Here is a 72,089-nt window from a genome sequence, read left to right on the forward strand (position 1 = left end):
GCATTGTTAGAAACCCAGTCATACTATTGAATGGTCGTGCAACACTCTCTCATTTTCCCCTGAGATGGGAGAAATCCGTTATTTACCTCTTACACTTCCTCCCACAATGACGCAAAAATCTTTTTTGCTGTGGAGACAGATGTACAGTTATGACAATAGCGGAGGAGAGTACTCAATATGATATAGAAGAAGATGATTTCGGAAGTCTGATGCTTGAATCAGGTGTTTGTGGCTACCTTTACAAGCCGCATTATAGCGAAGAGCAGCCGAGGCAGAAGACCTGCCTGCCGCGGACGAGGAGCCCGGACTGGCTCGAGTTAGGGCGGACTGGTGGCGCCGGTAATCTCACTATGCAACTCATAGACTGTAAGATGCAACTACGAACATAGAGATAGAGTCCGTCTTCGGCAAAGAATTTCAACGATGACAATTTCTCCTGGACGAAATCTCTGAATCAGACGAGGATACGGACATTTGTGTTGTGAACTATCCTAGTTTCGCACCGCATATGTTCTGACTGAACATCCAGGTACCATGCAATAATTCACCTTTTCGAAAGAAATACAAACGAGGAGTAATGCACTAATGAGTTTGCCAACTAACTAGACATTTTGTGTGAAATGAATTTCGAGCTCTGGTGGTAGCTAGCCTTGTAGACGGAAGAGTGATTTCTCTTATAGGCAGATATGCGCTGTTCTGGATTAGTGGGAGTGGCTTGCGGAGCTGTGCAATGTGGTGCATTGTGGGAGTTGTTGTCTTTCATACAAATGCGTCCTGAAGTTATTTTTTGTCTTTCCTCGGTCACGAAGGCACCAAATTCATAATTTATTTTACATTTCGACTACATATATGACCCACTTTCAATAAAAAACAATGTTCCTATGGGTGGAATGACCCTTTAAGGGTCTTTCTCAAGGGCACCACAGTGGTATTGAAGAGGCAGGGGACAAATGCTGTTCCCCCCACCCCCCAACTGATCTAACACCAATTTAAAGCAGAACATCTTTTATACAATAAAATAAAATGTAATGCATGTTGATTACCTTTTTTTAATGTTTCATTCATGATTCATTCGTTTTTTTACATTTAGCTGTAGACTATAAAAATATTTTGAAAATAAGTGCATGTCATTTACCTCAAATCTTTTATTTTATTTATTTTAAAATTGATGCAGCAATGGCAGGACACCTGAAACACGCTCCAGGAAGAGCTGGGGGTGGTGGATACAAAAAATGAGCCAAACAATGTGTTTAAAGGTGAACTAAGTAACTTTTTTATCTTAACCGAACAGCTTCTGAGTCATTGGAATGGTTATATGACTGTTTTCGGGTTGAATGGTGGTCTTCTCGCACCCCTCGAGCACCTGTGAGACGAAAAACCACCCTTGCAACTTCGGGGCGGCGGGCCGCCGGCCGCAGCATCAGGAAGTATCACGTGATATCAGGTCTCGCGATGTAACAAACTGCTTAACGGCACCGCACACATATACTATCTAAACATTTATATGCTAGCCTTCTGTGTATTATATATACCTCAGTGGACATGGCTCCGTGCGTTCGCCGGGTTCTTTGAAAACAAATGCACATGACCAGCAGGAGAAGATGGGACTGGCCAACGAGTTTTGATGACAGTGTTGTCAAATATCTATTCCGAAGCTGTAGGGTGAGCTCTGTTTGAACAGAGCTCTGTGAGCTCTGTTCAAACCTGTATACCTTTCTATGTTATGTTAAACACAAAGATGTTTGGAAGAATGTTTGTAACCAAGTAGATGTCGCTTCCCATTAACTACCATAATAACTTTTTCTCCAATAATGGTAGTCAATAGTTGCTCTGTTTGCTTGGTTACAAACATTCTTCAAAATATCTTCTTTTGTGTTCAGCAGAAGAAAGAAACTCATACAGGCTTGGAACATGAGGGTGAGTAAATGAAAGAATTTTTATTTTTGGGTGAACTATCCCTTTATATAATAATTCAGTATTTTGTAATTGGTATTTTAGTTTGGTTAACAAATGTTAAACATTGAAAAAAATAAAGAGAAATTTTGGCTGTTCAAGATCAATAAAATGTTATGCTAAATCAGAACATGCTTCTTTTTTGCTTATGTCCACAAATAATGTGTTCTTGTTTGTGATGTACACGTGATTAAAACATTTTATTGACGTTCAGTTCTGACTGGACCAATTTTGGACCTTTTTAGAACCTTTGTCAAGATGTGTAAACCTCAAGACTTGATTGCCTTTCACGATGTTACACAATAGGTGTGTGATTATTTTATATGTAGGCTTATATATACACTTAAATGATGCAGCAACACATTTAAACACACAAATGACGACGTATTTAGACGTCCAGGGACACGCAGAAGAGACATGGAATTCACGGTCAGATGACATCGAAGACATCCGTTCAACTTTCATTTTGGAACTATTTTTCAACAATGACAGGACGTGTCGAACGGACATCTTTTCAACGGTCATTAAATGTCCAAATGTTTGCTGGGAAGTCCTTCTCCACCTCACCCATGGTAAAAGAGGAACCACTCATAACGAGCACCAGCTCAACAAAATGAATAAATCTTCCACGAGGATCATCAACTGAAAACAGAATCTGACTCATTAAATGTTCATTCAGTCTTGTATAAAAAAAAGGTAAGACTTTATTTCGATTGTCCACTTTTGACATTCTACTAACTATAAGTACCTTTACATGCCTACTACCAGTCAGAGTTAGTTGACTGTCTTCTTAATATCTGCTTACACTTTATTTTGATTCTCCCCAACAGACATTCTATAAACTAATTCTGTAATTCTGCAACTACATGTCAACAAACTCAATGGAAACTGCAATGGAAAACGGAGCGAAAAGCGAGCTGAGCCGAGGCGAGTCGAGTCGAGTCGAGTTGAGCTGGTACTGGTAATGGAAAAGCGCCATTAGAACCTCGCCGGAGGTGGTACGAAAAAAAGTACCTGGAAGCAGGTACAGGTACAACTTTTACACAGTGGAAAACCGAGTCGAGTCGAGGCGAGCTGAGGCGAGCTGGTACTATGTAGTGGAAAAGCGCCATAATACTCTTATGAGAGTTAGATGGCATGTACTGTAGTTGCAAAGTTTATTATAGTTAGTAGAATGTCTAAAGTGGACAACTGAAATAAAGTGTAACCAAAAATGTAATAAAAATAAAAAATCTTGTGTCTGATGAACGAGGTCCAAAAACTCACTGATGTGGTCCTCAAGGGAGCGATCATCCTGGGTGAGGTGGAGACAGGCTGCCAGATCCATTTTTGGTCCAGTATTCTGTCATGACAGAGTCAGGCAAGGAAAAAGGAGATGCAGATGTCACCGCTAGGGCCGAGGACAACCACCACTCCGGAGGAGCTACACCACCTGTTGGACAGAGGACCAGGACCTTCCAATGAAGAGCAGCAGACAACTGTAGGTGGTGGGCAGGACACAAGGGACTACAGGTAGGTAGCGGCAGACAGTGGGCTTTCTCTTTTCACAGGACAGCATCAGATAACTGAGTGTCACCTTTCTTTCACAGGGCAGCAGCAGGCGGAATGCAGCGACGGATAACAGGATCTCTCTGTTCCCAGAACAGCAATGGTGAGTACAGAATCCAGCAGTTAATAACTGAGTCTTCTCTTACCACAGGACAGCAATGGCAGAATGCAGATCTTCACAACGACACACAGAGCTGAACTTCTCCTTTCTTTACCACAGCGGCATGAACTGGGACACCTGTACCAAGCTTTACCCAGAGCAGTTCAAATTATTTCCTGACGCCCCACTGGGCTAGACGATCCCCGACAAAGATTTCAGAGTGCTGGTAGCGTTTTAATTCTCCCATACTCGTGCATGCATCAAACCACTGTAAATCTTCACACGTGCTCACTTCAATCTTCAGACACTGCAATGACACACCACTTCACAGTGAAAAGTATACCTTCACTCCATCTCGTCGGGGCCGGCCAGTCCACAAGAGGTTATTTCTCTCACAGTTGCAGTTCGCGTACTTAACTTCTCTCCCGATGACAACCTGTATATCCAGCAATGCTTTCGCTCGTTCCGTTCTCCCAGTCCTACTGGCCAGTCTCTTGTCCGTTCTCGATCTCAATCGTGCCTCGCATTTCCCAGCACTGGGCCACCGTCTCCTAATCATGATTCACATTTTGGCCGTGTCCGCTCTGCCTGCCTCCCCCTCCTCCGTCTTCTCGTGCAGCTTCAAGCCGCCACTTTTAAATCCCCCGTTGGAGACACGCGCTCCAATAGCTGCTTGATTAGCCGCTGCAGCTGCCGCTTGTCAACGCGGTCGGCCTGAACCGGCCTAGTGTCGCACCGGAAGTCTTCCCCCGGGCAATTCGTTCCGCTCTCATAGTTCCCTCTTTTTCACCCGGTGACACAGATCTAATAGGCTCTATGCACGAACGCTGCTGACATATTTCCAGTAGGATCTCAGCCGGCGTCTTTACTTCCACATAGCGCATTCTATAGGACAATTCACTTTAATAAAATTCATTTTCTCAGAAACGGAGACAACGATTTTAGAAACTGATTCGCTAGTCGGATTTCGCGTGATATGAGAGAATACTCACCCTCAAAGTTGTCGATGTAGCTCGAAATTTTTAATTTAAAGAACTTCTCTTTCTTACTCATATGTGTGACAGTTAACTGCCTCACAATATTGTTAACATCATTCACGTTAACCGCTGGAAGTTCTTGTAAACAGAGAGTGTAATTTGCCATTATCTCCACCTAATGCAAAAACGGCTTCTGACGCAGCACCGGATGTAACTGGGCGGGCTGAGACAAAACGCGGAAGCGATCGTGCATAGAGCCTATTGCAGCTTAACTTTTGCTTACAAAAATAACAGTGATGGTAACAAAAAAAAAGGAACACAGAAGGAGAATGCAACTGCTTTACACGCAAACATAAAGGCAATAGTGGAAACTGAACTGAGGGCAATAAATACACAAGATAATGAGGAACTAAACAAGACACAAGTGATAATGATGTGAAATCATGGTAACAAACTAGCAATGGGAACATAAGTAACAGGAAAACAAGAACATACAAACTAAGAGTCCAAGGAACAAAAACTGAAACCAAAACCAAATGTGACTTATACAACATCATAGATGTTTTGTTGTTTTTGCTGTTGTTTTTCATTTTTTGAAATGTCTGTTACTGTTTTAAATCTTCCGAGCTATAGGATACCATGTTTCTGTGTCTCAAGCTCAGGCCCCCACTCCCCACCACTTGTATGCAACATTTATTTTACATACATTAGGTTTATTTTACAAAGTGTTTAATAAAAAAGACATTGTAAGTTTGCTTAATGGTAACAACTATAATGTAAAAAGGGGCTATTCATGTATTTTTTTTAAGTACAAAAATGTACAAAATTAATGTTAAAATTATTAGAAATAATATTTTTTAAGAATTATGCAAGGCACATCTGTTAAATTGAAACCTTGATGGGGAAAAAATGCTTTTTAAATAGGCTTTTCGTGTGGTTTTGAAGTGAAGATGTTAGCTGTATAAGTTTATCAGGTTGATAATGAGGCAACATTATTGGCTAAGGAGCCTTACCTGTTTCTTCAGTTTAAGTAGTCTTCCCATTGGGTGCAGCTTTACTGGAAAACGTACTCGGTTACTAATGTAACCTCGGTTCTCTCTAGAAGAGGGAACGAGTATTGCGTAAGGTTAGCTTACTCATCGGGAAAGTCTTCTTTCTTCGAGATCTGAAGCCAAAAAATTATCCTTAATTTTGTATACATTGTCAACGCAGTGCAGCAGCCGACAGACCTAGGCAGGCTGTATAAGCGTGCTCATTGGCTGCTCGGCGGCAACTGCTTAAGCCTATCGGTGAGCGCTCTGAACGCGGCAACCAATGAGGGCGCTTCGCGCCCTCCACACAGACAGACAGACAGACAGGACTTCCTGTTTCGAATGCGCATGCGTCGCGTCTGAGCGCGTTGTTGTCTTTGGAGCTCCATCGATTGATTTATAATTCTTGATTTCTCTTTAAACTCACTTACAACGAACATTTTCTACTTTTCCTCACCTCATAGTTATAACGCGGATTGTTGAGCAGACGCGTCTCAAGCCTTGTGATCCAACGCTGGATACTCTTATAGGTTACGTCCGTGGATCACGGCTGAACGCGTCTTCTCCGCACTCATTTAAGTTACAAACAAACATTTTTTCGCCTATCGTGCGTCTACTCTACACCCGTACCACTGAAAAGACGGATTATATCCAAGACTTAAGCCATAAATTAGTATTAATATTGATAGCACCACTGGTAGCGTCGTTGCTAACTTAACTTACTGTCCATCTGTTAAAATGGCGAATATATCAAATGTAAGTAGTCTACCTTTTGGTGCAGGTGAGGACACATTTGAGCTGCACGCGGTGCAGTCTGAGCTGGAAGCTGTTGAGAAACAGATCCACGACCTTTTAGTAAGAAAAGCCGAGCTGATAGACCGGCGTTTGGCTCTCGAAACATCACGTGCCGAGGCACACAAATCAGAGATTAATGTTACTAACCCGCTGACTCCGACCTCGTCTACTCCATGCGTTCCTCAACATCGGTCCCGAACGTCGAGGTCGCGATCAGCCATGGTCTCGTTCACTCCGGCTCCAACATGCCATCACGAAGCCTGGATTTTTCCGCAGCGGAAGTCGCGAGTCAGGTCTAGACCAAGAAAACTCTCTCCGACCCTCCCGGTTTTCGAGATATCCACACAAAACCGCTTCTCCCCTCTTCGCGAAACAGAACGCGATGCTGTGATCATCGGCGATTCCATCGTTCGACATGTACACGTTACGTTAAATAAAAGTAAGGTGCATAGTCACTGCTTTCCTGGTGCTCGTGTTTCTGAAATCGCTGCTCACGTTCCCGAGATTCTGAACGAGCGCGTCGGAACCGTTGTCCTGCACGCGGGAGGGGCCGACATCAGACTGCGCCAAACGGAGGTTTTGAAGAAAGACTTCAGGAATCTGATCGATACGGTACGCAGCACATCGCCTGATATAACGATTATTGTGTCAGGACCGCTTCCCACGTATCGACTAGGTCATGAAAAGTTTAGTAGATTATTTGCGCTTAATGAATGGTTAATGTCATGGTGCAATGAGCAGAAACTTCTCTTTGTAAATAATTGGAATCTGTTTTGGGAGCGTCCTAGGCTTTACCGTGCTGATGGCTTACACCCAAGCAGATTCGGATCGGATCTTCTGTCAGATAACATCTCCAAAATGTTAAATACCTTTTGACTAGTAAACAAAAGTCCAAATCATAGTCTCTGCTGCACCAATTTAACTGATATAAATAGTGTAGAACATTGCATAGAAACTGTGTCTATTCCTCGTTTAGTGAGATCAAATCATAAATCTACTGCAGGATCTAGAAAAAATCTAATTGTTATTAAACCAGAAAATGTTGCTATTGGTAATCAAAAACAATTTTTAAAGCTAGGTCTTCTAAACATTAGATCACTCACACCTAAGGCAGTTATTGTAAATGAAATAGTCACAGATAATAGCTTCGATGTACTTTGCCTTACTGAAACCTGGCTTAAACCAAATGATTATTTTGGTTTAAATGAGTCTACTCCAGCAGGATACTCCTATAAGCACGAGCCCCGTCTGAATGGTCGTGGCGGCGGTGTTGCAACAATCTATAGAGATTTTCTCAATGTTACTCAGAAAACGGGTTATAAGTTTATTTCATTTGAAGTACTTGTACTAAATGTTACGCTCTTAGATGTTCGAAAAACATCCCTATTATCTCTAGCCTTGGCTACCGTATATAGACCGCCTGGGCCTTACGCTGATTTCCTAAAAGAGTTTGCAGATTTTCTCTCAGACCTATTAGTTAACTTCGATAAAGCATTAATTGTTGGAGACTTTAATATCCATGTAGATAATCAAAATGATGCGTTAGGGGCTGCGTTTACAGATTTATTAAACTCCTTTGGGGTCAAGCAAAACATTACCGGACCGACTCATCGATTTAATCATACACTCGATTTAATTATATCACATGGAACCGATCCAACCGATATAGATATCATTCCACAAAGTGACGATGTCACTGACCATTACATGGTAACTTGCATATTACGTACTCCTGTAATATATCATGCTGCGCCGCGTTATCGATTAGGCAGAACAATCCTTCCATCCACCATAGATAATTTTTCAAACAGCTTATCGGATCTGTCTCAGCTGCTCAGTGAACCCAAACAAACAGATGAACTTGAGGAATTAACTAGCACTATGAGCACCATTCTCTCTGGATCATTGGATATTGTTGCGCCCATTAGATTAAAAAAGGTCAGAGAGAAAAGTAAAGCACCATGGTACAACAGTACTACGCGTGTTCTAAAGAGAGAAACCCGTAATTTAGAGCGTAAATGGAAACAAACCAACTTAGAGGTCTTTAGAATCGCATGGAAAGACAGTATGTCACGTTATAAAAAGGCCCTAAAAGCGGCCAGGGCTGAGCATCTACGCAAACTAATAGAAAACAACCATAACAATCCTAAGTTCTTATTTAACACCGTGGCGAGACTAACAAATAAACAGATGTCTCCTGAACAAAGTATTCCATTACAGTTTAGTAGTAATGATTTCATGAAGTTCTTCACTGAGAAAATAGAAAACATCAGAACCACAATTGTAAACGTTCAATCCTCAATCGCGCCTTATAATTCAGCCTCAATTATCACGCCGCAAGAACAATTACAGTGCTTTTCAACTATAGAACAAAAAGAGTTAAATAAATTTATCATTTCCTCTAAAACAACAACATGTTTATTAGATCCCATACCAACTAAACTATTGAAAGAAGTGTTACCTGTAGTGGAAGAGCCTCTCCTCAATATTATTAACTCGTCTTTATCTTTAGGTTATGTTCCAAAAACATTTAAACTGGCAGTTATAAAACCTCTCATTAAGAAACCACAATTAGATCCGAATAATCTAGTAAATTATAGACCCATTTCAAATCTTCCTTTTATGTCTAAAATACTAGAAAAAGTTGTGTCCGCTCAACTGGGCTCTTTCTTACAAGGAAATGACACCTATGAAAAGTTTCAGTCTGGATTCAGGCCGCATCATAGCACTGAAACTGCGCTCGTTAAAATCACAAATGATTTACTTTTAGCTTCTGACCAAGGCTGTATCTCAATATTAGTTTTACTTGATCTTAGTGCTGCGTTCGATACTATAGATCATACAATACTCTTAGATCGACTACAAAATTATACTGGTGTTCAAGGACAAGCATTAAGCTGGTTTAGATCGTATTTATCTGACCGCTACCATTTTGTTTATTTAAATGGAGAAAAATCTATCATAACTCCAGTAAACTATGGAGTGCCGCAGGGATCTGTGTTAGGCCCTCTATTATTCTCAATATATATGCTACCACTTGGAAATATTATAAGGAAACATGGAATTAGTTTCCATTGTTATGCTGATGACACTCAAATCTATATTTCATCACGGCCAGATGAAAACACTAAATTATCCAAATTGACAGAGTGTGTTAAAGATATAAAAGATTGGATGACGCATAATTTTCTTTTATTAAATCCAGACAAGACAGAGGTACTACTTATCGGTTCAAAAAACCACCCACAAAACCTCTCACAATACAACTTTAACATAGTAGGATGTCCTGTTACTTCATCCTCTACAGCAGGGATCAGCAACTCCGGTCCTGGAGGGCCACTGTCCTGCAGAGTTTAGCTCCAACCCTAATTAAACACACCTGAACAAGGCAAACAGTGTTTTCAGGATTACTAGATAGATACAGGCAGGTGAGTTTTTATCAGGGCTGAAGCTAAACTCTGCAGGACAGTGGCCCTCCAGGACCGGAGTTGCTGATCCCTGCTCTACAGTAAAAGACCTGGGTGTTATATTAGACTGCAACCTGTCTTTTGAAAATCATATTTCATATGTTACAAGAACAGCCTTTTTCCACCTTAGAAACATTGCTAAGCTACGTAATATGCTATCAGTTTCTGACGCAGAAAAGTTAGTTCATGCATTCATGACCTCGAGACTAGATTACTGTAATGCGTTATTAGCCGGTTGTCCTGCATCCTTAATAAACAAGCTACAGTTAGTCCAAAATGCCGCCGCTAGAGTTCTAACTAGATCAAGAAAATATGATCATATAACACCGATTTTATCATCCCTACATTGGTTACCTATAAAGTCCCGTATTAATTACAAGGTATTGCTACTGACTTATAAAGCCCTAAACGGCTTAGCTCCAGTCTATTTAACCGATCTTCTATCGCCCTATAATCCATCGCGCTCTTTAAGGTCACTAAATTCGAGGCTTTTGGTCATACCTAGGATATCTAGGTCCACCAAAGGAGGGAGAGCATTTTCACATTTAGCACCAAAACTCTGGAATAGTCTTCCGGATACTGTTCGTTGCTCAGACTCGCTCTCCCAGTTTAAAACTAGATTAAAGACGCATCTCTTCAGCCAGGCATTCATATAATACTTTTAATCCTACAGTTAAATCCGACCTCTAGTTCATAAACGCCAGAGGAGAACTGGCCCCCGACTGAGCCCGGGTTCTCCCAAGGTTTTTTTTTTCTCCATTAGGTCACCTGATGGAGTTTTTCGGTTCCTTGCCACTGTTGCCTTTGGCTTGCTCAGTTGGGGATATTTGGGGATATTTAATTAAATTAATCAATCAACGATACTATTGATCAGCATTACCGAACGTAGACGTTCCACTAGAAACAAACATTGATGTATTGTTCTAATTTATTACTGTGAAGCTGCTTTGATACAACCTGTGTTGTGAAAAGCGCTATATAAATAAACTTGACTTGACTTGACTTGACCCTTCTAACCGTCAGAATGGGTGTGGCCAGCGTGTATATATTCAGCGCTCATAGGCTAAAATTCTGGTTTTCGCAGTCTGAAGCGCAAAAGCTCGTGGCGCGACACGGCAGGTTACACAATACTCGTTCCCTCTTCTAGAGAGAACCGAGGTTACATTAGTAACCGAGTACGTTCTCTTACGAGAGGTCTCTCGTATTGCCTAAGGTTAGCTTACGCATCGGGAACCCTTTGTCAACGCCGTGTGCGCCGAGCATCCAGCCCATGAATCCCAGGGAAACCGGGGAAAACACTCTGCTGGGAAATGTGGCCGGTCGGAGAGACGGGCCAGCGCAGTACAGGCACTTCATGCAGCATATGAAATAGAGCGGCGCGGCCGGTCTATAAACATATAACAGTACAAATAGTAGGGCCGGCAGAGCGAACCCATACAGTACATAAGCATTCATAAGGGTAGGAGAAAAACGACATAGTCGGTCTCACATGAAGGGAAAAATTCCCGCGCGACAGAGAATAATACGGGCGGCCAGCAGCGCGGGCCAGCACCGACAACAGCGTGTAACGGGAAATAGGAAACAGAGCGGATCAGCCGGTCTGAGTCAAACACTTCACCCTGAGTATAGTACCAGAATAGCGCCAGCATATGAACGTAGTCTGCACACGAGAAATGGGCAGAGCATACATGTCACTTATGCTGACAGTATTTTTGCCTGTAGGGCAGGAACTTCCAGGTTAAAAAACCTCACGAATGTTGATAGGCCCAGCCCGCCGCCATACAAATACCGTGATTAGAAATTCCGCTGGACCAGGCCCACGACGAGGCCATGCCTCTAGTGGAGTGGGCTCTGAAGCCCAGAGGGCACTGCAGGTGTCTGGAGGCATAAGCTGCTGCTATCGCGTCCACTATCCACCTGGACAAGCTCTGTTTCGAGGCGGCAAGACCCTTGGTGCGTCCGCCGAAGGAAACAAGAGCTGCTCTGAACGTCTGAAAGCGGCGGAGCGCGTGATGTAAACTCTCAGCGCCCGGACAGGGCATAGGAGGTTATCACTGTCCCCACTGTCGGATGCTGGCAGAGCCGAGAGGGACATAACTTGTGCCCTAAACGGGGTTCCAATCGCTTTGGGGATGTAACCGTGTCTCGGTCTGAGAATGACTTTCGAGTCATTCGGCCCGAACTCAAGACATGCAGGGCTAACAGATAGCGCGTGCAAATCACCCACTCGTTTGACTGAAGACAGAGCTATCAGAAAAACGGTTTTAAGCGACAGATACTTTAGATCCACGGATTCAAGCGGTTCAAAGGGAAAAGCCTCTAGGGCCGCTAGGACCAAGGACAGATCCCACGAGGGAACCGAGGGGGGCCGCGGGGGATTCATCCGTCTAGCTCCTCTGAGGAAGCGGATAATGAGCTCATTCCTTCCCATTGCCCGGCCGCGCGTCGTCTCAGCGAACGCTGCAATAGCGGCCACATATACTTTGAGCGTGGAAGGGGATCTGCCCTTTTCCAACAGCTCTTGTAAGAAGGAGAGCACCCACGGGACCCCGCATGCGCGGATCCAAGTTTTTAGTAGCGCACCATTTAGAAAACACCGACCATTTAGACGCGTAGAGCCGTCTCGTGGAGGGGGCTCTCGACTGTGTGATCGTGTTCACGACCCCTTCTGACAGGTCAACGGGTATCCGTTGATCACCCATGCATGCAGCGACCAGCGCTCTGGATGGGGATGCCAGATCGATCCACCGGCTTGGGAGAGGAGATCCTTTCTCACCGGGATCGGCCATGGGGGTGAGTGCGACAGCCTCACTAGCTCTGGGTACCAAGTTTGGTTTTCCCATCGCGGGGCTATAAGCAGCACTGAGTGGTGCGTTTCTCTGATCCTCGAAATAACCTGTGGCAACAGGGAGATCGGAGGAAAAGCATACAGCGGGAGGCTGGGCCATGTCTGGGACAGCGCGTCCTCGCTCTTCGAATAAAACTTCGGGCATTGAGCATTGTCTTTCGACGCAAAGAGGTCGATTTCCGCTCTGCCGAATAGGCGCCAGAGAAACTGGACTGTCTGGGGGTGCAGAGACCATTCTCCCGGGGGAATGTTGTCCCTGGACGGTCTGTCTGGACCGACATTCAGGTGGCCCGGCACGTGCGCGGCTCTCAGCGAGCGGTAAGCCCACACGAGAAGGCGTTCTGTCAGCCTGCACAGATTCCTGGATCTGACACCACCCTGTCGGTTCACATAGGATACCACGGACGTGTTGTCCGAGCGGACTAGCACATGGTGATCCCGTATGAATGGGAGGAAGCGCCTGAGCGCGTTCTCGACCGCTATCATCTCCAAACAGTTTATGTGGAGGCATTTTTCCCGGTCTGACCACAGGCCAAAAGCCGGTTTGCCCTCGAACAGAGCGCCCCAGCCTGAGGGGGAAGCGTCCGTCGAGATAACTTTGCGGTGTGAGATAGCTCCCATTGTCACTCCCCGCTGGTACCAGTCGGCCGCTAACCAGGGCTTCAGAGCTGAAACGCAGCTCTGAGTCACTCTGATGCGGATACCGCCGGAAGCCCATGCTCTGTGAGGCACTCGGGCATTCAGCCAGCGTTGTAGCGGGCGCATTCGTAAAAGACCCAGCCGAAGCACTGCTGCGGCTGAGGCCATACAACCTAGTAACCTCTGAAATGTTTTGAGAGGTACGGTGCTGCCCGGCAGAAGGGACGCGGCCAGGCGTCGAATGCAGCGCGTGCGCTGTGTCGACAGGCGGGCCGTGTACTGATATACCGGACCGTCGAAGGCGAATCTCAAAAATGGCCTGTGACGGGGTATTATCAGGATCTGAAAAGCACGCGTCTTTTAGATCGAGAGATATAAACCAGTCCCTCGGGCGAATTTGCGCGAGAATTTGTCTGGTTGTGAGCATTTTGAACGGTCTTCTCATAAGAGCCTCGTTCAAATGTCTCAGATCCAAAATTGGTCTGAGAGCTCCGTCCTTCTTGGGAACGAGGAAATAACGGCTGTAAAAGCCCGACTCGCTCATGGAAGGGGAAACCGGTTCTATAGCCCTTTTGCACAGAAGTGTAGCTATTTCTGCTCGAAGTAGATGTGCTACTTCCCCATTCACTCTGGTCTCGATAAGCGCTTGAAAGCGCGGAGGGCGGCGAGCGAACAGCAGAGTATAGCCCTGTTTTACTGTGCTTAGCACCCGTTCTGATGCGCCTGGAATAGTTTCCCACGCTTTTGCGTGTGCAGCCAGGGGCAGAATGGCCTCCGGGCTCCGATCGCCGCGCATCGCGGGCTCGAGAGCTCGAAACGGAGGGGCGGGCGCGGCGCGCGCGCTCTTGGTGCTTAGATACGGCGGATCGCACGCAGCGATAGCTGGCCGTTTTACACACAGTGTCCCGGTGGCTTTAGACGGGGAACATAAAGTGTGAGGCGCGACGCGCGATGGCGGCGTCGGGGGCGAAAATGTTCGTTAGTATGTGTGAGCGCTCGAGGGCGGGCACAGGAGTTACATTCAGGGGCGAGCGCGGCGCGCGCTCTTGGTGGTTAGATACGGCGGATCGCACGTAGCGATAGCTGGCCGTTTTACACACAGTGTACCGGTGGCTTTGGACGGGGAACATATAGTGTGAGGCGCGAAAATGTAGTTAGTATGTGTGAGCGCTCGAGGGCGGGCACAGGACTCACATTTAAAACATGACCGGTCGTGCGAGGCCGTGTGACAGAGCGGGCAGTGAGTCGGTGTGGGCACGGAGAAGTGGACACGTGACCTACTTTTAACACTAAAGCGGCTTTTGCCTGCTTCATGAGAGTGGGCTCTGTGAGAGACACGGGATGTATAGTGCTTGTGTACATTGGTGAGCACAGAACGTGGGCACATTCACTGTACTAGAAACACATACGGCGTCAGCCGTGCAACCAGACATTATGCTCTTTTGAAATTTTTCTGGGTTGCCGTGAGAACGGCGGATGCGCGCAGGCGAGCGGGTAGATACCGGCTCGTTGACTGCGGGGTAAACAGCTGCAGTAGCCGTGGCAACGGGGACTGACAGAGCGTTAAGCTTCGACGGTGGTCCAGCCGCAGGGCTGCGGGATTTAACCGTCTTTTCTTCTCTCGTGTTTAGACGCTCAAAAATACTCGAGCACCCTGAGAAGGTGTGGTGCGAGAGGCGGGTTCGCTTTCTGTAAGTAAGAAAGACTGGCCGCGAGCTCGGAGAAGCAAGCAGCATAAATTTTATTTTCCCCGAGAGCTGGGATCGAACGCGGATCTCTCGCATGAAAGCGTATGATTCTGCAACTGAGCCACAGGGAAAACACATAAGCTTTCAGTTAGCGCGAGCATATAAAAAGCGACCTCATGTGTCGCGTCGGCGTTTGTTTGCAGGCGAGCGTGTGTTTAAAACAGGCTCGTTTACTGCAATAGTAATATTTCCAGTCGCCTGAACTTAAGAGGGGACTGAGAAATGTGTGAGGATTGGCGGTTGTCCAGCCGTAGCGAGACTAACACACTCTCTTCTCTTTTCGCCGGTGAGTGAGGCGCGCACGCTGAACGCTGCTCGTGACCGTCCGCTTTGTCATCCCTTGAACGGCGCAATCTGCGCGGCCCAACGAGGGAGAGAGCGGGCTTGTTTTCTGTATGTAAGAAAAACTGGCCGCGAGCTCGGAGAAGCGAACAGCATAAACTTTAACTGCCGCGAGAGCGGGGACCGAACCCCGGTCTCTAGCTTGACAGTCTAGGATTCCGCCACTGAGCCACAGGGGAGAATACATTAGTATCATGTCTTGTGACAGCGTTTGCTTGCAGGCGAGCGTGTATTTATAACAGGCTCGTATACTGCAATAGTAACAATTCCAGTCGCCTGAACTTAAGAGGGGACTGAGAAATGTGTGAGAATGGAGGTTATAGTCCAGGCCACGGCGGGACGAAAACACTCTGTTCCCCTTTCACCGGTGACGCGCGAGGACGGAGTAGCTTTCTTGTAACGTAAAGAGAGCTCAGACCGTCCGCTCCTGCCATCCCTTGTGAGCGGCGCAGTTTGCGCGGCTCGAACAGAGGGAGAGGAAACTCGCTCCGTGACCGTCCGCTCCTGCCATCCCTCGTGAGCGGCGTATTGCACGGCTCGAACAGAGGGAGAGGAAACTCGCTCCGAGACCGTCCGCTTCTGCCATCCCTCGTGAGCGGCTCAGTTTGCGCGGCTCGAACAGAGGGAGAGGAAACTCGCTCCGAGACCGTCCGCTTCTGCCATCCCTTGTGAGCGGCGTATTGCACGGCTCGAACAGAGGGAGAGTACGGGTATCTATCACATTCGCCTCATCTCCTGACGCGGCGGCGGCGCGGGCAGAGCCGGCGGTTGAGCGGCCGGGAGGGAGAGGGCGAGAGAGAGCTCGAGGGAGAGGTTCCGGCGAGCTCCTCAGTCACAACAGTCTCCGGTGGTCGCTGCGAGCGGCGCTTCTTATTGCGCGGCCCGGCAGGGACAGGCGGAGCGACAGCTTGGTCGAAAGCTTCAAGTCGAGCCCGCAGGGTCGACATTGAAAGCTCTTCGCACTCGGAGAGTGCGGTGGCGGCGTGCCCGCGGCCCAGGCGGAGAGCGCAGAGAGGTGGCGGTCTCCGTTGCTGAGCGGGGAGCGGCACGAGCCGCAAAAGCGAGCCGTGTGCTCTTTTAGAGTACACACAGAAACAGTAATAATGTAAAGGATATGTCGCCGGATAGCGTAGCAGGCACGGATGGCTGAAGGCGGCGAAGACGGCCGGCTTCCTCAGGCGCTGTCCTAAGCTTGCTGGTCGCTGGTTTCAACGGCGGCGGCTCTCAAGATCCAGCGATGCGAAGAGCGTCGCTGAAGACAAGAAAATCAGAATTTTAGCCTATGAGCGCTGAATATATACACGCTGGCCACACCCATTCTGACGGTTAGAAGGGTGTGGAGGGCGCGAAGCGCCCTCATTGGTTGCCGCGTTCAGAGCGCTCATCGATAGGCTTAAGCAGTTGCCGCCGAGCAGCCAATGAGCACGCTTATACAGCCTGCCTAGGTCTGTCGGCTGCTGCACTGCGTTGACAATGTATACAAAATTAAGGATAATTTTTTGGCTTCAGATCTCGAAGAAAGAAGACTTTCCCGATGCCTAAGCTAACCTTACGCAATACGAGAGACCTCTCGTAAGAGAACTCTGAGCACAGGACTGAGTAAAATTGTCCCTAGACAGCAGGTATGACCCACTTTTATCCTAAGGCTTCATTCATCTCTTTGCAATCTAAAGCCTGGGAGCATTTACCTGTGAATCAATGAGAAATTAATCAGTGCTGACATACAAGCAGCCTGTACAAAATGTGCTCACAAACTTTTAGACAAAAAGGCAACAAAAAAAAAAAACGAAAGAAAACCGGGAAGACACATGTGCACTGAAGTTGAGTTATAGAGCATCAGTAAAGATGTGAAAAGTTTTTTAAAATCAAAACTATAGCATAGTATTTTTTCATTCTACTTTGATTGCTATAAATAAAACACATAATGGTTTTTCTTACATAGGAAACCTAGAGGAAAGCAATGAGTAGCCAAAAAAATGAAAATTATATTATTAACTTTAGGACTTTCTTAATTCTCTGTCAGTTACGGTTGTAACAAAGATTTAAAAAAAAAATTCAGGATCTAATCGCAGAAGTTCGTTTTTATTAACAAGGAACTAAAAATAAAATGGCCTACTCAGACAGCTTATGATAGCCATATAATAGAAATGTGATGAACAGAAATTTGAAATTGTCAGGAGCTGTGATTGGTCCGTCCTTCAGAAAGACGTGGTGTATTGGTGCTTCCATAATCACGCCTGGAGACATTCCCATAGTGACATACCTGTTCTTAGAGAATCCGGGGTTATGCAAGTAACCTAACGTTTGTGTGTTATTTCTTTGTCTCAGCTACTTCCAGGTATTATCTCCTGTCTCCAGTTCCTCAAGTGGTAATCTCCAAAGAACTGTAAAGGAAAGTGTAAGACTGTCATTTAAACTATTCAACGACATTCATCTCAAAGTGTGTGTGGTGCAACTTACCTAGACTGTTTGCAATATCTGTTTCCTGACAAATAGTATAGGCTTATATTTAAGTGAAGTGTTTTCTAGAACCACACTTTACATATAAATTAGGGCTGTCAATATAACACGTTAATTCAATTATTTATGGGGAAATAATGTGTTAAAATGATTTAATGCACCCGCCCCTCCTCAGACTTACAGAGGTCGTCTTACATTTCATAGTTAATTGGTGACGAACATAATGCAGGGCAACAACTCACTGCATGATAGAGCCTATAGAATGCAGTTAGAATGCCCTCATATCTTGAGTTAAATTTCAAGATATGAGGGCAAAAATGCACTTGTATGAGTTTGTCTCATATTTCAGGCTGAAACTAGCAAAAAACACTTGCGTCGCGCCTGGTACCGCATTGCGCCAGGTGTATGATAGGGCCCAATGACTTACTCATTTAGACATTTACTGCCACCTACTGGCAGTTTTAGTTTCTTATTTAGAGTATCATTTCATAAAAAAAAAAAAATAATAATTTTTAGTAAATGTTCCTTATTTTATGTTCCTTAAAATGTCCCCGTTGCAAACTTGAATCACCCACATTGCTACTGTGCAGCATGTTGGATTACATTTACTACCAGCCCAGGTTCATCTTTAGACTTTTGCATTTTGTTTTGATCATGACCTTTCATACATTCCATAAAGATTCAATTACCTAAATCCAATAAGCACCAGGTAGTCTTGTAAACTCTGAAAGACCATTCCCATTGAGGAGAAACTCTGTGAGTGTGGCCTTGCTGCTGAGGATGTGGTCTGGAGATGATTGGGTCTATTAAAAGTGTACTTATCCCTGCCGAGGCTGTGTGATTGATCTCAGCTGACACGTCCTTTTACCCACTGTCACATTAATAACTTGGTGTCTCTCATGAGAATGACAGACTGCTCAGTCCTGGAAGAACACGCTGCAGGATGCTCAAGGTTAGAGCGCTCGCTCATCACAAATCAAGACCCCAAGTGTCGCTAAACACAGCAGAGCATGCAATTTTCCTTCCACATTCAACAGAAACACTATGGTGGGTGATCTATTGAACACTGAGCAGTAAGCATTCATATTTTATTCATGTTGTTGGCTAAACTGCACCAGATAACTTTTAATATTTTAATAAAACTCCTGTTGATTGGTTTAGGCTCATGTATAAAGCTCCCTAAGGGTGGCGTTTTGTTGACTTGTCTGCTATAGGACACCCTGATAATTGATTTGTCCATTTCTTGTCTTTGAGGACTGTTTCACACCGCATACATAAGGAGAACAAAAATGGTGCATATTTATTTTGCACCCATTTTAACAGTTTTCATTTTAACAGCATTCACACTCACTGCATGCGTGATTTCACACAGCAGTAGCCTAGCACACACTGAAAATGTGCTGTAAAATGATTTATCAACACAGTCTATTCCAATAGGCTTTAATACAGAAACATAAAATAGTGAAGTGAGTTATTCACCCATTGTTTGAAAAGTGGGGCTTGATGCAAGTTTCACATGCAGTGACAGGCACATAGACAGCATTATCTATTTACTAGGTCTGAGTGAATCTCAACAATTAAGCAGTTGATGGGCACTGCATTCCATTTTCTAAATGAATCTACATTAATCTACATTTAAATGTCAATGCAGTCCCCTCCTTGTGTACATTCGATTTCTTGACAATCAGATTTGTAATAGTTTTCAATGGCCCACTCCCGGTAAATCAATCCATCCATTTTTCAAACCATATGTCCTATAGGGACCCTGGGGGATGCTGGAGCCTATACCTGCGTATTGGTCCTTGACATGGAAACACCCTGGACAGATGCATCACAGGGATGCCATAGCTTTTTCTTGCATTTCGTCCGTATGTCTTTCATAAGCTGTCCTTTCTCGGTCAGGTCTGAAATAGAGCAGGCTATAGAGGGAAACTTATATATACAGCGTCTATAATATCTGGGAAACCCAAAACTTTTCAGTTTGGTTTATTTAAAGCTGCAGTCTATAACTTTTGGCGCTCTAGCGGTTAATAAACAGAACGGCACGCATCTTGCAGAAGAACATTGCAGCCAGAGCAACTTCTCTCTGTTTATGTCTTTTACGAGTCATGCAGGTATTGGGCTACTCCACAGCGGTACGACCCGTACCAGGCTAAAACTGTCAGAATTTAAACACTTATTACACATGTATCGTGGTGATTCAGAATAAGACAAAAACACGGTTTGGAAAATAGATTCATGATGTACTCGCTTATCATATACATTTTGTTAATTGTGAGCACAAGAAAGTTATGGACTGCAGCTTTACAGCCAATCTGAAACCCCACATAAGCCACCTAAAAAAACACAATAGTTGGCACTTAGTGTACACTACATCTACAGGATTGGCTTAAAATTCCTCAGGAAGGAAAATATGGATCCCACATTTTTATCAGTGAACTGCCCCTACCAGGAAGACAAAAATGGATGTTTAGAAGAGATTCCAGTGTGAATGCAAAGAGATCCCAGTGTTGCCTCCTACACAAATAAATGCCTCTGATCAGACAGAAAAACGACAGCAGCTTTTACTTTCATCATGCCTGTTGCCACAAGATTCCCATCTTTGATCTTGAAATACTGAGATGGGAGATGACCTGATTGACAGAACTTCCTATATGAGAATTGTCATATAGGAAGAATTCTAATGCAGAATTGTCCCAAGCAGATGTGTAGCTTGTCCAAAACTGATACTTGTTTAAAAAAAGAAAAAAGAAAAGAAGATGTTTGATCATTGTCTCTGTGGCAAGAAGCATTAGGGTCTTTTTCTTCTCACCTTGAGGAACTTTTTGATGCCACCTTCCTACAGTCCACTTAGAAACAAAGTTATGTTTACTAAGCACTTTTGATGAGGAACTAATAACTGGATCTTGATGAAGTGTACCAGGTTATTGACATCATATCTTTATAGCAGCAAAACTTTCTTTTTGCTGTAAATGAAAGCATCTTACATAAATGTAATGTGCTCCACAAACACCATTAAAGCAAAGAAAGGCAAAATGATCCACCTGAATTTTGGTATAAGAAGCCATTAATGGCCGTTCACACCAAAGACGATAACTATAACAATAAAGATAAGGTTCTAAAAATCATTATAAAGTGAAAAGAATAGCAGGGTCCACACAATAACTGTCATTATGACGGCACAGAGAAAAAATACCCTAGCGTTGGAATCACTTTCAGATATTTCCAGCTGATGAACAATAAAACAATGACAGCCAATCAGAATCCACCAGACTTTAAAGAGCTCAAGTATTTAAATAGGCAGACGACATAACTGCCATGCGCTTGTAAGAAACAGAATATTATCGTCCGCTGGTTTGGGCGCTAATATAGTTATCGATTTATAGTTATCTTATGTTCTTGGTGTGAACGGGCCTTTATTCAGTCAGACATAAATTTTTGTCTCAGTGGCTGGTTCTTGGCCAGAATAAACTGCAAACTGGACCAGACTCTATGTGGATAATAAAAAGCATACTGGACATGCACCATAACTCCTAACAGTGTTAGGACATGTGCCAGTATGCAGGTCCCTCAAGATCTCTTACAATAGGTTTACATGGATTTCAAGTCGACACCATTGTCCGAAACAAAATGGCCATTGCCATATCTGAACTTAAGCTCCGGATGCTTCCTCAGCACATGAACAGTAACAACGGCATCCTCATAATTTGGAAGTGCATGAAAAGTTGATTTCCTTTGCGGTTCAGAAAACAGCGTCTTCTCAGCATGTTGACAACACAAACCAAACTCTTCCAGGCCTCAGCTACAACAATAGTTCTTGAGGGTCAAAGTAGACATTGTTCGCTGGCAGCCAGTGAAGACCATAGGCTAGCATTATGCAAATTTGTTAACCTACTTAGGTTTGCGGAGGAAGTTAGACTGGAATTACTGATGACACATTTCAGTTTAGTGGGTTCTACATAAATAAAAAAAAATGTCTTTACTCTCTCTCAATGACCATACTTATCAGGTTCAGGCTAGTTTAATTTTGTCTGCCCACCTGTAAGGCTTTACTGTTGGATCTACGTATATCCATGGAACTGGGACACTGCTGAATGATGAACAGAGGGATTGAATTTATAATATTTATCTTTACTATATTCTGTTAAGTACAGTTGCGGCCTGTTCCAATACACTGTGTGCAATAAAGGCAACATTTTCAAATGAGGTAAATTGTTGGAAGAAGGAAGCTATCTGTCTAACTAAAGAACAGGGCTTTGTACTGAGGGCAGAATATGTGGATAGTTTTAAATGGAAACTGACATTTGGCATGGCTGGAGGAATCCCTTGTGGCCATTTTGCTGAGATAATGGTAACTGTCTTCTTTGGTTAAACTGCCCCATTGCTCAGTGCTAACGCAGGGTGTAGGAGTCCAACACATCAGTATGCTAAGGCTTCACACAGCTCGGCAGCCCTGTGAATTAACGCTCAATCTGTCATCTGCAACCAGTGGAATATCCGGGAAGAGTAATGCAGATGGATGGGAAAGAGATATTAGCCGAGGAAGTGATGTATTACCACAACACTGCTTATGTCTCTAAACTGCTTTATATTCGTAGCTTTTCCTATAGGTGAAACAAAATACAACCTTTCATGAACCATAAATGCATTTAGCAATAACATGCTGCCATGCTGTCGCCAAGACCAGATTTTAGTATAATGTAGGGTGGCGGTAGACAGCATTTTAAGTGCTGGTCAGACACAGATAACCTGTTAGAGAGACATGGTAGGGACTTTTTGCAAGACACTTTTAGCTTTTCACCCCATTTTCCCCAAATAGAGCTATCCTACAATTTGCATACTATATGCTCCTTTGGATAAAACCTCTTCTAAACAAACCAGTTATCAGTAGGCCTACCCAGATTTTAAACTGAGAAAAACACAACAATGTGTTCAGTACAATATCAGTTATACATACAAGGCATATTTGTTAAATGAAAACTATGGAGGGAACAGAATTACATTTAAAACGGGCTTGTCGTGTAATTTGATAGACTTCTGGTTTACGCACTGTCCATTTCCAGTTTCATCCCAATACAGAAACAAATAATTTTGAGATTGCTACAGATACAAATATTGGCTCTGCTGCACAACCTTACTATATGGTATTTTGAATCTATCCAATATTGGCGGTTACTAGCATAAGCAGTTTGCATCAAATGCCTTCATCAAAAACTATGAACAAAATCATGGAAGGTAAAAGACTTACACATGCAAGGCAGGTTCACATGCAACAAGGATAAACATGGATTAGAGTTTGATTCAATGCAGAAGTGTCCTATTAGGCCATGTGCCCCTCTGTTTTTTTTTTGTGTTTTTTTTTTTTTTTTTATTATTCTGACATCTTGCTGGTCATTGTAGTTGGAAGATGTGTGTAAGCGTGGGAAGAAAGCCGGAATTTAAGTAGGGCAGATTCTAGGTCTCATTGCTAGTTTATGTCAAAAAATGTTGTAAGATTTATATTTTAATCATTGATCACATGCAGACTGACACTTTTGGCAAAGGTCCTTGTGTTATTCAGCCTGAAGGTGGTGCTGTAATGTTGATTAGGCTGAAACTTGCTTTAAGCATACATGACACATGCATAGAAGTCTTTCTTAGCGTACGCTTACACGACAACGATATGCTTAAAAAAGAGAAGTTTTTCCCCGTACGGACGACACCATTGTCACAACGATCCCCATTCACACGGATCCACAAAAAACAACTAATTCTGCAGCCAGGCCATTAGATGGCGATAAAACACAGACTGAACACGTAATAGGCATGTGCTTGAGGTCATCTTCTTCAGAAATTCGCGTTTTAGTTGTTTACACGGAGACCGGTTTCAAAAACTTGCGGTTTGAAACCCGTTTTCAAAAGTTTGCATTTTCAGGCACCCAAAACGCCGTTGTAGTGTAAATGAACGGCCGAAACGCATAAAAAGTTTTACGTTTTACATTTTACATTTAACAGCCCCTTAAGAATTGCCTTAAAGGCCAACTGAATTGTCTTGAAACGCACAGCATTATTCAATGTGTTGATGTAATTTCCACTGAAACAGGAAGACAAGGCAGGACATATCGAACAGCTCCTCCCCTTTTTAAAATAGCCAATAGCGTTTTGTTTATATCACAGCTCGGCCAGAGCCGTTGAGCTCGGTAAAGCTGCAGTTTCTCCTAATATCTAACCATTTCTCCTCCATATTGCTTTAAAATAGAATTAAAATGTGTAGAATTCAAATGGGTCCAATACGTTTTCTGGTATGTGCCGACTCACACATATGATCCGCTCTTTGCTCTCGTGTCTCTGGACCTCTGTGGTGGTTCACGTGACACTAACGTGAAACCAGACTTCATTCGCCCTAATGTAAAGCATTTACACTATCTGAATTGTTCCCTATCCCCTATATAGTGCGATAGTAATCAAATAAAGTAAATGTGCGAACAAGTTAACGGTTAGCCGCAGTTACAGCGTGCAGAGTGATGTCATCAAAATCATTGATCCATATTGGCGGAAGTGAGAGACTGTAAGTTTTGAATGTTTATCTCTTCTAAATGCGAATTTTGTCATTGTTTTGGAGCACACTAGCTTATAGATAACAGTAAGGCTAACATATTCATACTATAAGCCAAAACACTTCCATTTTGATTTCATGGGGACTTTAATGTAGTATTTATTGCCTCTGAATGTTGTTTTAGAATGTTAGAAAGTTGTTGAGGAATTCCGGTTAGGAAAAGAAACTCATTTCTATTCTCAGAATAAACATAAAATAAACACAAGAGAACTATAGGCTATAAGGCTATTCACATTAGCACAGTCATTTAAACTAAAGGATTTATACTTTCATTCATTTACGCTACTCCAGAGAAAAAACATGCCAACTAGTTACTGACCTGATGCAGACACAAAACTGAAGTTTTGAACTGATATCGTCTTGGTCTGGAGCGAGGTTTACGTAAGGTAAAACTGTGAGTAAAACTGTGAGTAAAACCATGGGGCACTGTAGAGCTGGGGAGTAACATGCCTCCTGAAGCCATGCTTTAAATTTTAAAATACCCTGCTCACTTAAAGTAGTCTAGAAAATACGAAAAATATTATTTGCAGAATGCTAAACACATTTACAATTTATTATTGATTCAGTTATATATATATATATATATATATATATATATATATATATATATATATATATATATATATATATATATAGTTTATTTTTTTTATTTTTTTTATTTATTTATTTATTTTTGATGGGGCCTTACAAGCGAACCGTGGCCGGCTGTCCTCTGCACTTCAACAACTGTCTGGTTTGAGTCAGCTACAAAATCAAACATCAGAAGAATACAGAGGACAGTTTGGACTGCTGAGAGGATCACTGGTGCTTTCCTGCCCAACTTCCAGGAACTGTATGCATTCAGAGAAGAATAAAAATCACCCTCACATCCAAGCCCACTTCTCTTTGAACTTTTGCTGTCTGGCCGGCACTACAGTGCATAGAGCACCAGAAAAACCAGGCACAAGAAAAGTTTCTTCCCCCAGGCAATCTCCCTCTTGAACAGTTAAATGTTCTCCAATGTGCAATATAACTTATATTTATTTAACAATACCATACCTCTTCCTATTCCATTCCCTGTTAATTCTATTCAATTCTATTTATATATAGCACACATGTACATACAAATTTGTCTATTTTTTATTTATCATAAACATAGGCCTATGTGTGTCTTATTCACATTTATCTTTATTTTTTATTTGTACATGTGTACTGTTGTTGTCTCTGTACTGGAAGCTCCTGTCACCAAAAATTCCTTGTGTGAGCAAACATACCTGGTAATAAAGCTCTTTCTGATTTTGATATCATATTTGTGAGATTTAGTCAGATTAAACCGTTTTGAGGTTAATTTATCTAATACAACATCTTTGCTATTAATTAAAAAGCTAATTTAATGAAATCATTCCATTTGAATTTATCGTGTTGCTATTACAATGTATCTTCAATTAAAATATGGGCAATTAAATAATATTATATATTCACATAGGCCTACTTTTATATGAGTAAATATCTTTCAGATGAATCTCTTTTACTGGAAATTCGCCTTGACTGTCATCGTTATTCAATTATTAACTTATAAACTTATTATTTATTATTTTATAGCCTAATAATGATACTTTAAATATATATAAATATTAAGAAGAATTATAGGTCTATCTATGATAACAGTCATTTATAATTCTGTAAATGTTTACCAGGGGGGGCTTCTTGCCCTCTTAAGATGGCCTCCTAATACATGTGTTAACATATATCTAAATATGTTACAATGTCGTTAAGGAGGCAAGATATATATATTCCGTATAATATGTAGGCCTACTCTTTAAATGCAGTTTTTCAGTGAAGTAGCAACCTACCAGAGCCCTCTGAACCTACCCTTCTCTTTCGTCTCCAAACATCGCGAGACGTTATCTCAGTGGCGTGACGTCAGAACGTCAGCACAGAAGCCGACAAGATGTCGCTGGCAAGGTAAGTAGCACTGGAACTGTTTTTAAGGGTTTTTGTTTCCACTTTTTCAGTCAAGCTCAAGTTAAAGAGGTCTACGTGTTTTTTTAGGTGCCCACGTGTGATGTTTGTTCATAATTTGCGTTCTTTGTTAACTGAATTATGTTATTTGATGCGCTAAGGCCTGCGGTGTTGTACTCTTTGTATCACAGTGAGTGCTAAGAAGCTAGCAGCTAACGTTAATGCTACGACCACAGCAAAAGCACACAAAAAAAAATATTTCTAGCTTAAATAAATAGCAAATTCGCGATTAATATGTGATATATATATATATATATATATATATATATATATATATATATATATATATATATATATATATATATATATATATATATATATATATATATAACTTATATGCTAAATGCATTCGTCACATCTCCATTTTTTAAAGTTATAATTAACGTTACCTCTTGTACTTTGTGCTGTTGAACTTTAATTTGAATAATTGTAGTTTAATTTGACATACAATTTGTCTATGTTAAGGAAACATATGTTGTCGCCTTTTAAATCCAATTTATCTCTGTTTGACTTCGTGTTCACAGTTTCTACATCATACACCGCATACTATTACATCACCAGGTGATTCCTGTTATTAAGATGTTAACTTGCATCCATATACAGCTGTAATTGACATCCTATTAATAGGGATCACCTGGTGATTTAATAGTTTCTGTTAACCTCACTTTACAAATTTTTTTCTCCATCCTGTAGTTTTCTCCCTGCACCCACCCAACTGTCCCAGGACCAGCTGGAGGCGGAGGAGAGGTCTCGTGTTCAGAGGTCACAATCCACTGCTTTGGTCTCCACTCGCAGAGAACCACCTCTTTACGGATTCAGGAAATCATGGGTGCCCCGAGTACTAGAGGTACTGCAATAAAAGATTATTTATGATTTGATTTTATATATATATATATTTATATATATATATATACAGGGTTGCCAACTCTCACGCATCTGGCGTGACACTCACGCTTTCAGCATCAATCTCACGCACACGCAAGAAATGTCACGCCAAAATCCATTTTTCTCCCCTCTCAATCCGTTAATTTTCTGTTGATGACTAGACCACAGCATATTAATTACAGGATAGGAGTTTAAAGGAAAACTCAGACTTTTTGGGACTTTAGCTTATTCACAGTATCCCCCAGAGTTAGATAAGTCCATACATACCTTTTTCATTTCTGTGCGTTCAGTAAGTGTTATTTGACGCACCCACCGCTAGCCTAGCTTAGCACAAACACTGGATGTAAATGGATAATGGTAGCATACTAATCCCAATAAGTGACAAAATAATGCAAACATTTTCCTATTTACATGTTGTGATCTGTATAGTCACAGCGTGTACAAATAACAAGGCTATATGAGACAGAGACCATTTTTAATCGTATAAATACTGGGAACTATATTCTCACTAGGCGTAGGAGCACAGCTAAATCAACAACAGGGCGTCTCGTGTGCTGCGCTAATCACTCCGCCCAAGTAGCCACTCCGCCCAAGTAGCTGTGCTCCTACGCCTAGTGAGAATATAGTTCCCACTATTTAATACGATTAAAAATGGTCTCTGTCTCATATAGCCTTGTTATTTGTACACGCTGTGACTATACAGATCACAACATGTAAATAGGAAAATGTTTGCATTATTTTGTTACTTATTGGGATTAGTATGCTACCACTATCCATTTACATCCAGTCTTTGTGCTAAGCTAGCGGTGGGTGCGTCAAATAACACTTACAGAACACACAGAAATGAAAAGGGTATGTATGGACTTATCTAACTCTGGGGGATACTGTGAATAAGCTAAAGTTCCAAAAAGTCGGAGTGTTCCTTTAAGGCCCACCGCTGCAATATCGGCCTACAACGTTCTTACTGCAGTATATTCTGATCGTTGATTCGCTGAAAACCTTGCACCTGATACGTCAGTTGCGCATGAGAAGTTCAGAGAGAGTTTAGAGCATAGGTTCGGAGTCGGAGCCACTGATGCGCGTTTGAAAGTTTGGATGACAAGGTAAGCAGATAACAAAATGGTGTGCCTTTCACTCACGGGCGTAATTTCCTATGTGGACAGGGGGGACATATCCCCCCTCTTTTCGAAATCCTGTTCGTCTCCCCCCTACTTTCAAATTAGTTTGTTATGATTTTTAACCGCACACCGTCATCGCCAAAGAGGAGCAGGACCGAGCAGGACACACAATGCGCGCAGCCGCGTCCAGGAACGTCGCTTGCACACACTAAAACTACCTCACTGAAAGTTATAATGAGCAGGTATCGCGCTGTTTGTGAATGTCCTGACGCACACACTCAAACACACAACGCACTGAAAGACTCGCGCCAGTATCGAGCGCGTCAGAATCAGGTTTCCTGGGCTTCTCTTTCGCGCTTGAACGAACAATAACACATGCCAAAATGTCAGTTTTGTCGAGTATCCTCATAACAATAAGCAGTCTTAAATTAGTTACATAAAGTCTTAAATGAACAAGAGAAAATGAGATGCGTGAGAGCCTGTCAGCAGCGGCAGATTTTAAAGTGACAGCAGCCACTAATTCTGTCTGTCAGTAAAGTTAACCAAAGAACAAAGGGAACAGAGAAAATCACTAACTGCTCTTGACTAAAGAACGCTTGCAGCTTTAATAAGGATTAATCTAATTTAATTAATAATTTATGCAGTGCAGACTGTTTGATAACCTAATTCAATTTCTGTATATTTCATACCTGTTAGACAGGAAGGGCACATGTAAATATTACATTTATTTTTGGGTTTATGTGAGGAAAGTTTTAAGTTCACTTATGTTAAAAGTTGTTATAATTTTCAAAAGTAAAAAATCATTTTCATGGAGACATCAGTAGCTACAGTGATACTGGCCTTCATTCCTAAAAAAAGGCATTAAACAATTGTTTAAAATATACTGTCTTTATGTTGTTTCTATATTACAGTGGAAATTGAGTCTCGCATTATTTAAATTTTATTTGCACACAAAACATTAATGGTGAACATTTTTGACTTTATAAAATGATTCTCTCAAGTCTTGGCAATTGGCCCCTATTAAACAATAAAGAAAGTAAGACATTTTTCTTATACATAGTTTAGAAGCCTACTATATTCTTTTTGGCAGAATTTATCATTATAATCAACTTAATTATTTTCTGGATTTTGTATCACCATAGTCCCTAAAGGTATGTAAATGTAGGAAATGTGATTAAAGGGGTCATATAATGCCATTTTTGTACAAGCTAATATGATTCTTTAGGGTTTAAATTAAAAGTTTGTAATATACTTTAATTAAAAATTCTCATTAGCATTGTAAGAAAACACTAATTTTACCTGGTCAAAAACAGCTCTGTTTTCAGCACACCGTTTCAGTGCATGTGTCTTTAAATGATAATGAGCTTTGCTCACCCCGCCCCTCTGTTCTGTGCGTACACCGTTTGAAATAACACAATAACCATAACACCTTGTTCATTATAAACGTGGGATTATGAATTATATTGAGAACGTCGTACATAGAAAACATGCTGTAATGTACCCTGAGTGTAAACCTTAGATGCATTCATCGTGAAGCCTGCAGCAAGGTTTGCAAATTTGCAAAGATTAATATAAATATTAATATAAAGGTTAATAAAACATTACACTCACTTCTGGAGGTTCAGCAGGAACACATTGGTACCGATCCGTTTTTTCTCGTTTGTAAAGCTGTCTGGTGTGAAATGATTCGCGCAAACATGAAAGCAAGGATGATCGTGGGGAATTTCCCGTGAGGGAATCCCCGCGTCAATCCTTTGGGCATATCCCTTCAAAAACAAAACTCGGCCACTGCGTCTCCAACGGTTCGGATTTAGGAACATCAAAATGACTGCTGTGTTCCTTATTACACCGAAGAACAATCGCAGACGCCATTCTGCTCATAGACAGCGCTCCAGTGAGGGTATCAACAATGACGCGCGGACTATGATGACAGACAGCTCGCTCACGAGCGAGGGCGGGTCTGTGTTGAAACACTGCTGTCACTCACCAATCGTGGGAGGGGCGTCGATTTTGTGACGTCACAAAATCGAACAGCTTGATTCAGGAGAGGGTCAAACATATAAGGAGATTAAAAAAAAAACACTGGATGGATTTTTATCATTTTATGATGGTTGTGTACAGGCACTGCCAACACACATTTCAGTACAATCAACTTGTAAAAGTGCATGTACCATTATATGACCCCTTTAAAATTGTGAAAAACATTTTTGCTTTTTTGAAAGTGCAAAAACTTTTTCCCCCATTTTGTGTGATGATCAAAAAAATTATCAAAGGTTGTCCAGATTGTGTTGAGTCGGCCACAGTCAAATGCGGATGCTGAGTGAACCTTTTCAGTTATTGGCCTAAACAAGACTGACACCAGGAACAGACTGTCACTTGATGGCACCCTGTGAGTGATGGGAAGTTCGGATCATTTTACTCACTCGTTTGTTTGATCTCGTTCATTAAAATGAACAAATCTTTTTTTGAGTCATTTCGTTCATTTAAGGGGCTTTAAATGTTATACTTTTAACAGCCAAATTCCCCGGACACATCCACCTACGCAGTCTTTATCATATTCTGAATTAAGAAATCATTATAATGCAGTCAAAAATAATTTACAGGGAACATAAATAATTACTTTCCGAGTCTTTCGTTCATTTGTCACGTGACAGACGCAATGAACGTTCATGAACGGATTGAACCCTGCTTCAGATACGAGCCTCCTGAGTGAAGCAGGCCAACTCTGCCACTGTGGCACAACAGGCCTCATGTGTGAAACTTGTGTTGTGGTTTTCTGGGGAGGTGTTGTGGTTTTCTGGGGAGGTGGAGTAACTATTATGTGTCCCTTTTGTTTTGAGATTTCTTATTGTTTTGATGTTGTTGTTTTACATGCTTGTTATTTAATCACCTCTATCTTTATTTTTTTTTATAGTGCAATCAATAAATTAATTGTACATTTTGAAAAAAAAATGTTTTTTCATAAATCATTGTTTATACTGAGTAAACAAGGACTGATGTTTTTAAAATTAGGTTTAGGGTTACGCGCGCACACTGATGATTTACAGAGTCTCACTCCAGCCAAAGTCCCAAAGTTGGCAACCCTATATCTAATATATATATATATATATAACCCTATATATATATATATATATATATATATATATATATATATATATAACCCTATATATATATATATATATATATATAACCCTATATATATATATATATATATATATATATATATATATATAACCCTATATATATATATATATATAACCCTATATATATATATATATATATATATATATATATATATAACCCTATATATATATATATATATATATATATATATATATATATATATATATATATATATATATATATATATATATGGGTGGGGGTCTAAATTAAGTGGTAATTTCCCTAGTTTTTACAGAGTTTTATTTACACATTTTGATTTCCAATTAGGGCTGAATGATTAATCGCAAAAAAACCGCACGCGATTTGCGATTATTTTGTGTTTTAGAAAAATTTTGTTATTTTAACACGATAAATATGCCCCGCTGCAGAAGTACAATAATGCGCATCATTTCAGGAAATCCCTATCGCTGTAGCTGAATAAACAGAAGATTGAAACGCTTTGATTAAACATGACTTATAAATACACGACTGCCTTATTCTGTGTAAGAAGGCACATCATCTCACAGGAGGAGGAGCTCAGCTGTCGTTATGAAGTGAGTTTGGAGTAAATGCATGTTATTAAATGTTGTCTGTTGTTGGACGAGGTTCATAAATGCTTCATGTTTTGGAAAGATGTTTGACGCGTGTTGTTTTTTCAAATGCACGTTATAAGTGACTCAAACTCACAGTGCTTTCAGATGGAGCAGCGTTTACAGAGCCGTACATCAATGACAAACTGCGCATAAAAAATAAGCGTAGCCTTTGCGATTTCAAAATCACGCTAAGCCATCTCGGTTTAAGTGCGATTAACGTACATGGAAAGTGCGGTTAATCGTTCAGCCCTATATCCAATACTTTGCACTTTAAAATAGACTTCTAAATGTCTATTCAATGGTCCCTATGCAACGCACTTCCTGTCCTACCTAGACACTCAAGTTAGCAAGATCGTGAGTGTGGGTATTGGCATAGGCCCTATAATTATATAATACATTTTAAGTATTTGAACTTGCTGCTTTGCTATTACCAGAGAGATGCTGCACAGATGCATGTTATTCACTCTAACCTCACTAGATTATGCTAGATCTAATGAGCCAAAATAACTGACTGTCTTTGCTTCGGGTGTTAGTTTCCTACACTGATTAAATCATACTGTAAATTGCTTTGGTAATCTTATGATATTATTTTACAGGATTTTGGAGATGGAGGAGCTTTTCCAGAGGTCCACGTGGCCCAGTATCCTCTGGAAATGGGTAGGAAGAAAAGGACGTCCAATGCTCTGGCAGTGCAGGTGGATGCAGAGGGCAAGATCAAATATGACGCCATTGCTAGGCAAGGTCAAAACAAAGACAAGGTGCCTCATCTTCTTGTGTTGTTGAATTGTTAATATATATTCAGTGAATCACACCTGGAGAGGACGTTTTCATAATTTTATTTGCTTGTTTCAGGTCGTGTTCAGCAAATACACAGACATGCTTCCTAAGGAAGTACTAAACGAAGATCATCCTGAGCTGCAGAAACCCGATGAAGAGGCTGTGAAAGAGGTGAGATATAACAGCCTTGTTTGACTGAGAACCGGTTTAAATGTAGACATTTAGCCTACTACAGGCTGAAATAATACTCATTTGAATCTTTTACTTAAAGGGGTCATGACATGAGAAACCAAATTTGCCTTGATCTTTTGGTATATAAGAGGTCTTTGTACCATTAAAACGTCCTGCAAGTTTCATAGCTTAAGACGTCCTCCCCTTTATAAACGAATCATTTATTTAATCAAGCTCTAAATACAGCTCGTTCTGGATCCATGGTATGAAGTGACGTCACGGTACGAAGTGACGTAGCAGTCGTTTGCATATGACCGCCTCCAGCGTAGACAACTACGCTTTAAGCGCAAGATAACTACGCCTCATTTTATCATCGCATGTGTCACGCGCTTCACATGTGTTCAGTCGATGTGCAGCGAGTGGGTCTGTTTACAAGAAGATTGCGATTTCACGCAGATGTGCTGTTCCTGGCTGTGGACAAACAACATGTTTGAATAATATATGCTGCTGAAAGATCCAGACGTCAGGGGAAGATGGACGGAGTTTATTTTTTGTGGACGTCCCAGTCACGGCAGTGTTAATTTAAGCGTGTGTTCTCCACATTTCAAGGATGAGTGACAGTTGAAAACAATCGCAGTATGATGCTGGCTTTGCCAGAAAACTTTTGTACAAGATAAGGCCGTGTGGACTATTCTGGGCTCAACAACGACGACGCAAACTGTAAGTAATGTAGGCTATTTAAAACTTGAAACTTTTTTAAAACGTTAATTGCAGTTTAATTCATTATGAATAATCACAGTGTTTTTACTTAGTTTAGCCTACTTATTGTTTTCATGACTGTCATGTTCATGCCCCGTAGGCTATTAAAAGATGTAACGTTAGGCTGTCAAACTGACAAAATAGTTTCACACTTTCTATGTGGACGGGCTGATGCATTCTTAGTGTTGATGGTTCATTTCCTCTGATTCCGACTCAAACATCATTGCAATAGCCATTGCCTCGCACGCATCACCCGTTTCTATGGTAACGGTAAACACAGCTCGCAAAATCCACACGTTTTGACAAGGGGGCGTTAACAATTGATGCATAGGCACTGACGTTATCCAATCATAACAGTGGGTGTTAACACTGAACTCTTAAAGGGGAAACACCCCCAAAACAGACTGTTTGAATCAGAGTGTGAGAAACAGGGTGGGAAAAGGTCATAAATCACTCAATTTTAAACGTTTTATGTCCAAAAAACTATAGTAATACTATAATTGCACCTAAGGGAACACAATAAAAGAAAAGAAAAAACCATGTCATGACCCCTTTAAATATATTATCGAATTATATTTTAATTTTTAAAGGCATCATTTCAGTTAGGGGGAAAAGCTTTTGGCTTGTTTCCTGTGACCACGAGGACTTAATGAGAAAAATTGTAATGCACCAAATTTTATTTTTCAAAGCAATCAAATAGCATGACTGTCTGAAAAATCAAATATAATTTCCAAAACTGCATAAGAAATTATGAACAAAGCAGCATTATGTATTTATGCATAGTTTAAATAGAAAGATCCGAAGTACTTTTGGTTTTAAATCATGAGATTCAGTGGAATGGGGGGGGAAAAGGTTTTTAAAAGTTTAAGTGCAAGACACGAGTGCAGTTGTCAAAGATGTCTGTCTAGCGCTCAATAGAAAAGCAGCGCAGAAAATGCGTTCTTGGTTGCGGTTTTTACGTGCAGCAATTCTCTGCATTGAGCTGCTCTATTTCTGCATTGTTTAGAATGATAATTTTTGGATAACCAATGTGGATTTTTATTTTAATTTCGACGAATATTCAAAATGGGGTTTTGACAATAACAGCATTTCAGTAGTTAATACCAATACCAGTGGAATTTCATAATCGTATTTTTTTAAGTAAATGGACGACAGAAGCAGGTTTATTAAGCTTCATTTACACAGCAATGTGTAATGCATAGATGCTGGTCCTTAATCACTAACTTTGAGTGGGTTTTTGTTGGCTGGTGTTAAAATGACATGAACAATGTTGGTACTGTTGTTGGTTTTAATCAAACAATAATCCTTATGACTTTGAATAATTATGAAGCCAAGCCAGCATGAATTAACGTTCCAGTTTCCTCCTCCTGTAGATTACAGAAAAGACCCGAGCAGCTCTGGATAAACAGGTCTCGCAGAAAATTGCAGCGGCCATGCCTGTACGTGCTGCAGACAAACAGGCCCCAGCACAGTATATTCGGTAAGACAAGTTCCACTGACAAATGCTCTTAAACCTAGAGTTTAAATAAATGTTCTGGGTTCGCTACAATTTGAGCTATATCGACAGGATGTTGATGACCAGAAAATTATTTAAACTTGTGCCTTGGTTAAAATCAAGTAAAGCAAGCCAGTGTTGAAAGGTATAATGTGCAGCTTGAATTTTTGTTCTAGCACAAGCATGAATTATTCAGTAAAAACCTATATTGTTTAAGGATTAAAGCTGTCTAAATCATCTGTTATGAGGTGGGAGTAGTTGCCCCTTTGTGCTTCCATTTTAACTGCATTACTGTAACGATTTTTGCTTTAAAAACACTTCTTTTGTAATCGACATTATGCCACAGATACTCTCGACAGAGTTTGGATTGAACCTGAAAAAATCCTTTAACGTCAGTCTGAGAGTTTCTGTGCGATTGTGTTTGCACTGCAAGATGTTGACAGCATTCTGTAATTGAGTTTGTGTTCGAGTTCACAAAAGTTCCATAAATTGTTCATATATTTCTTAAAGGTACACACCCTCCCAGCAAGGACTCGCGTTTAACTCTGGAGCGAAACAGAGGGTCATCCGTATGGTGGAAATGCAGAAAGATCCAATGGAACCACCGCGATTCAAGTATGTGACCTTAATCTGAGATTTAAGTGAAATTGAATGTGGTGTGTGGGAAAAGCACAAGAAACTCAATGTTTGTGTTTTCTTACAGAATCAATAAGAAAATTCCTCGTGGACCTCCATCCCCTCCTGCTCCAGTCATGCACTCTCCAAGCAGAAAGGTAGGAGTCTGGTTTCCACCAACTATCGAGCCCAACATTGTTAGTCATCGGCTTTGTTTACACTCAAAATCCACAGAAACCTGTCTGGAGGAAACATTTCTGAGAACATCTCAACTAAACTCAAAGCATCTCTTGTTTTTTCCTTTTTTTTTTTAGATGACAGTGAAAGAACAGCAGGAGTGGAAGATTCCACCCTGTATTTCCAACTGGAAGAACGCAAAGGTAATGCTGAGCCTCCATCGATTATTCAGCTGTTTATTGTTGTTTTAAAATATTGACTGGATACAACTGTGTTGCTTCTCAGGGTTACACCATTCCTCTGGACAAGCGTTTGGCTGCTGACGGACGAGGCCTGCAGACCGTCCACATCAATGAGAACTTTGCCAAGCTGGCTGAGGCTTTGTACATTGCAGACAGAAAGGTAGACTGCTTATTCCTGCATCCCTTAACACGCTGAATCCCACATTGCTAAGTTTTCTGACTTTTAAGAAGTAAAGAAACCTTCAGCACTATATCAACTAGGGATGGGCATTCGATTAAATTTTCTTAGTCGATTGTCGGGAGAATTAACGATCGACTATCGATTAATCATTTACATTTTTATATTGAAATTCATTATTTCTTTTACTTTTTATAAATTAAAAATGCAATGAAAATACAAAAATACAGTTTGTTTGTCCTCGATGAGATCTTTATTACAAGAAGATCAACTTGTGGCAGTGAAACTGGACGTTCGGTAGACTTGAAGATATGCCCTGCGGTGCTCTAAAACAGCGGAACCTGCAGCTGCGAGCCGGCTGCGAGCCTGGCGTTATGCCCTCCGAAACGCATTCGAGACGGATTTAAATCCGATCGCTCAAACCACTTCAGGAGGAGATCTGAGACGCATTCCAGACGAAACTGGACAAGAGTAAATGCATCTGGTTGTTGAAACCACATATGTAAATTTGACTTATCCCAAAAATGCTAAGAAATAAACGTGTGAGAGCGTGTTATAGGCTATATGTCATGTTATAGCCAGATATGACGACGCTACTTCAACACGCATCACCACAGATGAGAATCTATTCATGAAGCCAACGTGCAAACTATCGCAAATCAAAGTGAAAGTAATTCATCAACACACAATCATCTTCATTAAAAGTAAAGAACCGAAATGATCTTACCAGGGCTGTTGCCGCAATATCTTGTTGTGGTCTTTGATTTAGAAATTTTCGCTGATGATCAATAAAATGCAGCTCATATCTAGAGCTGGGTACCGAGTTCGATACTTTTTAGGTACCGACCAAATTGCCTCGATACTATCGAGTATCGAACAATGACTTGTTTTTCGGTACCAGATTTCGATACCTAAGGGGTTAACTCGTCAACGTCAGTGCTCAAACAAATACATATGAAATGCACAACGACACGCCTAAAGTCGCTCACGCACATACACGCAAACTCTACACACACGAGACACGCGGAACTCTCTGCGCACATACTCATGAGGCGCGCGCACAAACTGTCCATGCACATTCTCATATGAGGCGCGCGCGCACAAACTGTCCACACACATTCTTATATGAGATGCGAGCACACACACACAAACTTGCGCACATTACTCAATGAGACGCAAGCACAGTACACACACTCACTATACCCTAAAGATGTGGAAAAGCCGATCAAAAGTGTGGCTACATTTCTCCAGGCTCGATGCCAACAGCACGCGATGGAGTATTTGCGGTAAAATAATTGCTGCAAAGACCGGTACCGCGACAGATAAGATGAAGCCCTTGACAGTGCACGGAGTAAACATAAGAGCAGCAAGTTGCTCCGTCTTTGACTGGTAAATGAAGAGATATCTTGTTGATCACTCTGACAGTGTTTATATTGCAATAATGACCTACTGAACGTACACTGCCGTTCAAAAATGTGTTGGTTGGTCAGAATTTTTTTCAGTAAATTAAAGTGATCAAAAATGACCTTAAAACATGTATAATGTTACAAAAGATTTCTGTTTCAAATAAATGCTGTTCTTTTGAAAATTTTATTCATCAAAGAATCATGAAAAAATGTATCATAGTTTGAAACAGACTAAACAGACTACTTTTTTCATATGTCTGAAGGATCATGTGACACTGAAGTAATGATTTTGAAAATTCAGCTTTGACATCACAGGAATAAATTACATTTTGAAATATATTCAAATAAGATTTTAAATTGTAATACTATTCCACAATATTACAAGTTTTACTGTATTTTTGATCAAACAAATTCAACTTTGGTGAGCATGAGCTCTTTATAAAAAAAAATGTTGTTCCTTATGTACATGTATAAGGAATATTTTGTTCCTTTGTGCTTTTTTTGTGCCTTTGTGCACTGGCTAGGGACCATGAGTCAAACTGAAAAAATAAAACCAAAGTTTTTCTGAGGTAATGTGTTATGTAATCTTGTTAAAATGGATTTCATAAAATTGGTATCGAAAAAAGTATCGTTCAGGAACCGGTATCGAAATCAAGGTATCGGTATTGGTATCGAAATTTTTTGAACGATACCATGCCCTACTCATATCAGTTGCTTTCGGTGACGTGCAACAATTTAAATATGCATATCGCGGGAATTCAAGATCGGATTTATATCCGTTTTGCAAAAACACATTTATGTGACCAGGTGTAAATGGAATCGTTTTGATAAATCAGATAGCTATCCGATCTGAGAAAACGCATGAAGTTTGCACCAGTCTACTGATTTCTGTTGAGAAAGATAAGCATGTTGACATGATCTGGGATCAGATGCGACCGCAACCTGGTGACAGCCAGTCCAGCCGCCGAAAACACCCGCTCTGAGGGGACTGACGTTGCTGGGATGCACAGGTAGCCTACCTCCGCGCTAAAATGAATTCCATTGCTTCAAGACTCACACTACGCAACGCAACCTGCATTAGTTTAATCGATAACAAATAAACGCTATCGACGAAATTCTTAACGATCAATTATCGATCGTCGATTAATCATGCCCATCCCTAATATCAACATTACAGGGCAGTTTCTCAGACCAAAATGATGTGTGAAGCACTATCTGGGAGTAACACTATCTGATGATGACATCTGAAAAAAAAATAAACCTTTGCTCCTCTGATCAATTTGGAGAGCATTTATAGATCTAGCTTTATTTTGGTTGGGAATGCCCGCTTTTTACAATGCAAATAAATCCCTATAAAATTAAGTTCTTTCTAGGGCCGGTAAATATTTTAACTTATTTTTATGCTGATGTTGTTGGTTGTGTGATGTGTACAGGCCAGAGAGGCTGTGGAGATGAGAGCTCAAGTGGAAAAGAAGATGGCCCAGAAAGAAAAAGAAAAGAAAGAAGAGAAGCTGAGAGAGTTGGCTAAGATGGCCAGAGACAGGAGAGCTGGAATCAAAGCCCACGGTGACAAAGGTACAAAGAGACGGACACACACCATCATTAATATAGCGTTTTTAACAATATGGATTGTTTCAAAGCAGCTTTACAAGTGAAACTAGGAAATTAAAGAAACAGAGATGGTTTTGGCTTTACAGCAGCTCTAGAATAAAGTTATTGTCCAGCTAAAGTTAGTTTTGATTGATTCACTTATATTGCAAAGATCATTAGTTATTAACTTAGGGGCCGCTAACACGACACCGTTCTAACAGAAAACCCTTAACATGCTCCGACCCGCTCATTCGCACAACAACAGTGTCTGGCGCTCGAGAACGCAAACCTTGAAATAGGTTCCAAGGTGCAAATTTTGAAATTACTTTAAAAACCTTATCTCTGTCTAAACTTAAAAAACGTGAATCTGTGAAAACGCTGACGGCGTGCACATGCATATTATGTGTTTAGTCTATAGGTATGCGCATTTTAATATACATGTGCGTAGTCTTTCTTTACAAATGTATTACACTTATACGTGTTGTCATACGCATAATGCTGTGTATGTGGTATTTTCCTGAAACATTTGATATTTAACTAACAATCACTGTTTGAAATTCTGCCTACACTTTTTTTTTTTATGTTTAAAGTTAATATTTATTTTAAATGTTTTCCAATTCATGAATTGAAAAGGGAGACGATTTGTTCTCGGCCCTGGTTTCGGTCATCAGAGTGCTGTCGCTATTGGTGAGATCACAATCTATGTCTTTGGTTTTTTTCTCAGGTGGTGAAGACACAGAAGTCAGAGAGCGTGAAGAGATCCGTCATGAGAGGAGGAAAGAAAGGCAGCACGACAGGAACATCTCCAGAGCCGCCCCTGATAAGAGGTACATGCATTTTTTACACACTTGCCCTGAATCATTCATGGGCCGGTAGAACTGATGCACACATCCCATTTTAATGTACGTGGTTTTGCTTTATTTTCTGTCCTCTGATCTCACACAAGTCCCACCGGTGTTCGTTTTTACATCAGACACCTTTTAGTGAAACAAACTTGATTCATCCCATATTCAGACTAATTTTGTTGTACTTGTTCAAATGGATTTAATCTGTAGTTGTAATAGCTTGAATTATTCATGATTTTTCCTCAAAAGATGTTTGTGTGAGAATTCCCTGAACTCCCAGTTTGAGACGCGTGTAATGTAGCGTGATGACCCTGATGGCTCTTTGTATGTGGTGTTAATGTGGGTTTAGCTGATGTCAGTGTAATTTTGGTCTGTCCAGGTCGAAGCTACAAAGAGATCAGGACAGGGACATCAGTGAGCTCATTGCCCTGGGACAACCGAACCCCCGTACCTCCAGTGAGGCTCAGTATGACCAGAGACTCTTCAATCAGAGCAAGGTAATCAACCCTCAGGTTCCCTCAACCCTCTGATCTCAAATTGGTCATCGTACTGATTTTAGTTCATCAGTGTGATGGTAAGGTGCGCAATTAAAGGAGAACTCCGGTCAATTTTAACATTGAGCTCATTTTTTTTGTAAATTTGGAGTGCTGTCAATACAGAGAACAACGACAAAAATCGGTGTTATCCTCTTTTTAAAGATTGTCAAGTTCACACGCATAGGTTTAGTTACCTATGATCACGCGCGTGAACTCGACAATCGATTACTATGGACTTCGACCGAAAACAGGAAGAAAATACAGGTATGTGCGCTGGCTGAAATAACATCATTTTTATTAATCTTTCACATCTACTGCAGTCAGATTCACCCGTGATCACTCTAAAGGAATCACTCACATGACCTGTGCACTTGTAATGACACATCAAGGATGTTAAGAGGCTAAAAGCAGGTTTAAAACTTGCCCCACTGAAGTCAACAGGGTGCAAATTTTAAAAAGAGGATAACATGGTGTAGGCAACACCGATTTTTGTCGTCGTTCTCTGTATTGACAGCACTCTAAATTTACCAAAAAATGAGCTCAATGTTAAAATTGACCGGAGTTCTCCTTTAAACACATGAAATCAAGCGTTTAAGACAGACAATCCATAATCCTTGAGCTCCTTTATCTGCCTCTATGATTTTTCTGTTGTTGAATCGTAGACCTTGTTTGGCAGTGAACATGTTAATATGTAAATATTATACATGTTAATAAGAAACGACTGAAGACTCATCGTTTTTGTCAACACTTGACCCATTAATACTTACACTTAGTATTCTATATATCTCTTTAAAAAAAGAAAACCTTTCTACATGTACTGTGCTAGACTAACTGGGACTGGTCACAGCACTTGCTTATTGTTGGTTTGATTGCTTCTGTTATTCTTTTTTTTTTTATTATTATCATTTGTAAGTCGTTTTGGATAAGTGTCTGCTAAATAATTAAATCTAAATGTAATATCAAAGCCTGTTTTACATCATCCAATCTAATATTGTCTCTACATCATTCCACACCAAGTATTATTTTTTGGTTTCGCACAGAAATACAGCTTCATGCAAACGAATGCTCTCAATGGTCAAAATGGGGAATTCAATTCAAATCATGGTCATTGGTAATCAAATCGTGATTTTTCAGAACGTGGGAAATTACTGGCAATCTCTAGTGCATAACATTTTTTTTTTTTTTATATATATATATATATATATATATATATATATATATATTGTGACTATAAAATGTTTTTAAAAGATCAATACAAATGACTGTAAGATGCACTTTTCGTAGCTGTGAGGTATAAATCTCACTGTTTGCTTGTGTTTTTCAGGGGATGGACAGTGGTTTTGCCGGTGGAGAAGATGAGATGTATAATGTGTATGATCAGCCCTTCAGAAGTGGCAGAGACATGGCACAGAATATCTACAGGCCCGGTAAGAATGCGGATAAGGACGTGTATGGAGACGACCTGGACACACTCATGCAGAGCAGCAGGTATGGAGACACCTGGACTCAATATTTGCAGGCATTTTAACTATAGAAAAACACATCTGATTTGTTTGTTTTTTTATAAACTAAATTAAAATACAAAAGTGATCATTACAACCTTATAATCAACTTGCTTTAGGCCCTGCTGAATATGGTTAGAATCACAACAGATGCGCATTGGTCTTTTTGACACGTTTGTTTATTGTATTATAGCAGGGAACTACACTAACCTTTTCCACTGGTGGCACTTGCGCTACTAACTTTTTCAGTTACTGGCGCAAAACATGATTTGGTCGCACAAATTATTTATAGTAAGCCGCTCTGGATAATAATGAACAATAATGAATATTGCATACAGATGTGCTTTTTATTTTACTTGCCATCTTTTAAACCACATGCCTTCTTGTTTTTGTTTTCTTTAACATTGGTTGGGATAGATTTACTGCAATAGAAAATACCGTACACAATAAAGTGCAAAATGGATTTCAACATGCTATGGTTGGCACAGATGGGCAGACTCCGGAACTCTTAAGTAGTGATGCACCGATGTGAAAATTGTGGCCGATACGATAACCGATATTAATATTGCTGTTATGGCCGATACCGATATTTACCGATGTCGATATCTCTGTATAGAAAACAAATTTACTGATAATCAAATAAAGAGATATTTTCCAAAACACTTCTTTTTTTTTTTTCTTTTTTTTTTTACTTTAGAAATGACTGATATTGGGCACCTTTACCTGTGTGCAAAATATGTCACACATAGGACACACATGCATTATATTGAATTGCATATAATGTGTGCTGGTCAACTAAATTAAGAACCCCCTAGAAACAGTAAAAAAAAAAAAAATCGGGCCATTGTGTGCAATTAAGATAGGCTACTTAATTTGTTATTCCAATATCCAAATATGATACTAAATAGCATAGGGAAAAGGGCTTCTATTTGTGACGTGCTGTCTTTGCGTTTGAACATTGCACATTTTAAACAGGACACGCATTAGCTGAATAAATGTTAGCCAATACAAACATATTTATAGAAAACAGTTGACAATGAATAGACAGGAGTCCAATAATAGCATGACAAATCACTTATTCTAAAAATAATATCAAGTATAAGTTAGACGAATCCGACATATAATGAGGGCTGTGTTAACAGTAAAACGTCCGTCATTTAACGAATTTTAAAAACACGGATGGATAATACAAAATGCTTTCTGACATTTTGACAGAAAAAAAACAAGCAAGAACAATATTTAAACTATAGCCCGTCAATTTTCATTTTACAATTATTTTCTCTCTCTGTGTGCGCGCGTCCGTGTTTGTGAGAGAGAGAGAGAGCTTGCGCAGCACTGATACAATACGTTTAAATCTAAGTAACGGTCGTGGGGCTGAAGCCAACTTGATGTGTAGAATGCTCAGAGCACGTTATAAAACGTATTCTTAAAATACACATTTCTGTTTTAATAAATGCTCATAGTAAATCATAGCATATTGCCTAAAACATGGGTACAAAAATAATCAGTGATACATTTGTGACCCATTAAAAATTAGGGTCGCAATGGCCTTTCAAAAGGTTGCATATGTGACTATTTTGGTCTCAGTGTAGTTCCCTGTATAGCCTCCTGGCTCACGCACTTGAACGATTCCCCTTCTCTCTCCAGGTTTGTTCCTGATCGGGAGTTCTCAGGTGCGGACCACGGCCCCCGCCGCGACGGGCCAGTGCAGTTTGAGGAGGATCCTTTCGGTCTGGATAAGTTCTTGGAGGAAGCCAAGCAGCACGGAGGCTCCAAGAGGGCGTCCACTAGTGGCCGCTCAAAGGACTACGACCACGAGAAGAAACGCAGGAAGGAGTGAGATGCTTCCTCTGTCCACAGATGCAGGGTCAAATCCTCCTCTCCCAATTTTTATAGCTGTAAAGTGAATGATGAACTATTAGTAATATGGTGTTTCATCTTTTTTTTTTTTTTTATCGTCTAGATGTTTTCTCCAGTCATGTTTCTTGAGCTCAAAAGTGTGAACTTAAAACTGTTGTACTGCAAAGCCATTCTAATAAATGTCTTGTAGAGGATTTCATTGAATGTGAAAGATTTTTTTGTGAAATTCGTCTAAAGTAATCTCTGAACTAGCCTGGCTAACTTCAGACCTCTTCTCATTGAGATGTGGTCTGGGAACCACATGTTCATTTTCTCGTATTTGAGGCGTGGTTTACGAATGCCCAGAGCCGTTTATTGGGTGCTACGAATGTCTATCAAATGCGCCTGTACGTAGCTCATAGCCAATCGTTTCGATTATACCAGATGACGTATGTAGAGCGACAGAAATTCGACGAGGAAGAAGACTAAATAAACTTACGTTCTAAACTACTTTGAACACTATCTAAGGCTGCATCGAAAGGTAACTTCGCATCTGATGCCATGTTGGATCCATAGATATAAACAAAGTGCTTCGGTGTGTCGCATAGACGTCGTCATCGTCTTGCTGCTCCCTCCCCGTTCTGTGATTGGTTCCCTTTTTGAGGGGAAAATCTGGTCCATGGTGTCCAGGCTGCCTAGCAGCGTGAATAAAATTGCGCTGCGTGCAAGGCAGCATGGGGAAACCCAGGCTATCTCTGAACAGTGCTCCAACTACTTTGTGCCAGATGAAATTAATTTTAAATGACTCTCTCCATTAGTCTTATAGATCCAGTGTATCTGCTGAAACAAACATTAGCTCTCCGTGAGTTTAAGGGGGAAGATTAGTATTGTTTAGTTAGTTCTAGAGCTTTATAAAGAATGCATAGCTTACATTTTGTGCGAAAATAATCTGTAAATTGGTCCTCTATTAATAATGGGTTGAATAATTCTTTAAATAATGGCATTTTACCTAGGATTATTTTAAATGGAGAAAACGCTTAATGTTTTAAAGGATATAATGCTTTTCCTGATGTTAAGGAAAGAGTAAATGTGTCAGACTTGGACTTGATATTTAAAAATAATGCCAGTATCAGTAGCATTTTACAGCAAATATTCATTGTTCCATTCTGTTACTTACAATCACGCATAACATTTAGGAAAAAAGAGCAGATGGCCGAGTAATGAGAGTGAATAAATGTCATGATGTTATAATTTTTAATAGGTTTACATCATAATCATAAAGTAGCATCATGTGATAGTGAGGTTAAAGGTGATCTAAGTCATGCCACGCGTTTTTTAGGCCAAAACATTTTTTGTCACATAGAGCAAACATCTCCTCACTATCCGCTAGCTGCCTGTCCCCTGAACACACTGTAAAAAAAACGCGGTCTCTCTAGACACCACAGGCTCCACAAACGGAAACAAAAACAAACTGGGCTCACCCGCACCACGAAACATAACAAACAGTGCTCCAGCCAATCACTGGCAAGAAGTATTTGAGGGTGGGGTCTGGGGGGTTGTGCACGTACACATGAAGGGGGTGTGGAGGAGAGAGAAGCATGAAGAGGGAAGTTTTTGAATTATGGCCGACACACGACCAAAGAGAGGACGTTCCGATGAACAGAACAACTTGCAAGAGGGACAAGGATAAGGAACGCGCGAAGTCCCGAATTTACATCGGAAAAACCTTTGAAAGGTGGCGAGAACTCCGCCGGCAGAAGGCTTGACCTGTACTAGTAGCGAGAGAAGTTCAGTTTTAACGCTAACCACTCTAGGGCCATGTGTCCACCAAAGCGTTTTTACTCGCGGCTGGCGTGTTTTTTCAATTGTTTTCAATGGGAGCGCCGCGTTTTTAAAACGCCATGAGCGTAACGAGGCGCTGAGCGTCTTTTTCACGCTGAAGCGCTGAGCGTTCGGCGTTTTTTACTGGTCGCCGAGAGTTGAAGAATGTTCAACTTTTGGTAAAACGCAGCGCTCATCACTGTCACTTTTTACCCAACCGTCCAATCACAGTGGAGGAGGGGCGGGACTAATACCACACCGACCAACCGCGTCCGCCACATGATTCTGCTTGTACAACGTCAACAGATGACAACAACAAGCATAATAACGGAACAAAATCAAGAGCCAGATAAAATACATTACATTGTATTGACATTTTAATATAGAATCAACACAGAAACAAAATATGTGTGAAATGAGATACTAGTAAGACTTTCGCGTATATTCCGTATCATAACAAGCAAAGTGTCTCGGTCTCAACCGTCTCAACTGAAAAAACGCTGCGCTGCCAAAACGCTCTCAAGCGCCCACAGCTGAGCGTTTTTAGCAGAGCGCCTAGCGTTTTCAGCTGGCTAAAAACGCTTTGGTGGACACACGGCCTAAGGCCGTGTGTCCACCAAAGTGTTTTTACTCGCGGCTGGCGTGTTTTTTCTATTGTTTTCAATGGGAGAGCCGCGTTTTTAAAACGCCATGAGCGCAGCGAGGCGCTGAGCGTCTTTTTCACGCTGAAGCGCCGAGCGCTCGCCGTTTTTTACAGGTCGCCGAGAGTTGAAGAATGTTCAACTTTGGGTAAAACGCTGCGCTCATCACTGTCACTTTTTACCCAACCGTCCAATCACAGTGGAGGAGGGGCGGGACTAAAACCACACCGACCAACTGTCACATTCTGTACAACGACATCGACTAGCAGAGCTAAACGGAAAAAAAATGGATGAAAAATTAATATTGCTGGTCTCCGAACATAGTTGTCTTTACCAGATGACATCCCCGGATTACCACAACGTCAATTTGAAAAACAGTGCTTGGAGTAACATTTCCTCGGCGATGTGTCTATCAGGTAAGCGGCAGTCAGCTAGACAGCTGATCGGTGGGGGGACGGGCTAGCTACATTTCTATAACGCCGGTAATCAGAATATTCTCATTATTGTTTCACAAAATCTCTAATCTTTTTGTTCTTACAAATTTCAGTTCAAAAATGTCGTAAAAAATGGAAATACTTGAGGGACACTTTCAAAAGAGAGAAAAACGAGGAGAAAGAGAGAAAGAAGTCAGGTTCAGGTGCAGCAGCAGGCAGTCGGAGGTGGAAATATATGTCCATCCTCAGCTTCCTGGAGCCATATATAACAAATAGGGACACCTCTAGCAATCTGAATACATCTGATGAGGATATCGGTAACACCAGTGGAGGTATAGTGTAGAATACTACGTGAACCCCAATGTTAATGTTAAACTGCAGCTACATCTGTTTTAATTGTGTAATAAGTGCTGCTATATCTGTAAAAAGAATTGTAAGATTGACATGTTAAATGAAAGGCAATTGTTAGTATTTCTTTCAAAGGAAGGAATTATTATTTATGTCAAAGGAATGAATTACTATTATTATTAGTAGGCTATACTTAATCTCTGTGTGTGTGTGTGTGTGTGTGTGTGTGTGTGCGTGCGTGCGTGCATGTGTATATGTATGTGTGTGTGTATGTATGTATGTACATATACTTTAAAAAGAATATAATTTTCTGATTTGTCCCCCACAGACATCAGATGAGAGCACACAGTCCCTGACCCAGTCCAATACCACACAATCCGGATCTCCTGACTCCCCAAATGTGCCACCACTCTGCACACCTGAAATATCTCGCCGTACTCTTGCTCCAAAGAGAAGGGCTGAGCAAGATATTACCGAGTACCAGCGCTGTGTGCTGAACGCCATCAGTAACAACAAGCCAGACGAGGAAGAGCAGTTTCTTTTAAGTTTAGTTGGTGCCTTGAGACGACTTCCCCCACGCAGTCGTTCTGAGGTTAAACTTAAATTCCAACAAATATTACATGACGCAGAATTTAACAATCAATAAAACAATATCATGCACACATCAACGAACATACAGACAGACACATACACACACAAAAATAACATTTGAAATAGACACACCAAATTACTTCATATGTAAAACAAACAATTTTTTATAAGGCAGTTTAATGTATTTATCAATCTGTACATGAAAATTTATCATTAAAATAATTATTAAAAGCATTCATCTTTTCCAGTCTTTTATTTTCCTCTTGATTTAGACTACTAATTTATTGTATTCGTTATGTGCAGCTTGTTAGTGAAAGGAAATATGCTCATTTTCTGAGGTTATGGGTGGCTCTTAAAAGAGCCTTTTTTATTTTTTTTATTGGTGGTGGTCCTGGATGGTACTGATGGCAGTGGTCCTGATGGTGGTGGGAGTAATTATGAGGCATTAGATGACAGAATGCTGCCATGCAACTTCACCTGCTGGAGAGGAGAAGTAGGTGGTGTACCTTTGCCTTATTTCCAGTGCTTCCCTAGAGGCATTGTTGCTGCCTGCTCGCTGGATGGGCTGCGTGGCAAACTGTGGCTCTGATGGCAGGGGAGCACAACTTACTTCCTCTTCATCAGCATCCTCATACCGTAGGAAATTGTGAAGGATGCAAGTGGCCTTCACCACTGCATCTGCCACTTTTGGTGAGACACCAAGCACTCTGTGGTAGAGTCTCCATTGGGCAGCAAGTATCCCAAATGTGCACTCCACCATCCGTCTCGCACGGGAAAGACGGTAATTAAACACACGCTTCTCTCTGTCGAGGTGTTTTCCTGGGTAGGGTCGGAGAAGGTTTCTCTTCAGAGGAAAAGCCTCGTCACCCACAAACACATGTGGCACAGGCTGGGGGTCTTCTGAACCTGGTAATGGTGCATCCTCTGGTAGGTCGAGCGTTCCCTGTTGGAGAGCCTTGCCAAATTCGGAGGCACAGAGGGTCCCGCCGTCACTGTTTTTCCCGTATGCCCCCACATCCACCATCCGGAAAAGGTACCGGGCATCAACCACTGCTAGAAGGACTATGGAGAAGCTTCCTTTATAATTGAAATACATGGACCCTGTTGAAGATGGGGCCTGTATTGTAACATGCTTCCCATCGATTGCTCCCAGACAGTTGGGGAAGTTCCACAGCCTATGGAAGTCTTCAGCAATCCTCTTCCAGTGATGTTGTTCAGGGAAGGGCATGTATTCCTGGACCAAGAGTGACCATATTGCCTCACACACTTCTTTTACCACCCTTGCCACTGTGCAGTAACCCACCCTGTAACTAAAAGCGATAGATCGGAATGAGTCTCCTGTTGACAGATATCTGAAATAAATACAGAAAAAAGTTGCAAAGGGCAATTATACATTAAATAAAACATCAATTTAAATCATACTATCATTAGTTATAAATTCAATTAGACTTCTACCCTAGTTATATTATGCTTATTTATATAAAAGTATATTCAATTGTAAATGTGTTTGGATGTGTAAAATATCTTCAGTAGCTATCAATGAATCATAAATACCAGTAAAATAAGATATGTTACCTTATATGCAGTGATGAAATGTACGAAACTAACGTTAAATAAATAAATGTCTACATGTAGCCTACAATTTTGAGTTACTTGTAACATTAACGTTACTTTATTTGAGCTTTTTTTCTGCTATTTTACTCCCACTATAGCAAAGAGACAAACACTGCTTTTTTTTTTACTTCACTGCATTCACTTACAAAAGACTTTTCATTTTCAGCTCAATAACACAAAATATCACTTGAAATAATTTCGGAATAGCCTTATAAGTTATGCACTTACCTCAGACAAATGCAAAGACGTTCTTCCGAGCTGATGGCCTCCCGGTAGTTTGTGTCTCTCTTCGAAATAGAAGGTCCAATTTTCCGGAACAACATCTCAAACTGTGTCCTGCTCATCCGAAAATACTCCTTGAACCGGCTGCCGTCCAACTTTAGTTCTTGGACCAGACGATGGTACTCTCCGAGATGTTTTCTCGCTCTCAAGATATCATGAACCCACATAGACCAGCGCGCGCGTCCATTCTGTCTACGTGGTTCAGCCATCCCTTCATCCAAAGCAAGGACCAAAGCAAGTACTCTACATTGTGTCGACATTTTTAGACAAATTATCTGCGAAATCAGTTACAAGTAAACTGTGCCGCGGATACTCTGTATCATAGCAACGAAGCGTCTCAACTGAAAAAACGCTGCGCTGCCAAAACGCTCTCAAGCGCCCACAGATGAGCGTTTTTAGCAGAGCGCCTAGCGTTTTCAGCTGACTAAAAACGCTTTGGTGGACACACGGCCTAAACGTTTACTTTATTGAATGTATCTGATACGGAACCGGACATGGGCATTATCTCCTTCTTATCTTATGCTTGAAACACTCAGTTTCTAAAAAGTTTGAAATCTTCTTTGAATTGTTAAAACAAATAACAACAGCACATGAGGAGCTTGAACTCATTCTCTCGCTGCTAGTACAGGTCAAGCGCTACGAACGGAAGTAGGCAACCGGAGTCGTCGTCATGGCAGCGCGCATTGTTTAGACTGAGCAGAATAAGGTGGATAGGGCGACAATTTGTGTAAGTTAACGGTTGTTTTCACCCACAGTTTGTTATGAATTTGAATGTTCATATAAAGGCTATTGACAACTTTGACTAAATTTGTTAAGACACCGCCGTTGTTTATGCTCACTGGGAAACGCGAAGCTAACGTTATCTTGCTATCATTGCGTCCTTGTATGGGAGCTAACATATAGTTATAACCTCAGGTGGCAAAACGATTTTAAGATAATGTTTCTCTTTTTCTGTATTCTGTTCTGCAATATATAAAAGCATTTATCTAACTTGGCGACATTACAAATTTAATGAAGTATCAGGTATCAGTAAAACTTAACTTTGTAGTGACTATTTTGACTTTCCTTTATGCCGGAAGGGAAGGGAGGGGAGGAGGGAGGAGACGGGATGAGGAGGAGGGAGGGTCTAGCCAGCCTCCGTTTTGTTTGACAACAATTCGAATGTCAACAAGAAGTAACGTCTCCCGACATCGCTTAGAGCAGGGGTTCCCAAACTTTTTCATTCTGGGACCCACCTAGACAAGTATAATCAATCTCAAGACCCACTTGCACTGGTGCTACCAACTTTCTCAGTTGGTCGCACCAGCATGATTTGGTCGCACCTTTTTTTTTTTTTTGCTACATGCCATGGGATTAATCAATGCATGCTGATGGTCTTAATCTGCATACCCTAGTTTTGCACTGATGTAATAAGACTGACAGTGACACAAGACCTCATGTTAGCAAAATATTTTAAACTTTTAACTCTTAAAAAAAACTTAAAAAACATGAATGTTCTTTAATGTTTGATTATAATGTTACCGTCTTCACATAGGGATGGGAAATAAGATTTTATCAATAATAATAATGCCACCGACGATTCTGATTATCAATCCGATTCTTTAACGATTCTCTTATCGATTCTTGATAGCACTGTGTGGAAAAATGTAGTCATATGCTTTTCAAAAAAAACAAGGAGTTTTATTTATTTTAAAGCTTATGCTTGAGTAAGCAAACTGTACTTTTTATGTAATTTATGTAATAAATAGAACCTTATTCTAAAGTGCTACTGATTATACACCGATTCAGACGTCTCCTGAGTTCACTGTTGGAAACATCAGTTGTTTTATCCATTCATTAAAATGGATCGGTTCAAAGGAGTCATTAGTTCGCGAATTGGACGTGTCGTGCGCGTTGTGTGATTATTCCAGCAGTTAGGACATGGACATCCAAGATTTGTGTCAACACAGAAAACATTTCATCACTGGATAGTTTTATTCGTTTAATTAAAGTGTTGTTTTATGTCAGCTGAATGTCGGGGACGCTTTTCAGAGAAGATAAGGCAACAACTTATTTAGCACAATTCACCCAGCTGTAATTAAGGGAAAAAAATCTCTGAATGCTCCACATGAAACTTTGTCTTTCGACATTTTACCACCGTGTCGATTTATTAAGTTGGCTTGAGAGAGCCAACTTACTGAAATCCTATTTAAACTTATTATTATTATTATTAAGTTGGCTTGAGAGAGCCAACTTACTGAAATCCTATTTAAACTTAATATTATTAAGTTGGCTTGAGAGAGCCAACTTACTGATATTGTACTTAAACTTATTAAGTTGGCTTGAGAGAGCCAACTTACTGAAATCCTATTTAAACTTATTATTATTAAGTTGGCTTGAGAGAGCCAACTTACTGATATTGTACTTAAACTTATCAAGTTGGCTTGAGAGAGCCAACATATTGAAATCCTATTTAAAGGAGAACTTGGTAGCTTTTTTAACTTAATAAAACTGTCTAGAAATCATTTGGATGGTTAAACAACCTGTTCTGGTGATATTGGTGACTTTCCCCGCTCCCCCCAGCGTTCCCAGGCGGAAAACCAACCTTGCAACTTGTTCACTACCGTCCCGGCAAGATAGAAATTGGAAGTCTCGTGAGAAGCGAAAGCGAGAACGAGAACGAGCGCGAAACACAAATTGCTTTACGGCAATTCGACATAAACACACACGCATGTATGATGTATTACCAGATTACCCACCTCGGTAGACATAGCTCCACGCGATACAGTTGGCTTGCTCCGATCAAAACTAATGCACATGAGCAGCGGTAGAGAGGGGGAGGAGGCCGCCGCAAGTGAGTTTTTTACGACTGTGTTGTGAAATATACGCCCCACCACAGCTGTAGGGGGAGCTCGTGGGGAAAACATGCGACAACAAAAGGGAAAATCAGCGAAGAAGTGACTAGAGTTCGCTAGAGTTGCCGAGTTCGGCTTTAAACTTATTAAGTTGGCTTGAGAGAGCCAACATATTGAAATCCTATTTAAACTTATTAAGTTGGCTTGAGAGAGCCAACATATTGAAATCCTATTTAAACTTATTATTATTAAGTTGGCTTGAGAGAGCCAACTTACTGAAATCCTATTTAAACTTATTAAGTTGGCTTGAGAGAGCCAACATATTGAAATCCTATTTAAACTTATTATTATTAGTGGTGCTTTTTTGAAAGCATCACTATTGTTATTGCTCATACTTATTAGTGGTGCTTTTTGAAAGCATCACTATTGTTATTGCTCATACTTATTAGTGGTGCTTTTTGAAAGCATCACTATTGTTATTGCTCATACTTATTAGTGGTGCTTTTTTGAAAGCATCACTATTGTTATTGCTCATACTTATTAATGGTGCTTGCTGAAAGCAAGGCATCACTAGTGTTCTCTTGCATACTTATTATTATTAGTGGTGCTTGCTGAAAGCAAGGCATCACTATTGTTATTGCTCATACTTATTATTAGTGGTGCTTGCTGAAAGCAAGGCATCACTATTGTTATTGCTCATACTTATTATTCTTATTATTATTAGTGGTGCTTGCTGAAAGCAAGGCATCACTATTGTTATTGCTCATACTTATTATTCTTATTAGTGGTGCTTGCTGAAAGCAAGGCATCACTATTGTTATTGCTCATACTTATTATTCTTATTAGTGGTGCTTTTTTAAAAGCATCACTATTGTTATTGCTCATACTTATTATTAGTGGTGCTTGCTGAAAGCAAGGCATCACTATTGTTATTGCTCATACTTATTATTATTAGTGGTGCTTGCTGAAAGCAAGGCATCACTATTGTTATTGCTCATACTTATTATTCTTATTATTAATGGTGCTTGCTGAAAGCAAGGCATCATTAGTGTTCTCTTGCATACTTATTATTAGTGGTGCTTGCTGAAAGCAAGGCATCACTATTGTTATTGGTCATACTTATTATTAGTGGTGCTTGCTGAAAGCAAGGCATCACTATTGTTATCCTCCATACTTATTATTATTATTCTTCTTATTATTCTGGACAAAGTTTGGCGCGTAATGCGCCCCGCACCGTTTGTCTCAGACCCCTGAGTGAGGCATCAAATCGACCGGCTCATTGAGGAGAGGTGTGGTATGACTTTTCTAAGCGGTCGGGTGTACGATGTTCGCACAGCGGACGAAAAAGCGGCCAAAAAAGTCCCATTGACTTTACATTGGGCATTCTAAAAAAATTCAAATCCAAACCGACGTTTTCACACACACAGACTCCAAAGGGCCTGACACCCCTGCGTCTCTCCCTCTCTCTCTCCCTCAGAGGATTTATATTATCAAGCAGCCAATAAGTAATGGCCTAAAATCTTCATAGCCACACCCTAGCAACCAGTTACAGCACCCTAGCAACCACTAAGAGCTCCATAGCAACCACCCTAAACAAAAAAAAAAATTTTTTTTTATTTTTTTTTATTTTTTAAAGCAATTTTACTCTTGTGGCCTTGCGATTTCGCTCCATGCTTGTGCCTATTCGGCCATAGGCACGAGGCCGCAGGCCGAGTGCCGTACTGAAGGCACTCGAAATTAAAGATTTTAAGAACTCTATAAAAACTCCATAGTAACCATATTTGACAACTACCAACACCTAGTAACACCATAGCAACTACCAAAAATACCTTAGCGACCACCCTGAACACCCTAGCAACGTCTAGAAATGCTCTAGTAACCACCAAAAAACTCTAGCAACCACCCAGAACACCCTAGCAACTGCCTAGCAACCACCCAGAACACCTAGCAACTGCCTAGTAACGCCCTAGCATCCACTCAGAATACCATAGCAACTGCCTAGCAACACCATAGCAACCACCCAGAACACCCTAGCAACTGCCTAGCAACACCATAGCAACCACCCAGAACACCCTAGCAACTGCCTAGCAACCACCAAGAATACCCTAGCAACTGCCTAGCAACCACCCAGAACACCTTAGCAACTGCCTAGCAACACCATAGCAACCACCCAGAACACCCTAGCAACCACCTGGCAACAGCATCTTGCTAAAAACATGGTAGCAACATGCTAATCATGCTAGCATCATGCTAGCAACATGCTAATCAAGCTAGCATTATGCTACCAACATGCTAATAAAGCTAGCATCATGCTAGCAACATGCTAATAAAGCTAGCATCATGTTAGCAACATGCTAATAAAGCTAGCATAATGCTAGCAACATGTTAATCAAGCTAGTATCAACACCATAGCAACCACCCAGAACACCCTAGCAACGCCCTAGCAACCACCCAGAATACCCTAGCAACACCATAACAACCACCCAGAACACCCTAGCAACCGCCTAGCAACACCATAGCAACCACTCAGAATACCATAGCAACCACTCAGAATACCCTAGCAACACCATAGCAACCACCCAGAATACCCTAGCAACCGCCTAGCAACACCATAGCAACCACCCAGAACACCCTAGTAACTGCCTAGCAACGCCCTAGCAACCACCAAGAATACCCTAGCAACCGCCTAGCAACACCATAGCAACCACCCAGAACACCCTAGCAATGCCCTAGCAACCACCCAGAATACCCTAGCAACGCCCTAGCAACCACCCAGAATACCATAGCAACCACCTAGAACACCCTAGCAACTGCCTAGCAACGCCCTAGCAACCACCCAGAACACCCTAGCTACCGCCTAGCAACACCCTAGCAACCACCCAGAATACCCTAGAAACTGCCTAGCAACACCATAGCAACCACCCATAATACCCTAGCAACTGCCTAGCAACCACCCAGAACACCCTAGCAACCACCTGAACAACATGAATAAGCCATATCTCAGCACCAGAACATCGTACAGACATGTTTGTTGGCTTGTATGCAATCATGTACCACACTCTAGCAACCGAGTGGCGAGTTTTGCCACTGCAAGCACCAATTCACATTTTCTTCAGGAAATGTACATTCTAGTTCTTTTTATTATTATTCTTCCACACAAAAGTTTGGCGCGTAACTCGCCCCGCACCGTTTGTCACAGACCCATGAATGAGGTGTCAAATCGACCGGCTTATTGAGGAGAGGTGTGCTATGACTTTTCTAAGCGATCGGGGGTGCGGTGTTCACCCCAGGGGCAAAAAAGCGGCCCAAAAAGTTCCATTGACTTAACATTGCAACGAACTTTGAGCACTCATAGCTCGGAGCGAGGATTTCGCAGAAACGTGTGATTTGCCACATTTGAAGAGGCTGATAGGCTCTGTAAGAACATACCTCACAATGGGGTAAAAGTTGCACCCCTGGGGGGCAGGAGCATCCCAAAGTTGCCCCATTGACTTACTATGGGGAAGGAATGTCCCGTGAAACACACATGCTTTTCCTACTATGGTAAATTGCATAGGGATTTTGTAATGAACGTAGCTCTGGATCACAGTGTCATAGAGACAAGGGGGTGGGCTCATTTTATTCAGACGACCAATCAGTCTCTCAGGATCATTGTGAAGCTATCAAGCCACGCCCTAGCAACCATTTAGAGCACCTTAGCAACAAGTCCCATAGACTTCCATTGAAAGAGTTCAAAGGGATATCTCCGGACTGAAATGTCATAGAAACTTGAGGGTGGTCTCGTTTGACTTGGGGCAGCAAACAGCCAATCATGAATCACCTTCACTCTTCCTAGCCCCTCCCTAGCAACCATTGTCGAGCACCTTAGCAACCAAAATCCTAGAGGGATATCTTCCATTCTGAATGTCACAGAGGCATGGGAGTTGGTTTATATCATTCATAGTGACAAGAAGCCTTTGCAGTTTCATCATTGGCAGCTGTCAAGTAACTCCATAGCAACCAAACAGAGTACCCTAGCAACCAAATTCCAAAGAGGGATATCTTCTATTCTGAATGTCACAGAGGCATGGGAGCTGGTTTATACCATACATACTGACAAGCAGCCTTTGGAGTTTCATCATTGGCAGCTGCCAAACCACTCCATAGCAACCAAACAGAGTACCCTAGCAACTATTTAGCAATACATCTATCTCTGTATCAGAACATTGTATAGAGATGGGGGTTGGTTTATATCATTCATAGTGACAAGAAGCCTTTGGGGTTTCATGATTGGCAGCTGCCAAGCCACTCCCTAGCAACCAAACAGAGTTCCCTAGCAACCGTTTTTGCAAGACCTATATCTCTGCGTCAGAACATTGTATAGAGATGGGGGTTGGTTTATATCATTAATACTAACAAGAAGCCTTTGCAGTTTCATCATTAGCAGCTGCCAATCAACTCCATAGCAACCAAACAGAGAACCCTAGCAACCAAAATCCAAAGAGGGATGTCTTCCATTCTGAATGTCACAGAGGCATGGGAGTTGGATTATATCATTCATAGTGACAAGAAGCCTTTGCAGTTTCATCATTGGCAGCTGCCAAGCCACTCCTTAGCAACCATTGTCGAGCACCTTAGCAACCAAAACCATAGAGGGATGTCTTCCATTCTGAATGTCACAGAGGCATGGGAGTTGGATTATATCATTCATAGTGACAAGAAGCCTTTGCAGTTTCATCATTGGCAGCTGCCATGCCACTCCTTAGCAACCATTGTCGAGCACCTTAGCAACCAAAACCATAGAGGGATATCTTCCATTCTGAATGTCACAGAGGCATGGGAGTTGGTTTATATCATTCATTCTGACAAGCAGACTTTGCAGTTCCATCATTGGCAGCTGTCAAGCAAATCCATAGCAACCAAACAGAGAACCCTAGCAACCAAAATACAAAGAGGGATATCTTCCATTCTGAAAGTCACAGAGGCATGGGAGTTGGTTTATATCATTCATAGTGACAAGAAGCCTTTGCAGTTTCATCATTGGCAGCTGTCAAGGAAATCCATAGCAACCAAACAGAGAACCCTAGCAACCAAAATCCAAAGAGGGATATCTTCCATTCTGAATGTCACAGAGGCATGGGAGTTGGTTTATATCATTCACAGTGACAAGAAGCCTTTGCAGTTTCATCATTGGCAGCTGCCAAGCCACTCCTTAGCAACCAAACAGAGGACCCTAACAACCGTTTATCAAGACCCATGTCTCTGCATCAGAACATCGTATAGAGATGGGGGTTGGCTGTTTTGTTTTGGTTGGGAAACAGTCTGTAACTATCACCATGGTAACTGAATTCACACCCTAGCAACCGTTTAGAGCCACCTAGCAACCATACTGCAACATATAGAAGCCATATTTCTGCTCCACAACATCGTACAGACATAGTTGTTGGCTCGAATGCAATCATGTACAACACCCTAGCAACCAAGTGGAGAGTTTTGCCACTGCAAGCACCACTTCACATTTTCTTCAGGAAATGTACATTCTAGTTAGTGGTGCTTGCTGAAAGCAAGGCATCACTATTGTTATTGGTCATACTTATTATTCTTTTTATTATTATTCTTCCACACAAAAGTTTGGCGCGTAACTCGCCCCGCACCGTTTGTCACAGACCCATGAATGAGGTGTCAAATCGACCGGCTTATTGAGGAGAGGTGTGCTATGACTTTTCTAAGCGATCGGGGGTGCGGTGTTCACCCCAGGGGCAAAAAAGCGGCCCAAAAAGTTCCATTGACTTAACATTGCAACGAACTTTGAGCACTCATAGCTCGGAGCGAGGATTTCGCAGAAACGTGTGATTTGCCACATTTGAAGAGGCTGATAGGCTCTGTAAGAACATACCTCACAATGGGGTAAAAGTTGCACCCCTGGGGGGCAGGAGCATCCCAAAGTTGCCCCATTGACTTACTATGGGGAAGGAATGTCCCGTGAAACACACATGCTTTTCCTACTATGGTAAATTGCATAGGGATTTTGTAATGAACGTAGCTCTGGATCACAGTGTCATAGAGACAAGGGGGTGGGCTCATTTTATTCAGACGACCAATCAGTCTCTCAGGATCATTGTGAAGCTATCAAGCCACGCCCTAGCAACCATTTAGAGCACCTTAGCAACAAGTCCCATAGACTTCCATTGAAAGAGTTCAAAGGGATATCTCCGGACTGAAATGTCATAGAAACTTGAGGGTGGTCTCGTTTGACTTGGGGCAGCAAACAGCCAATCATGAATCACCTTCACTCTTCCTAGCCCCTCCCTAGCAACCATTGTCGAGCACCTTAGCAACCAAAATCCTAGAGGGATATCTTCCATTCTGAATGTCACAGAGGCATGGGAGTTGGTTTATATCATTCATAGTGACAAGAAGCCTTTGCAGTTTCATCATTGGCAGCTGTCAAGTAACTCCATAGCAACCAAACAGAGTACCCTAGCAACCAAATTCCAAAGAGGGATATCTTCTATTCTGAATGTCACAGAGGCATGGGAGCTGGTTTATACCATACATACTGACAAGCAGCCTTTGGAGTTTCATCATTGGCAGCTGCCAAACCACTCCATAGCAACCAAACAGAGTACCCTAGCAACTATTTAGCAATACATCTATCTCTGTATCAGAACATTGTATAGAGATGGGGGTTGGTTTATATCATTCATAGTGACAAGAAGCCTTTGGGGTTTCATGATTGGCAGCTGCCAAGCCACTCCCTAGCAACCAAACAGAGTTCCCTAGCAACCGTTTTTGCAAGACCTATATCTCTGCGTCAGAACATTGTATAGAGATGGGGGTTGGTTTATATCATTAATACTAACAAGAAGCCTTTGCAGTTTCATCATTAGCAGCTGCCAATCAACTCCATAGCAACCAAACAGAGAACCCTAGCAACCAAAATCCAAAGAGGGATGTCTTCCATTCTGAATGTCACAGAGGCATGGGAGTTGGATTATATCATTCATAGTGACAAGAAGCCTTTGCAGTTTCATCATTGGCAGCTGCCAAGCCACTCCTTAGCAACCATTGTCGAGCACCTTAGCAACCAAAACCATAGAGGGATGTCTTCCATTCTGAATGTCACAGAGGCATGGGAGTTGGATTATATCATTCATAGTGACAAGAAGCCTTTGCAGTTTCATCATTGGCAGCTGCCATGCCACTCCTTAGCAACCATTGTCGAGCACCTTAGCAACCAAAACCATAGAGGGATATCTTCCATTCTGAATGTCACAGAGGCATGGGAGTTGGTTTATATCATTCATTCTGACAAGCAGACTTTGCAGTTTCATCATTGGCAGCTGTCAAGCAAATCCATAGCAACCAAACAGAGAACCCTAGCAACCAAAATACAAAGAGGGATATCTTCCATTCTGAAAGTCACAGAGGCATGGGAGTTGGTTTATATCATTCATAGTGACAAGAAGCCTTTGCAGTTTCATCATTGGCAGCTGTCAAGGAAATCCATAGCAACCAAACAGAGAACCCTAGCAACCAAAATCCAAAGAGGGATATCTTCCATTCTGAATGTCACAGAGGCATGGGAGTTGGTTTATATCATTCACAGTGACAAGAAGCCTTTGCAGTTTCATCATTGGCAGCTGCCAAGCCACTCCTTAGCAACCAAACAGAGGACCCTAACAACCGTTTATCAAGACCCATGTCTCTGCATCAGAACATCGTATAGAGATGGGGGTTGGCTGTTTTGTTTTGGTTGGGAAACAGTCTGTAACTATCACCATGGTAACTGAATTCACACCCTAGCAACCGTTTAGAGCCACCTAGCAACCATACTGCAACATATAGAAGCCATATTTCTGCTCCACAACATCGTACAGACATAGTTGTTGGCTCGAATGCAATCATGTACAACACCCTAGCAACCAAGTGGAGAGTTTTGCCACTGCAAGCACCACTTCACATTTTCTTCAGGAAATGTACATTCTAGTTATTATTATTATTTTTCTGGACAAAGTTTGGCGCGTAACTCGCCCCACACCGTTTGTCACAGACCCATGAATGAGGTGTCAAATCGACCGGCTCATTGAGGAGAGGTGTGCTATGACTTTTATAAGTGATCGGGGGTGCGGTGTTCACCCCAGGGGCGAAAAAGCGGCCCAAAAAGTTCCATTGACTTAACATTGCGACGAACTTTGAGCACTCATAGCTCTGAGCGAGGATTTCGCAGAAACGTGTGATTTGCCACATTTGAAGAGGCTGACAGGCCCTGTAAGAACATACCTCACAATGGGGTAAAAGTTGCACCCCTGGGGGGCAGGAGCGTCCCAAAAGTTGCCCCATTGACTTACTATGGGGAAGGAATGTCCCGTGAAACACACATGCTTTTCCTACTATGGTAAATTGCATAGGGATTTTGTAATGAACGTAGCTCTGGATCACAGGGTGTTTCTCAAAACCAAGAATGCAAAGAACGGACTTGTGTTCTTGGGGAGAACGTTCTTGCTAGTTGTTCTTGGAAGAATGAACTCACAAGGTGACGAGCACACAGAACGCCGCTGACAGTTTGAGACGATGTGTTCTCGCTGGTATTGCGCAATAATACCCCCACACAAACGCCGTCTGCAGTACCCAAACATAACGAGAATTATTGACGATACAGCCAGGCTTTATCGCCCAAGCCTACCCTCAGCTCAAGGGATTACTCTACAACTGTACACTACAATGTAATGTATTTTAACAATAAAGCAACGCCTGTCTCCTATCATTCTGTTTCTGTTGTTTGTTTGTATACATCACTAGCCAACGGCGGGAAAAAAAAACGCCGGTAAAAAAAACGCCGGTAAAGCGCAGGCTATTGTTTGTCGTTCAAGTATAGTCTATTGTTTTTGAGAAGATCAAATACTTCAGGTTAAATAACTGTTAGGTCAAAGATGGACCGGGCAATGTTAGCAGTCACCATGGGTGTACTTTACCAAGAAGCAGAAGAGGAAGCTGCTGAGCTGAGAAGGCGTCTACAAATGAGGAGAACCAGGATGAGGAGGAGGAAGATGGAACGACAATGTGCTATTTTAGCGATTGTCTCTGATTATGTAAGTACATTATCATATAAAGTTGACTTAAATCAGCACTTAAATAATAGTGCCAAACAATGTGATCAAGTACATTGAAATGTTAAGGTATACAACAGGGTTCTCAACAGGGATACTGCCACCCCTAGTTAATATAAAGCAAATTTTCCATCACTCAGTATTACTATTGATTACATCAGTCAAGCTACATTTGATCATGTTGATTGTGCCCCCTAGTACCATCACCTCCTCACAAACTCCTAGGGGAGAACCCTGGATGAATAGGAAAAATTCATTTTTTTCTTATCCAATAAATTGGGATTAGGTAAATAGAATAGCAATAGCTTGTTTGAGTATCTTAAATTACAGTACGCTCTGCACTACCTTAGACCTGTAGCAAAAAAGGTTCACACTCACATTTGCAGATAAAACAACTCAGGAAAACATTGTACAGTAAATCAAGTAAAGTTTATTGGTAAATCTGTAGCCTACATAATTTTAAGAAATACATATAACCAGACTAGAAGGAATGGAACAGCCTTTTTTAAATTATTTTTTTTACTTACCATTGTGTTGGCCTTTCCTTGCTTCCCACTCCTTGCTCCAATACCAAAATGATAGAAATAAAAAAATACTGGTACCACTTTACTTGAAGGGGTGTGCTTAAGACTGACATGACACTTTCATAATCATGACAGGGCAGATGTCATAAATATGAAGGAGGTCTTATGCATGTTTATGACAACTGTCATTTAGTGTCATTTGCTCAATTATGACATTTTTAATGCAAATATGACATTGTTTGAGATGTCTTTGTTATGACAACTTGACATAAACCAATACATCATAACCTGTCAGTGTCTTTGTCATGACAACTTGACATTACCAAGACAACATAAATTGGCATAAACATGACATAGCAGATTATCAAACTTAAGAAACCACTTAGCTTTATGGGTTAACATTTCATTAAACTGTCAGGTGGTTGGTTTTGACATTGGCTGTCATGAGGCCATTATAACTGTTTCATGAATGTTTTTCTTGACCTCAACCACAGTGGTACAAATTTAATTTGCCATTAAAATGTTATAATGGCTTCATGACAGCCAATGTCAAAAACCAACCACATGACAGTATGAAATGTTAACCCATAAAGCTAAGTGGTTTCTTAAGTTTGATAATTAATCTGCTATGTCGCTAATTTATGTTCTCTTGGTAATGTCAAGTTACCATAACAAAGACATCTCAAACAATGCCATATTTGCATTAAAAATGTCACAATTGAGCGAATGACACTTAATGACAGTTGTCATAAACATGCATAAAACCTCCTTCATATTCATGACATCTGCCATGTCATGATAATGAAAGTGTCATGTCAGTCTTAAGCACACCCCTTCAAGTAAAGTGTTACCAAAATACTTTTAGAATGTTAATTGATGATAAGTAATTATATATATATATATATATATAATGTGTGTGTGTGTATTTCTTTTTCAAACACAGGATCAAGCGCCTTCTCAGAGGTATGTACAAATAAATAACTACGTGCCAATCCTCAGAGTGTTTTTCTCTGAAGCTGACCTAAAACCAGCCTTTAGGCTCTCCAGAGAAACCATCAACCTGCTGGTCCAGATGTTGCCTCGGCAAAAGCCACATGGATGGAGCCACGAAATCGAGGTGGCTGTCTGTCTCTACTGGCTTGCATGTGGCACCTCATACAGAGTGACAGCAGACATCTTCGCCATACCGAGAGCCACAGTTGGCAGAATAGTCCACAGCATAGTGGATGACATGATGGCCATTGTTCACAAGGTGATTCATTTCCCCAAGCCAGAAGAGATGGAGGAGGTCGGGGCAGGCTTTGCTCGCTTGGCTGGCCATGAGGCATTCCGCTGTGCGGCTGGAGCAATAGATGGGTGCCACGTCAGAATACTTCCACCTGCTGAACCACAAAAGAAGTGTTACTTTAACCGCAAGCTCTTCCCTTCAGTGGTTCTCCAGGGTGTGTGTGATGGCAAAGGAAAATTTCTGGATATTTACATTGGCAACACCGGGTCAGTCCATGATGCCCTTGTCCTCCGGAGATCTCCGATGTACAAGGAGTCCCTATATCCACCAGCTGGCTTCTTTCTTCTTGGAGACGGGGGTTACCCATGTCTGCAGCATCCTCTCACCCTCATGACGCCATACCGCCAGCCTGTAGCGGGTAAGAATACACAGAGAAAATTTTTATTGGATTTGATACTTTGCATTTGAAATACCACATATATTTTTAAATTACCTGTATTTTAATCATCAGGCCAAGTTGAAGCACGCTTCAACAAGCACCATGCTAAGGCCAGGAACATCATTGAGCGTACCTTTGGAATGCTAAAAACCCGCTGGCGAGCCATCTTCCTGAGGGCTTTGGAGATTCGGCCTCTATTTGCCCCTAAAGTAATTGCAGCATGCTGCATCCTCCACAACCTCTGTCTCTCGACAGATGATATCCTGGAGGAGGAGGAGGAACTTTACGATGAGGATGAAGATCGGGGGAATGTTCCTAATGACGAGGATAGGGAGTTCTCAGGAAATAATCTTCGTGCCAGACTTGCTGCACAGGTGTCTGCCCCTGGAGAGCTGCCTGCATGTCTGAGGGAGCATGATTATGATTGAGGGGATAAACCTGAGTGAATGCCCAGGGACAATAGATGCAAATTAGCTGGTAGCTAACTCTGTTTAAATTATTTTAAGTGCGCACTGTCCCTGTCAAATAAATAGTGAATAAATGAAAATGAAATGTAAATGAAAATGTTACCTTGCAAATTTTAATATATTTATTTGTATCATTATATTAGTTAGACTGTAAAATTGTTTAGTTGATGAATAATTAAAAAATACTGTGTATATGGTCATTGACTGTTTTTTAAGCACACCTAGCAGAATGTCAATGACAACAGAAAAAACACCTATTAATCACCAACTATTTTAGTTGAAAAGAAACATGCCAAATTTGATGGCTGTCTACAAATAATGTCAAAAAGAAGGCATGACTCTGACTGCCGTTGTAAGATTTGCTTTCTCTTTTTTTATTTGTCTTTCCTGCATATCACTACTTGATGTACTACAAATGTTTATTTAACTACCATCCAGACTGAAACTCAATTTAAAAAAGAACAAGAACATCAAGAACATTACAAATAATACTGGCTATTTACAATTTATTTACAAGTCTCTCAAAGAGAGTCAAGTATCTCTCTGCCCTGTCAGAGGCTGCTCTTTCCCTCGCCTCTACCCTCGCCACTTCCTCCTGCTCTCTCTCCTCTTCCCTCTCTGCCTGCTCCTTCATGAAATCCAGGAGTGCCTCACTGACCCTGGCCCTCTTTCTTGGTGGCGGGTTGGCCCGTTCTTTGGGAGGGGCAGAGGACGGAGAGGTGACAACGCCACCTGTAGTGGCAGTCAGATTTGCTGACACTACCAGGGGCGGACTTATTGAGTGCTGCCCCTGGAGTGCAGCATCCATCTGACTGTACCACTGCCAGGTAGCAGCAGTCACCCCACCTGCCTCCACCCCTTTCCCTGTTGGAGGATCCCTAAGTTCCTAAAAAATAGTGTAAATGAAAACGGTGAAAACTGTAACTGAACATATTTGTAGTCCCAAAAAGTTTCCACAGTTTGAATGGCTTCACAAATGTTTGTTGCAATGCTATCCTGTATAAATTTCCTTCATGTCAAGTTATTTTAAGTTAACAGTTATTTTAAGATATCTTGCAATAATGATGGAAGTTAAAATACTGATGCCAAACATATAATATTCATTTTCCACACAGAAAAAAAATAAAGTTGGGATATGTTATTTAGTTTACAATTTCCTAAAAGTGTTTTGATAACATATGTCCGTGCCCTATAATACTTGTACTCCACTTGTACAAATAATTGCACATTAACTTGTGCAATTATTAAATCTATCTTAAATTAGTCCCACTACATTACTGAAAAAGAGATTAAATGGTAGGTTACCTTGTATTTTTCCTTTAGATTATTCCATTTTTTCATGGCTTGTTTGGCTGTGATAGCCAGGTCAGACTTGATCACAAATGCTCTGAAAAAAGCAAAAAGAAGAGAGGACAACTTAAAAACAATTACTAATATTACTACTAACAATAATTATTATTTGTATTACTGTCACTCCTCTACTCACTGCATCCATGTACTATCATACATTTAAATCAAATACTGCCTCCATATAACTTTCTGCATTCATATCATAACCAAATCATAAATGTCACCTGTACTATTTATTTTGCTTGTCACTAGTATTTAGCAGTGTTTCATACCACACTACAACCCACTTTAAATCCCATCTATTCAACAGACTAAAATGTAACTTACACAACTTCTTAGATATTTTATTTTATATTTGCTTTCTTAGCTTTATAGTATTTATTTGTTTTCTTTCATTTTGGTGCATAAAACTCTTCTGACAGGCTGGCAGACACAACCAAACACACCATTCGACCGACTACCCCTAACGTACAATCCTTTTTATATAACAGTCTGTAGTAAAATAATAATAATAATAATAATAATAAAAGATTATGCATGTTGTTACTCACTCCCATCCATTTTTGGAGGAATTCCTCCGACCAGTGAAGAGAACCTCGTTGGCCGCTCGCCATGTAATTAATGCTGCGGTTTCCTCAGATGTCCCTTGGTTTCAGTTAAAATGATATCACATTATTCAGAATGCAATTAATTAGCCTACATAATAACAGCGGTACGAAAAGTAAAACTTTCTTACAGTTGTGGGTCTGGCTTTCCTCTGCCATAATTGCTCCGCTGGCGTCTGCTGCAATTTTCTCTTGACTGTGGGGTAAAACGAGCCTGTGAGCAGACTGGCCGGTTGGGTCGCTAGCTAACTTAAAGCTAACTTAACACCCTCAGGCGCTTATGGAGATTCTCACTTCCGAAAACGTTTGAGCACATTTTCGATTCGCCATAAATTTTCGTAAAAATGCCAATATTTGAAATCTACACAGTTGATTTCTCGCATCAAATGTTCTCAGAAGTGAATTTAGTAAAGAAATAGCGTACGAAATTGTAGAAAAACGACTTACTGTATTGACTTGGCGATCTCCTTCCTCGAATGCCGCAATGAATGCTGGGATATTTCTGCCGTTAAGTTCACACAAGTTACCAACCGCTGCATCCTCGGTAAAATGGGCGTGTCAAGAACACTTCCGGGATTTTTAACCGTTCTTGCCAAAATGCGAACTTGTGTATTGAGACAGTACTTGGGCAGCGACTGATGACGTTTCACAAGTCCACAAGAACACAAGTACAGACAAGAACGCATATTGAGAAACAGCCACAGTATCATAGAGACAAGGGGGTGGGCTCATTTTACTCAGACGACCAATCAGTCTCTCAGGATCATTGTGAAGCTATCAAGCCACGCCCTAGCAACCATTTAGAGCACCTTAGCAACAAGTCCCATAGACTTCCATTGAAAGAGTTCAAAGGGATATCTCCGGACTGAATTGTCATAGAAACTAGAGGGTGGTCTCGTTTGACTTGGGGCAGCAAACAGCCAATCATGAATCACCTCAACTCTTCCTAGCCCCTCCCTAGCAACCATTGTCGAGCACCTTAGCAACCAAAATCCAAAGAGGGATATCTGCCATTCTGAATGTCACAGAGAAATGGGAGTTGGTTTATATCATTCATAGTGACACAAAGCCTTTTCAGTTTCATCATTGGCAGCTGCCAAGCCACTCCATAGCAACCAAACTTGAGTACCCTAGCAACCGTTTTGCAAGACCTATATCTCCGCATCAGAACATCGTATAGAGATGGGAGTTGGTTTATATCATTCATACTGACAATAAGCCTTTACAGTTTCATCATTAGCAGCTGCCAAACAACTCCATAGCAACCAAACAGAGTACCCTAGCAACCAAAATGCAAAGAGGGATATCTTCCATTCTGAATGTCACAGAGGCATGGGAGTTGGTTTGTTTCATTCATACTGACAACCAGCCTTTGGAGTTTCATTATTGGCAGCTGCCAAGCCACTCCATAGCAACCAAACAGAGTACCCTAGCAACCAAAATCCAAAGAGGGTTATCTTCCATTTTGAATGTCACAAAGAAATGGGAGTTGGTTTATATCATTCATAGTGACAAGAAGCCTTTGCAGTTTCATCACTGGCAGCTGCCAAGTCACTCCCTAGCAACCAAACAGAGTACCCTAGCAACCATTTAGCAAAAATAATTTCTCTGTATCAGAACATCGTATAGAGCTGGGAGTTGGTTTATATCATTCAAACTGACAAGCAGCCTCTGGAGTTTTATGGTTGGCAGCTGCCAAGCTACTCCCTAGCAACCAAACAGAGTACCCTAGCAACAAAAATCCAAAGAGGGATATCTTCCATTCTGTATGTCACAGATGCATGGGAGTTGGTTTTTTATCATTCATAGTGACAAGAAGCCTTTTTAATTTCATCATTGGCAGCTGCCAAGCCACTCCCTAGCAACCAAACAGAGTACCCTAGCAACCGTTTAGCAAGACCTATATCTCTGCATCAGAACATCGTATAGAGATGGGAGTTGGTTTATTTTCATTCATACTGACAAGAAACTTATGCAGTTTCATCATTAACAGCTGCCAAGCCACTCCATAGCAACCAAACAGAGGACCCTAGCAACCAAACTCCAGAGAGGGATATCTTCCATTCTGACTGTCACAGAGGCATGGGAGTTGGTTTATATCATTCATATTGACAAGAAGCCTTTGGTGTTTCATGATTGGCAGCTGCCAAGCAACTCCATATCAACCAAACAGAGTACCCTAGCAACCAAATTCCAAAGAGGAATATCTTCCTTTCTGAATGTCACACAGGCATGGGAGTTGGTTTATATCATTCATACTGACAAGAAGCCTTTGGAATTTCATCATTGGCAGCTGCCAAGCCACTCTCTAGCAACCAAACAGAGTACCCTAGCAACCAAAATCCAAGGAGGGATATCTTCCATTCTGAATGTCATAGAGGCATGGGAGTTGGTTTATATCATTCAGAGTGACAAGAAGCCTTTGCAGTTTCATCATTGGTATCTGCCAAGTCACTCCCTGGCAACCAAACAGAGGACCCTAGCAACCGTTTATCAAGACCCATGTCTCTGCATCAGAACATCATATAGAGATGGGGGTTGGCTCTTTAGTTTTGGTTGGGAAACAGTCTGTAAATTTCACCATGGTAACTTTGTATTCACACCCTAGCAACCGTTTACAGCCACCTAGCAACCATATTGCAACATAAAGAAGCCATATTTCAGCTCCACAACAGCGTACAGACATGGTTGTTGGCTCGTATTCGATCATGTACAACACCCTAGCAACCGAGTGCCGAATTTTGCCACTGCAAGCACCACTTCACATTTTCTTCAGGAAATGTACATTCTAGTTATTAGTGGTGCTTGCTGAAAGCAAGGCATCACTATTGTTATTGCTCATACTTATTATTATTTTTCTTTTTATTATTCTGGACAAAAGTTTGGCGCGTAATGCGCCCCGCACCGTTTGTCACAGACCCCTGAGTGAAGTGTCAAATCGACCGGCTCATTGAGGAGAGGTGTGCTATGACTTTTCTAAGCGATCGGGTGTACGATGTTCGCACAGCGGACGAAAAAGCGGCCAAAAAAGTCCCCATTGACTTTACATTGGGCATTCTAAAAATATTTGAATCCCAACCGACGTTTTCACACACACAGACTCCAAAGGGCCTGACACCCCTGCGTCTCTCCCTCTCTCTCTCCCTCAGAGGATTATATTATCAAGCAGCCAATAAGTAATGGCCTAAAATCTTCATAGCCACACCCTAGCAACCAGTTTTAGCACCCTAGCAACCACTAAGAGTTCCCTAGCAACCACCCTAAACCAAAAAAAATTTTTTTTTACATTTTTTTTTTATTTTTTAACACAATATTACACTCGTGGCCTTGCGATATTGCTCCATGCTTGTGCCTATTCAGCCATAGGCACGAGGCCGCAGGCCGAGTGCCGTACTGAAGGCACTCGTTATTAAAGATTTTAATAACTCTATAAAAACTCCATAGTAACCATCTTTGACAACTACCAACCACCTAGTAACAAAATAGCAACTACCAAAAATACCTTAGCAACCATCCTGAACACCCTAGCAACGTCTAGAAACGCTCTAGTAGATCATAGAAACACCAAGGTGGTCTCGTTTCACTCAGGGCATCAAATGGCCAATCATGAATCACCTCAACACTTCCTAGCCCCTCCCTAGCAACCATTGTCGAGCACCTTAGCAACCAAAATCCTAGATGGATATCTTCTATTCTGAATGTCACAGAGGCATGGAAGTTGGTTTATATCATTCATAGTAACAAAAAGCCTTTGCAGTTTCATCAATGGCAGCTGTCAAGCAACTCCATACCAACCAAACAGATTACCCTAGCAACCAAAATTCAAAGAGGGATATCTTCCATTCTGAATGTCACAGAGGCATGGGAGTTTGTTTATGTCATTCATACTGAAAAGCAGCCTTTGGAGTTCATCATTAGCAGCTGCCAAGCCACTCCATAGCAACCAAACAGAGTACCCTAGCAACTATTTAGCAAGACCTATATCTCTGTATCAGAGCATCGTATAGAGATGGGGGAAGGTTTATATAATTCAATATTGACAAGAAGCCTTTGGAGTTTCATGATTGGCAGCTGCCAAGCCACTCCCTAGCAACCAATCATAGTACCCTAGCAACCAAAATCCAAAGAGGGATATCTTCCAGTCTGAATGTCACAGAGGCATGGGAGTTGGTTTATATCATTCATAGTAACAAAAAGCCGTTGCAGTTTCATCCATGGCAGCTGTCAAGCAACTCCATAGCAACCAAACAGATTACCCTAGCAACCAAAATTCAAAGAGGGATATCTTCCATTCTGAATGTCACAGAGGCATGGGAGTTGGTTTATGTCATTCATACTGACAAGAAGCCTTTGGTGTTTCATGATTGGCAGCTGCCAAGCAACTCCATAACAACCAAACAGAGTACCCTAGCAACCAAAATCCAAAGAGGGATCTCTTCCATTCTGAATGTCACAGAGGCATAGGAGTTGGTTTATATCATTCATACTGACAAGAAACCTTTGGAATTTCATCATTGGCAGCTGCCAAGTAACTCCATAGCAACCAAACAGAGTACCCTAGTAACCAAAATCCAAAGAGGGATATCTTCCATTCTGAAAGTCACACAGGCATGGGAGTTGGTTTATATCATTCATAATGACAAGCAGCCTTTGGAGTTTTATGATTGGCACCTGCCAAGTCACTCCCTTGCAACCAAACAGAGGACCCTAGCAACCAAATTCCAAAGAGGGATATCTTCCATTCTGAATGTCACAGAGGCATGGGAGTTGGTTTAAATCATTTATACTGACAATCAGCCTTTGGAGTTTCATCATTGGCACCTGCCAAGTCACTCCCTGGCAACCAAACAGAGGACCCTAGCAACCGTTTATCAAGACCCATGTCTCTGCATCAGAACATCACATAGAGATGGGGGTTGGCTCTTTTGTTTTGGTTGGGAAACTGTCTGTAACTATCACCATGGTAACTGATTTCACACCCTAGCAACCGTTTAGAGCCACCTAGCAACCATATTGCAACATATAGAAGCCACATTTCAGCTCCACAACATTGTACATACATGGTTGTTGGCTCGAATGCAATCATGTACAACACCCTAGCAACCAAGTGGAGAGTTTTGCCACTGCAAGCACCACTTCACATTTTCTTCAGGAAATGTACATTCTAGTTAGTGGTGCTTGCTGAAAGCAAGGCATCACTATTGTTATTGCTCATACTTATTATTATTAATGGTGCTTGCTGAAAGCAAGGCATCATTAGTGTTCTCTTGCATACTTATTATTATTCTTATTTTTATTCTGGACAAAGTTTGGCGCGTAACTTGTCCCGCACCGTTTGTCTCAGACCCCTGAGTGAGGTGTCAAATCGACCGGCTCATTGAGGAGAGGTGTGCTATGACTTTTATAAGCGATCGGGGGTGCGATGTTT

At 41.4% G+C, this 72,089-nt stretch overlaps 1 protein-coding gene and 1 long non-coding RNA gene across 4 annotated transcripts in view; one reads left to right on the plus strand and one right to left on the minus strand.

Moving 5' to 3' along the window:
• LOC308698782 overlaps positions 1-371 on the minus strand; it is a 1,474-nt gene extending 1,103 nt beyond the window's left edge. Inside the window, exons 1-2 of the long non-coding RNA XR_014031108.1 lie at positions 237-371; positions 87-127 (exon numbers count right to left, since the gene is read on the minus strand). This is a non-coding gene — a long non-coding RNA (uncharacterized lncRNA). The remainder of the gene's footprint in view (positions 1-86; positions 128-236) is intronic.
• A 25,771-nt stretch (positions 372-26,142) lies between these two features.
• snw1 (SNW domain containing 1) lies at positions 26,143-44,609 on the plus strand. Of its 3 annotated transcripts, none has more exons than XM_081379450.1 (15): positions 26,457-26,634; positions 27,029-27,065; positions 27,198-27,351; positions 32,859-33,020; positions 33,115-33,210; positions 35,343-35,449; positions 35,975-36,079; positions 36,168-36,237; positions 36,394-36,459; positions 36,542-36,658; positions 39,516-39,657; positions 40,397-40,499; positions 40,897-41,014; positions 42,378-42,541; positions 44,203-44,609. In XM_081379450.1, the coding sequence occupies exons 1-15, from the start codon at positions 26,586-26,588 to the stop codon at positions 44,393-44,395; spliced, it is 1,683 nt and encodes a 560-aa protein (XP_081235576.1). In that variant the 5' UTR covers positions 26,457-26,585; the 3' UTR covers positions 44,396-44,609. The 3 variants fall into 3 exon arrangements, with proteins under 3 accessions (XP_081235577.1, XP_081235576.1, XP_081235578.1); XM_081379452.1 differs by having other exon boundaries at positions 26,457-26,534; XM_081379451.1 differs by lacking the exons at positions 26,457-26,634; positions 27,029-27,065 and adding an exon at positions 26,143-26,447.
• The last annotated feature ends 27,480 nt before the right edge of the window (positions 44,610-72,089 follow it).

The sequence above is a fragment of the Scardinius erythrophthalmus genome (genome assembly GCF_964197995.2).
Source record: "Scardinius erythrophthalmus genome assembly, chromosome: 11".
NCBI classification, from domain to species: domain Eukaryota; kingdom Metazoa; phylum Chordata; class Actinopteri; order Cypriniformes; family Leuciscidae; genus Scardinius; species Scardinius erythrophthalmus.

Bases quoted from the DNA above. Each gene is read 5' to 3' on its own strand.
- snw1 (XM_081379450.1), top strand. From the start codon at position 26,586: ATGTTATTTGATGCGCTAAGGCCTGCGGTGTTGTACTCTTTGTATCAC. The intron at 26,635-27,028 runs GTGAGTGCTAAG...TCGTGTTCACAG, and splicing joins GTTGTACTCTTTGTATCACA to TTTCTACATCATACACCGCA. The intron at 27,352-32,858 runs GTACTGCAATAA...ATTATTTTACAG, and splicing joins GGGTGCCCCGAGTACTAGAG to GATTTTGGAGATGGAGGAGC.